This window comes from Papio anubis, chromosome 11 (genome assembly GCF_008728515.1).
Source record: "Papio anubis isolate 15944 chromosome 11, Panubis1.0, whole genome shotgun sequence".
Taxonomy (NCBI): domain Eukaryota; kingdom Metazoa; phylum Chordata; class Mammalia; order Primates; family Cercopithecidae; genus Papio; species Papio anubis.
In genome coordinates this window covers 76,562,940-76,620,787 of record NC_044986.1, presented here as the reverse complement: position 1 = coordinate 76,620,787, position 57,848 = coordinate 76,562,940, and the positions used below count along the sequence as shown (strand labels likewise).

Sequence of the window (57,848 nt, the reverse complement as noted above, 5' to 3'; positions counted from 1 at the left end):
CAGATATGAGGACTTTCCCTTCCTCACCTCTCTGCCCAGCTGGGTGTCTAGATTCCTGTGTTCCTCTTTGGGGTTTAGAAAGTCTAGGGATATTGCAGGATGTGTTCACATAGAGTGAATTGAATGGGATGAAACAAAGTTCTGGGGTGCAAAGGAGTAGACTCTGTGGCGTCTAAGGATACTTACTTCCTTTACAAAATTCTTCAAAATCTATGATGTGAGTCCTTTCTGTTTCTATTCTATTCTTAAGGACATAGGTGTGAAAACACAAATGCCAAGAGAAACTCCTTTAAAAAATTCTATTTTGGCTTATAAAGTACTTTTCTTGAGGCAATGAGTACAGAATGGTCCATTTGCTTAAATGGTGCTATGGTTTGAATGTGTCCCCCTCTCTTCCCAAATACAACCGTGTTGAGAGGTGAGACCTTTAAGAGGTGAAGAGGTCGTGAGGGCTCTGCCCTTCTACATGGATGAATGCCATTGTCACGGAAGTGGGTTAGTTATGGTGAGAGTGGGCTTGTTATAAAAGTGAGTTCAGCCCCCTCTTGCTCTCTTGCACTCTCTTGTCCTTCCACCTTCAGCCATGGGATGACACAGCAAGAAGACCCTCACCAGCTGCAGGCCCCTTGACCTGGACTTCCCAACCTCCAAAACTGTAAGAAATAAATGTATTTTCTTGGTTACCATTCTGTAATATTCTGTTGTAGAAATACAAAATGGATTAAGACAAATAATAGTTTCATTAAAAATGTTTCATTAAAAATGTTATCCTGTCATACCAGTTCTGTACAATTTTGAGGAAAAACTGGAGAGACAGATGATTTCTGTGTGAATTCAGTTGCCAGGCACTGTGCCCCCAGCATGGATGACCTGCATTCACATCTACCCAGGCAAGAGTGTCCAAGGGAGACAAGGAGCAGAGTGTCCTTCCAGACCCTGGCTCAGCCCAAAGGGCACCATCATGGAGGCCTGTGGGTAAAAGACAGGCTCAAAGAGTTTTGGGCTCAGCACAGGCTGTGACAGTTTCCAGAGGGTGTGGCTTGGAGGCAGATTTGGCAGCAAAAGTCTCTGTGTGTCGGCTAGTCACAGCATGAAACACTGTGGTTCTGGGAAGGGTATAGTCTTATTAAGTACCCTTAGCCAGAGCTAGGCACCAGAGGGAGGAGGAAGTAAGAGAGGCTCCTGTCCTTGCAGGGAGATGACTCAAATAAAGCTGCTACCCTTCTTTAGTATAATAAGTGGCTTCATTGTTGTCCAAATGCTCCAATTTATAGTGTGGGAGTCATCCTTAACTCTTCTGTGGTTGCCATGCTTCTAGACCAATATAATGAGCCTAATACTCACTCCTCTTTCTCTCATGTTCTGAAGCTGCAAGTGATCGGTTTCTTAACTAGTCATTTTTCTGCTGTCACTGTCTTCAGTTCCTTGTCAAAATAGATCAGGTTAATACATTATTTAGAATCATGTGGGGCCTTCACAGCTACCTTCCACATGAAAGGCTTTAAAAGGGGTTATACCAATTGCAATCAATGGTCATCCACTCTTTATCTAGTTTTTCTCATTTTGACACATCTCTTTTAGTTGTCTCCCTTCTAAGGACTTAGCTAGATTCTAAGTGCACAAACTGGTGTGAGAGGTGGTCCCCTACCACTGAGACACGTGCATCCCGATGGTGAGCAAGGGCATAGGAAAGAAAATGAATAATGATGCAAGTGAATCAGCGGGTCAGTGGACCCCTTTGGTAGCTACTGTGATTAACTCTACATAGAGAGAAGTCATATTGAGCTTCATGGAAGTAAGAGGCTAAACCCAACAAAACCCAACAAAACACAAAGGCACATAATCGATTGTGGGTGGGCAGGAAGAAAAATGTGAGCAGAGAAATAAATAATGCTGGGAATGCCTGTAGGATGCTTGAAAGTTAGCTGATTTGTACAGGGATGTAGCAAGGGAGAAGTTCATAAAGTTGATCTGGACTAGTTTTGAAGCCTATTAAATTCCAAGCTAAGATATTTAGATGCCATCTGCTGACAATGGGAATAGAGATGGAAATTATACAGTGAAAACCCCTATGGGGAGTGGTGGATGAGAAAGTGGTGTTATGTTGCAGAGATGTTTTAAGATGCTTCATTGGTGGTACTTAGGATTTTTTAGGATCAGGATGCTGTTAAGATAGTCTAGGCTTAAGGTAATGAAGGTCGTACCTAGGTTGTAGCAGTGGAAATTAACTTAGTGAACACTTATTGTGTGCCTACTATGTATCAAGCATTGTACTGGGTTCTCATGGGGAGCATATGCGCAAAACATGGTCTCTGCTTGCACATCATGCACAATTTGTAGGAACTGTACAGGAAACAAGTGATGGGTTTGACACTTTTCATAGGTGGGCTTGGGAGTTGATTGAATCGGGGTGGAGGACAAGGAAGAACCTGAATCTTGAACAATGGTGGATCCTTGAGTGCTCAGGTCAGGCAGAGGTGCTGATCTGGCTGTGAGGGATACTTGGCTGGCTGGTGTCTAACATGGTATAAAAGAGACACTGAGAGCTTCTTCCATGGCTCTCACTGAGCCAGGGAGGGAAATGGCAGGGGTGCCACCTGTTTTGGGGACACTAGAATTAACATAATTGATACATATTTCAGGAGGCCATCAGCTGAGCCACAGAATTAATGTATACAAGATAATAACAACCTTACTCCAAAGTTTCATCCCCATTAAAAATATTCAGGAATAGGGCCAGGCACGGTGGCTCATGCCTGTAATCCCAGCACTTTGGGAGGCCGAGGCAGGCAGATCACGAGGTCAGGAGATTGAGACTATCCTGGCTAACATGGTGAAACCCTGTCTCTAGTGAAAATACAAAAAATTAGACAGGCGTGGTGGCTGGTGCCTGTAGTCCCAGCTACTCGGGGCGCTGAGGCAGGAGAATGGTGTGAACCCGGGAGGCGGAGCTTGCAGTGAGCTGAGACCACGCCACTGCACTCCAGCCTGAGTGACAGAGCAAGACTCCGTCTCAAAAAAAAAAACAAAAAAAAAAACAAAAAAACCAAAACCATATATATATATATTCAGGAATAGAACACTGAAAACAGCAAATAAATGCACAAGCTTTTGAAAATTGAATTAAATTTTTGTGAAAGTCAAATTAAACCAACTGTTCTGAGATCAATACTGCATTGAATCAAGCTTATTTATAATTGTATATTAAATTGTAACTATTTATGTTACCACTAGATGTCACAAAGATTCAATTTTAAAAGCCTTTTGAGGTAGTCATTTTGAAATATATTTTTCTTAAACAGAAATAGGGTTTTCTAGTATTTGCAAATATAAGGAATAACTTTTAAATTTTAAAATGTAGGCCGGGCGCGGTGGCTCAAGCCTGTAATCCCAGCACTTTGGGAGGCCGAGATGGGCGGATCACGAGGTCAGGAGATCGAGACCATCCTGGCTAACACGGTGAAACCCCGTCTCTACTAAGAAATACAAAAAATAGCCAGGCGAGGTGGCAGCGCTACTCGGGAGGCTGAGGCCGGAGAATGGCGTGAACCCGGGAGGCGGAGCTTGGAGTGAGCTGAGATCCGGCCACTGCACTCCAGCCTGGGCGACAGCGCGAGACTCCGTCTCAAAAAAAAAAAAAAAAAATTTTAAAATGTAAAATAGTCCAAATATGTAGAAGAGTACACAGAACAATATAAGCAATGTCTTTAACAAATATTACCATTTTACCATATATTGGCAGCTTTTTTAAAAAACAAAATCTTACTGTTGATGTTTTTGTATCCCTCCTTCATGCCTTTCCTCTTATTTCTGGCCCACATATAACCATTATCTTAAAATAAATGGCTGTAATTCCCAGTTATACATATTTGACGTCTTAATACAAATATATATTTATCCATAAATAAGACAGGTTTTCAAGTGTGATTTTAACTTAATGCTTTTTTCATTCAGCATATTTTCAAGATTTATTTCTGCTGATGCATGTATATCTACTTCGTTTAATACTGTGTAACATACCATTGTACCAGTTCTTCTATTGGTGGGTGTTTGGAGTGTTTTAAATGCTTTACTTTTATACATATACCTATGTATGTATCTCTGTGTATTTGAGGGAATCCCATTGTTTGCACATTTTCTCTTGACTCACAAGTGACACTGTACTAGTAAAGAAGGTCTGTCAGACTCTCCTTAAAAAATGTGTCAAGGACCAGATTCCTAGTACCCTTCTGACACAATCTCCTGTTGGAAGACAGGAGAACTAATGTGTGAAGTTTCTCTCTTGGTTCTGAAACTTTAGCGTGTATCTAAATCTGCTGGAAAGCTTCTTAAAAGGCACTCCTAGGTAAGTCTTTAAATCTGGGATAGGCTGGAGAATTTGCATTTCTAACAAGCACCCAGATGCTGCTGCTACTGCTGGTCAGCAATCTTACTTTAGGAAATGCTACTCTCGGGTGGGTATACAAGGCACACTTGGGCGATTCCCGGGGCACAGGTTGTGGCCATTCTCAAGCTACTAGATATTGCTAGATTGTGTTCCAAAGTGGTCATGTTAGTTTACACTCCTACCTGCAGAATAGAGTTCCTGTTATGTCGAATCCTTTCAGATACTTGGTAATCTTACACGTCAAAATTTTTTTACCCATGGCAGGAGTGCAATGTGGTAGCTTTTTTTGTTGTTTAATTAGCATTTTCTCTGATTATTCATGAGGTTAAATATCTTTTTATGTTTATTGGACAATGGATTTGCTCTTCTGGGAACTGCATGTTCATATTATTTGCTAATATTTGCTATTGATTTGTTTATCTTACTGAATTTCTTTGCTGGTTATATGTGTTGGGAAATCTCTCAGGTGGTTGGTTGTCTTTTAACTTGGTTTATGGTCTTTATTGTTTGGCAAAAGTAAGTTTTATTTAAATGTCTCTTTTTTAATGCTTTGTGCTTTTTGGTCTTTTGTTTAATAAATTAATGAACTATTATTCGTTTTGAAAAACTTATGTAGTTTAAAGATTATCTTTAAAAATTATTTCATGTATTTTAGTTTAGATTTTTCAATCCAATTGTCTTCAAGTAGAGTCAGTAATCTCATACCACGCTCAAGCAGAGAGTCAAGCACTCTCATACCAGTTTTATTGAATAATAAGCATTCTAGCTTATTGCATGTACACTGGTGTTATTGCTGAAATGAAATTTTAAGAGCTAAAAACGAGCCTGTCACAGTTTAAACATCTCAACTTACCTACACCCTTGCCGTTATTTTTGTTTCTTCAATTTGCTGATTAAACTCTTCAAGGAGAAAGGGAAGCAGCTTTTGAATCAGAGGACTCTGTAAGTTAGTAGAGGAGAATTTACCAGGTGGAGGGTGAGCAGTGAGTGACTTCCAGTGTAGCTAAGGCTGATGGTGGTTGGCAGATGTGATTTTATGACTCACAAGAAATGCTTACATGCCCCAGAGTCTCTCCCATGTGGCCACACTGGCTAGAGGGACACCAAGTAGATATTTATTTGTGTCAGTACTATTTTGAAATTCAGTTACCTCTGATGTTATGGTTCATTCATTAAAAGAAAGAGAACACCTACTATGTGCCAGTCCTGGTACACAAGATACTTTATTTCACCTTCTTATATAGGATAAATAATAGTTTAAATTTTTAGAGGCAAAAGTGGAAGTTCAGAGAGTTATTTAAGCTTCTGAGATTCTCACAGCTGATCGTTGAGCGAATGGAGATACAAACGCAAATTTTTCTGACTTTAAATCTTTCTTGTGATTTCTCAGTAACATTACATCAGAACCCACTGTGTTCGTAGGCACTTAGCTATTCATACTTTAGTGTAAAGTAGCCAAGCTATTTTACTAAACTATAAAACCAAGCTGAATTTGGATATACTAGGGGAATGGATGAGCAGGTGGGCTGGTGCCGAAGGGTTTGAATGTGGCCATAATACCTTCTGAGAGCCTGAAGAACCAGTAGCCAAGGATGGATGGTGTGACAATGAGAGAGGAGGGATTTCAGTTGCTCTGTCCTTTTTTATAGGGTATTGCTTCTCATGTTGTAATTTCTTATAAATTCCTGGGGCATTTTCTTAAAATGTAGATTCTAATTTCTGAGCCTAAGGTGGGGCCCCAGAGCCTGCATTCCTAACAAGCTCCCAGGTGATGCTGAGGCTGCTAGTTAAGGAACCACACTGAATAACAAGGGCCTGGGGTATACTCAGGAGAGGAGAGGAGAGGAAACATGTTTGATTGGCCCTGGGGTTGCTGGAGGAGGTTAGGGCAGAGCAGCAGTTCTAAGGAAGGTAGTAGAGGGCTGCTTTGGGTGGGGAGGTGGGTGGTGGCACAATGCCTCTGGCCCATGCTGCAGGTTCTGAGGCTTTATGATGTCTGATGATTCACTGGACTCAGTACTTCACTACAAGTGATTCTTGTGAGAGCAGATAATACTGAGTAGTGGAATTAGAGATGTGTGTTTGCTTCATTGTCCAAGGATCCTTTGGGTATAGCTTTGGAACAGTCAATGTTAAGCTTTTTGCAAATGAGGGTGTGAAAGGGTTTTTTCTAAGCTATGGCAGCAGAAGGCATTAGAGTAGCTGGCAGCAGATAAATAAGCAGCCACAATTTGTAGGTATTTATCTTGAATTGGTAAAAATTAAAATGGCTTTAGTAGGCAGTTCAGCATAGGAAAAGGGGACTACCTGGAGTCAGAAGGGCTGAGTTTAGGTGTTGTGCCACTTACCAGTTGTACAAGCCAAAATAAATCACCTAATGTCTTTGGGCCTCAGCTTCCTCCTCTGTTAAATGGGGTCACCACTCCCCACATCAGAGTCATTGTGACAGCTGAATGAGCTGACACCTGTAAGAATGCTTTGTAAACTGCAAGACTCTCCCTATTTATTAACATAGAAAACTGGTCTCAGGGAAAGAGTAGGGGTGGAGAGGTTGCCTTCCATATAAAGGTTTTTAAAATCTGCTCTCAAATCCCCAGATGAAATAATTAGGTAGACATTTGCGAACGTGAAACACTTGTGGTCAAGTTGTGTATATTTTCAGAATGAAAGCTTGTGTGAGAGGATCAGTTTGGCCTGTTATCTAAGTAATTACTTTAGTTTCTCCTTTCACTTAAAATACTCAGACTCAAACTGTACTAATCATTTATATCAAAATATTTTTTTAGAGCAAATAAGGGAAAGACAAAATATCAAGAGAAAACTAAAGCCAGAGTACTTCATGGCTGAATTTTCTTTCCCTACAATTTTCCCCTTAAATGCTCTAACTCCCTCTTTCATTGTTTGGGATAGGGATTTGTTTTGAGAAGACATTGTATTCCGGGAAAAAGGTGACTTGCTTCTGTCTCTCCCATGGCCTTTGGCTATATTGTGCAACCTTCAGTCAATGATTTAACCCCATGGAGGAAAGTGTGGACTGAGAGCCTGTAAATATCCCAGATTTACCACCCATGGTGTTGAGTTTAGGGTGAGTTGACTTAGCGGGAAGGAGGTGATATTTTAAATTTCTACACATTTAAAAATTTCAGATGACACAATCTCCAGTTTTTAAAAATAAAAGATTTACACTGACTTTATGGCCATTTTGTTTTTATTTCAAATGGAAGCTTTATGTGTACACGTAGGTGTTTCCAGATGCTGACAGATACCGAATAGAAATTTAAGTACATTATAGCAGTGTTCTATGTAAAGAGCTTTTAGTATTGAGACAAGGTGATAGCTAATTCTCTGAAATAATGTAGAAACTATATATCACATTTAATACATTAATACGTTGATTGTTATGAATTGACTCATGGATTTGGCTCAATATATTTTCTCTTTCTTTTCCTTTTTTTTTTTTTTTTTTTTTTTGAGATGGAGTCTTACTCTGTCGCCCATGCTGGAGTGCAGTGGCATGATCTCGGCTCACTACAACCTCTGCCTCCCGAGTTCAAGCAGCCCGGAGTAGCTGGGACTACAGGCGCACGCCACCATGCCCAGCTAAGTTTTGTATTTTTAGTAGAGATGGGGTTTCACCATATTGGTCAGGCTGGTCTCAAACTCCTGACCTCAGGTGATCCACCCACCTTGGCCTCCCAAAGTGTTGGGATTACAGGCGTGAGCCACGGCGCCCCGCCTGTTTTCTACTTTAAAAATATTAAAAGTCATTCTCCAGCAGAGCTATGATTAGCTGGGCAGAGAATTCCGGAGAGGCACGCATAATTCATAGACTCTACCTATCAACAACTGTGCTTGTATAATCCTCTTTCCTCCCCTCCCCAAAGTTACCCTTGATTGGGAGATGAACTGGCCAATCACACTCTGCTCTTCTATGCCACCCATTCCTGCTTTTTCCTCTGAAATTACTGACTAATTCTAAACACACCCATGCTGGTTCCATTTTTTCTTCAGCTGGATGTTTATCTTGGTGAATGTGTTTGCTTATGTAAAATGAGGACTGTTTACTTAATGATATCAACAACCTTCGGAATATTGCTTTTTAATATAGAATCATATGTTCTTAAAATTCCTTGTAGAAGTTGCTCTATTTATCAGAATTTGGGATTATTTTTATATTTTATATCTATAAAATTATGTTTGCTTGAAATTTTTTGTAGATTATTACCTGTTGAGCAAGTTGTTGACTTGGAAGAAGGCTGGGGAAATGCACATAGAAGGGAATACCAGTATTTACATGTTAGGGACCTAGACTAGGTCACTGAAGCACCCAAGTCCCTCTGGGGCACCAGTATTCTCCTCTGGCAATGCCTGATGCATACTGGGAACACACAGTGTTTGTGTTTATTGTCTTTGTTACTCTACTACTCATCCTGCATATTTACCCAGGTCAGAAGTCATTCCTGAATCCTCCCACTCCTTTGCTTCCTACATCCAGCGATGTATCCAATTCCGCTCCTCCTACTTTCTGACTCTGCCTACATCAATCTCCCTGCCTCTGGGACAGCCCTGTCTAGTCCAGTCTCCACACAATAACAGCTAGCAGAGTGGTTTCTGTACAAATCCATATCTGACTATATGCCCCATCTGTGCACATCTTTTGCTTGAAACTCTTTATTGGCTTTTCTTTGTCCGCAGGATAAAGTGTAAACTTGGAGGACCCACAGAACTGTTCATGATCTGCCCTCTGCCACCATCTCAGTAACCTCCCCTTCTGTTTGTCAGCCCATACTCTGTGCCCCAGCCTCACTGAACCACTTGAAATGTCATGAAGGTTTTATGCATTCTCTACCTCCTGAATCTTAGTCCGTGTCGTTCCTGTTGCCTGCAATATCGTTTCCCAGTGCCACCTGGCACACATGTATCCACCATCAGGTAGTTTTCTTGTGGTTGGCCTACCCTAGTGTGGCATATAGTATGTGTTTAATTTGTATTCCGAGAATGAATGAGTGGAATATAGGAAAGGGAGGATGGGTAGGTGCCTGGACCCCTGTGCAGCTGGAGTGGAGCCTGTCCTGGTACTGCTGCCCTTCTACCTGTCCTGCCTGCATAACCACTATTCATGCAGCACTCCAGTAGGGCATGATGCTTCCTCGCCACATTTTGTCCCCCAGCACAGACCAGACCTGGCATGCAGAGAGTCAACAGCCAGTCTGGCCCTCTGATACTAACTCTAGACTCAGTAATTGTCCCTGTTAGGGTTGGGAGGCTGGGCAGGCTTCTAGAAATTTCATTATTTGGTTCAAGAGCTGCCTTTTGCTCCTCTTTGAAAACCTGCTCCTTGATTTTCAATTGTCAGATTGTGTGATATTCAACCCAGACCTTTAATGTCTTGAGTCTTTATATAATGAAGATCCAAGAAAATAATTTTTAATTTTGAAAATAGTGACATTCCTTCTATGACTTAACAATCACTTAGTGTTCTTTGCTTCTTTTCCACGGGACTTAAGCGCCTTGATAGCAAGAACCATGTTGGGTTTTGTTTGCTGTTTGTATCTCTAGAGACTACAGCAGTATCTGGGACATAGCAGCTGTTTAGTAAATAATTAAAATCAATGAGTAAATGAATGCAAGGGTGAATGAGCCAAGATAAATATTTGATTTTTAAAACTTCAGGACAATTTTAGATTTACAGAATTATTGCAAGGATAGTATAGTTTCTGTATAACCTAAACCTAATTTATCGTATTAACATTTTATATTAGTATGATACATTTGTCAAAATTAATGAAGCACAATATTCATATATTATTATTGTCTATGGTTAATACTTTATTCAGATTTCTTCAGTTTTCCCCTAATGTCTTTTTTTCTGTTCCAGGATCCTACACTGAGAAGTTATGCCCCTTCAGGCTCCTCTTGGTTGTGACAATGTTTCAGATTTTTCTTGTTTTGATGAGTTTGATAGTTTTGGGGAGTATTAGTCAGATATTTTAAAGAATGTTTTTCAGTTGGGATTTGCCTGATTATTTCATCATGATTAAAGTGAGGTGATGTGTTTTGGGGAGGAAGGACACAAAAGTAAACTGCTGTTTTCATCACATCATATCAACAGTACAAACTATCATCAGGATGACTTATCACTGTTGATGTTGGTCACCTTGGTCACTTGGCAGAGGTAGTGTTTGTCAGTTTTCTGCCCTGTTAAGTTACTTTTTTTTCCTCCTTTCCCATGCTGTGCTTTTTGGAAGAAAGTTACTATGTGCAGCATAGACTTAAGGAGTGAGTTATACTCTACATTTTTTTTTTTTTTTTTTTGAGACTGAGTTTTGCTTTTGTCACCCAGGTTGGAGTGCAATGGTGCAGTCTGGGCTTACTGCAACCTCCGCCTCCCGGGTTCAAGTGATTCTCCTGCCTCAGCCTCTCAAGCAGTTGGAATTACAGGTACCCACCACAAAGCCCGGCTAATTTTTGTATTTTTAGTAAAGACAGGGTTTCACCATATTGGCCAGGCTGGTCTTGAACTCCTGACCTCAGGTGATCCACACACCTCGGCTTCCCAAAGTGCTGGGATTACAGGCGTGAGCCACCACACCCACCTATACTCTACTTTATTAAGGGTGAAATATCAAAATACCTGAAATTTTTCTGCATGGTAGATTGGTCTATTCATCCAGATTTATTTATGTATTAAATAACTTCTTTATATCAGGATGGATGTATGAATTTTTATTTTATATTTTAGGTCATAAATTCTACTTTATTACCCAAATTATTTCAGCTTTGGTCCCTGAGAGCTCTTTCAGCTGGTTCCTATATCCCTTTGATATACCTACATCTTTTTTTTTTTTTTTTAGTTTTTCTTTGCTTTCTTACACTATGAAGATTCTACAGATTCATCTTGTATATTTTCTACTCCAGTGCTAGGATCATCTATTTTTCCAAGAATTTCTTCTTTCTTTAATTGGAGAATGATTGTAGAAGCCAAGATTTGGTTGCTAGTTGCTACTGAGTTCTGCTGCTTTATTTAGGCCTTCTCAGCTGATATGTGTCTATACTAACCCATGTGTATATACATCTATAAATATTTCTCTATGAACCTGTGTCTATTTAAGCTAAGCATGAATTCGTACTGATGTCTCTCTGAACATTTAATTTTAAAAGTTATACTGAAAACAACAGACATAAATCCAGCCATATCAATAATTGCATTAAATATGAATGGGATAAAACACTTCAGCAGAGTTCATCAGACTGGATAAGAAACGGAAATGTAACTATACATTGTCTACAAGAGATGGAAAACTGATACCATGTAAATAAAGACAAAAATATTAAAATCAAAGAGTAACATAATAAACGTCATCAGGAAGATATATAATAATTGTCTATATGTGCTTAACAGAGTCCCAAAATGCATAAAGCAAAAAATGATCGAATTGAAAGGAGGAATATGCAATTCAACATTAATGGTTGAGAGACTCTAATACCTGACTCTTAGTAATTTACAGAGCAACTAGACATAAACTCAGCAAGGATATAGAACTTGAACAGCTCTGTCAACTCACTTGATCTGACATTTATAGACTACTCCACCCAACAATAGTAGTACGTATCAAATATTTTCAGGAAAGACCATTTATGCTAGGACATAAAACAAGTCTTAATAAATTTAAAAAAATTGAAATCAAACAAAATATGTTCTCCAACTACAGTTGAATTAATTAACACAGAAATAAATGTGGGACCTGAGCAGTGACCTCTCCTTTGGTTCACTTTATCAAGGGCTTTGGCATACTCTTTAGGATTAGTTCTATGCATGTACAACTTGATGGTGGTGCATTCCTGAGCAATTTCTTCTCTCATTTCTCAGATTTCCCCCCACCCTTTGGGTCTCCCCTTTCTTGGTGGGTTTTAGTTCCCCTACTCTACTGTGCACCTTCCATGACTCTGCCTGCATCTGAAGCCAAATGATGGTGAACACATGGACAAAAAATCAACAGAGGTTTGCTCTACTTACTTGGGGCCACAGCTGCTCCAGTCATAAAGTTTCTCCTCAGAGTTTCAGGTTCCTGCAGGCCTCCACTAATCATTTTGTTTTTGTGGAGTTATCCTGGGGCTGGAGCTTGGGAAAATAGAACAAAGAAAAGCAAATACAGGCAGTTTCCCCTTACTGTCTCAAAGAGAGGAATTCCCTTTCCTTCTTCTGAGTTAGTATTAGAGGACTTCTTCTGGAGTTTTCTATATGTGGGCCCTTGTGGCCGCTCCTGGGTTTTGTGCTTCCCTGGGTACAAATTGGAGATACAAAAGGGGGAAAAAATGGGAACCTTACTACCGTTTCAGAGGTACTTTGAATTCTAGTTTTCTTTCCCTATCTGCCTAGTACTATTTACTTACCAGAGTACTCAAGTAGCTGCTCCATGCAGTCTGTCCAGGTTTTACAGCTGCATTCAGTAGGAGAGACAGGGTGGAGTCTGCCTACGCCATCTTATCTGGAACTGTAACTCTATATGTTTGTTATTGATTGATTGATTGATTGAGATGGAGTCTCACTCTGTTGCCCAGGCTGGAGTGTAATGGTGCGATCTTGGCTCACTGCAACCTCTGCCTCCCAGGCTGGAATGATTCTCCTGCCTCAGCCTCCCAAGTAGCTGGGATTACAGGTGCCCGCAACCACACCCAGCTATTTTTTTGTATTTTTAGTAGAGATAGGATTTCACCACGTTGGCCAGGCTGCTCTCAAACTCCCAACCTCAGGTAATCTGCCCGCCTCAGCCTCCCAAAGTGCTCAGACTACAGGCGCGAGCCACTGTGCCTGGCTGTTTAAGTTTTAAATCTAAGTAGTACATACATATCTATACCTGTATAGATATGCGGATATGTTTCCTTCAAGAGGAAATACACTAATGTATTAATTATACTTATTTATGAGTGGAAAGATCACAGTATTTTTCTTTTTTGTATTTTCTAAATTGTCTCACAGTTACCATACATTATACTGAAATAAAACCGAATACATGTTATTTTTTTAAAAAAGAACTCTAATACAATGAAACAGTTTCAGTAATTGGAAGTCCACAGCACCATTTGGTACAAAAAGTATGAAACATTTGGTTTCTATTTCCATCTGAGAAACCAGACTTAAAAAGCCCAGAGGTGCTTGAGATGTTGTGTTGCTTTCTAGTTTTGGAAGATTACTTTTGACTCCGCAAACCGATTCACCTCTACTGGATAACGATCCTGAAGCATGCACCCTTCTTGTACCCTCTCTCCCTTTCTTTTTTCTGCTTCTCTTCCAGTGGATGAGGCGTCTAGGCAGCACTGTGGTTACAAAGTCAAACGCAGGCGGGGCGCCCTGGCTCACGCCTGTAATCCCAGCACTTCGGGAGGCCGATGTGGGCGGATCACGAGGTCAGGAGATCCAGACCATCCTTGCTAGCACAGTGAAACCCCGTCTCTACTAAAACAAAAAAAATTAGCTGGGTGTGGTGGCGGGCGCCTAAAGTCCCAGCTACTCGGGAGGCTGAGGCAGGAGAATGGCGTGAACCCGGGAGGCGGAGCTTGCAGTGAGCTGAGATCGTACCACTGCACTCCAGCCTGGACGACACAGTGAGACTCCATCTCAAAAAAAAGTCAAATGCAGCACAGTGTCATTTTTCATTTGGTTCCCAGCCTCCTTGGCTTCTTTGACGGTTACAGAGCCAAGTGATTTTTTTTTTTTTTTTTTGAGACGGAGTCTCGCTCTGTCGCCCAGGCTGGAGTGCAGTGGCCCGAACTCGACTCACTGCAACCTCCGCCTCCCAGGTTCAAGTGATTCTCCAGCCTCAGCCTCCTGAGCATCTGGGACTACAGGCGCTGCCACCACAGCCGGCTAATTTTTTGTATTTTTAGTAGCGACGAGTTTTCACTGAGTTAGCCAGGATGCTCTCAATCTCCTGACCTCATGATCCGCCCTCCTTAGCCTCCCAAAGTGCTGGGATTACAGGTGTGAGCCACCGTTCCCACCCCCAGGTGATTTTAAATAGTTTTGATTTGGACCTTAACTACATTAAAATTGATTAATCATTGATATAATTTGGATCAAAAATCTCATGTTGAGACGCAATACCTAGTGTTGGAGGTGGGGACCGGTGGGAAGTGTTTTGGTCATGGGGGCAGAACCCTCGTGACTTGGTGCTGTTATCACCATAGTGAGTGAAATCTCGCGAGAAAAGCGTGTACCACCTCCCCCACCTCTTGCTGCAGCTCTCACGTGCTGTGCCTGTCCAGGTGTGCCTGCCTCGGCTGTGCCTCTGCCATGAGTAAATAAGTGCCCCCTGAGGCCTCCCCAGAAGCCGAGTAGGTGCCAGTACTAAACTTCCTGTGCAGCTGCAGAACTGTGAGCCAATCAAACCTCTTTTCTTTATAAATTACCCAGGCTCGGGTATTTTTTATAGCAATACAAGGACGGCCTAACACAACTGTAATTCTTGTCTCATGATATGTGCTGTTCCTTAGTCCTTTCGTGACTCTCTTTGTTTATTTTTCCATCTGGAAAAATCTATAATAGTAATGTAATAAGCGCTAACTATGGAATAATGGTGATAGAATCTCATGTCCACCACCACCAACATAAATTGATTTTCGACAATAACCTGTATAGAAACATAGCCTCCTTCCTAACCCACCCACCAATGTGCTTCCACCCATGCCATCATCATCCTCGGTCCTGTGTTCATCAGTCTTTTCCTTTCCTTTTTTAAATTGAGGTAAAAATTACACACAAAAATAACCATTTTAAAGTGTATGTTTCAGAGTCATTTGGCACATTCATCACGTTGTGCAACCATTTATTATCTTTATTTATTTATTTATTTATTTATTTATTTATTATTACTATTATTGAGACAGAGTCTCCCTCTGTCACCCAGGCTGGAGTGCAATGGCGCAATTTCGGCTCACTGCAACGTCTGCCTCCCCAGTTTAAGCGATTCTTATGCCTCAGCCTCCCAAGTAGCTGGGATCGCAGGTGCACACCACGGTGCCTGGGCAATTTTTGTATTTTTAGTAGAGATGGGGTTTTCCCATGTTGGCCAGGCTGGTCTCAAACTCCTGGCTTCAAGTGATCAGCCCACCTCAGCCTTCCAAAGTACTGGAATTACAGACGTGAGAGCCATGGCACTGGGCCCATTACCTCTATATAATTCCATGATATTTTCATCACCCTTCCCCGCAAAGAACCCCTTATACATTAAGCAGTCACTCCCATGTCTCCGTCCTCCAACACCTGGCAACCATTAATCTGATTTTTGTCTCTATGGATTTTCCTATTCTAAATATTTCAAATAAATGGAATCATATAATGTATGATCTTTTGTGCCTGGTTACTTTTACTGTGCATGTTTTTGTGGTTCAAGCATGCTGTAGCATTTATCAATACTTACTTCTTTTTGTGATTGAGTAATATTCCATTGTATGGATATACCACATTTTAAAATTCATTCATTAGTTCATGGATATATGCGTTGTTTCTACCTTTTGGTCCTTGAGAATAGTGCTGCTATGAACATTCATGTGCAAAGTTTTGTTTGAATACATGTTTTCATTTGTCTTAGGCGTATGCATAGGAGTAAAATTGCTGGGTCATATGGTAATTCTATGTTTATCTTATTGAGGGACTACTAAATTATTTTCCACAGTGCTTGCACCATTTTATATTTCTTTTTTTTTTTGAGATGGAGTCTCGCTCTGTCACCCAGGCTGGAGTGCAGTGGCCGGATCTCAACTCACTGCAAGCTCCGCCTCCCGGGTTCAGGCCATTCTCCTGCCTCAGCCTCCCAAGTAGCTGGGACTACAGGCGGCCGCCACCTCGCCCGGTTAGTTTTTTGTATTTTTCTTAGTAGAAATGGGGTTTCACCGTGTTAGCCAGGATGGTCTCAATCTCCTGACCTCGTGATCCGCCCGTCTGGGCCTCCCAAAGTGCTGGGATTACAGGCTTGAGCCACCGCGCCCGGCCACCATTTTATATTTCTAGCAATGCATGAAGGTTCCAGTTTCTCCACATCCTTGCCAATCTTTTAATTTAAAAAAAAAAAATTTTTTTTATAGCCATCCTTGTGAGTGGGAAGTGATTCTCCTTGTGGTTTTGATTTGCATTTCCCTAATGACTAATGATGTTGAACATCTTTTCATGTGCTTGTATCTTCCTTGGAGAAAGTCCTATTCAAGCCCTCTGCCCATTCTTTTGTGTGTGTGTGTGTTGGGGGCAGGGGGGCCCTGTGTCTGTGTGCTTGTTTGTTGTTGAAGTATAAGAGAGTTTTTAAAAATATAATCTGGGTACTACATCCTTATCAGATAAATGATTTGAGAATATTTTTCTCCCATTCTGTAGGTTGTCTTTTCACTTTCTTGATCATGTCCTGGGACTCTCAGATGTTTTACATTTTGAAGAAGTCTAATTTATCCAGTTTTTTTTCTTTGATTTCTTATGATTTTGGTATTATATCTAAGACTTCATTGACAAATGCAAGGTCATAAAGATTTACCCCTATGTTTTCTTCTAAGAGTTTTAATAGTTTTAGCTCTTATATGGAGATCTTTGATTTAATTTTTGTATATGCTGTGAGGTAGGGTTGCAATTTCATTTGGATATCCAGTTGTCTCAGCATTGTTTGTGGAAGAGACTGTGCTTTCCCTATTGAATGTTCTTGGAACCCTTGTCAAAAAAATCATGTATGTATGAGTTTATTTCTGGGGTCTCAATACTATCCCATTGTGTGTGTATATGTGTGTGTATCCTTATGGCAATGCCATGCTATTTTGATTACCATAGCTTTGTAGTTAAGTTTTCAAATTGGAAAGTGTGAGTTCTGCAGCTTTTTCTTCTTCAAGATTTTCTTTGGTGATTTGGGGTCCCTTCAATTTCATGTGACTTTTAGGGATCAGCTTTTTCATTTCTGCAAAAGAGGCCACTGAGATTTTGCTAGAGATTGCATTGACTCTGTAGATTATTTTTAGAGTATTGACATGTTAACAGTATTAAGTCTTCCAATCCATAAGCACTGATGTTCTTCCATTTACTTAGCTTTTCTTTAATTTCATTTAGCAATATTTTTGTAGTTTTCAGTGTGTTACGTCTTGAACTCTTTGGTTAAATGTATTCCTAAATATTCTATCCTTTTTGATGCTATTATAAAGCACTTCTTAGAATTTTCTTCTCAGAAACACAACTTATTTTTGAGTGTTGATCTTGTGTACTGCAATTTGGCTGAATTAGTTTATTAGCTCTACTAAGTGTGTATGTGTGTATGTATATTCCTTGTAATTTTATATATACAAGATCATGTTATCTGCAAATGAAGATAGATTAACTTCTCCCTTTCATTTCTTTTATTCTGCATTTTCTATTATTTCTAGGTGTCTTTTACTTCCTTTTCTTTAATTGCTCTGGCTAGAACTTCTATTAAAATATTAAATGGAGTATGAAGGTAGACATCTTTATCCTAGGGGGAAAGCTTTTGGTCTTTCACCATTGAATATAATGTAAGTGGTAGGTTTTTCACAAAAGCCTTTCATCATGTTGAGGGATTTCACTTCTGTGCTTAGTTTGTTGCATATTTTTATGATGAATGCTGAATATTAGCAAATACTTTTTCTGTGTCAAAATGAGATGATCATGTGTTTTTTTCTTTCATTCTATTAATGCGTGACATATTGCATTGATTTTTTTTGTATGTTTAGCCATCCTTGCATTACTGCAAGGATAAGTCCCACTTGGTTATAATATATAATTTACTTTTTTTATTATTATACTTTAAGTTATAGGGTGCATGTGCACAATGTGTGGGTTTGTTACATATGTATACATGTGCCATGTTGGTTTGCTGCACCCATTAACTTGTCATTTACATTAGGTATTTCTCCTAATGCTATCCCTCCCCACCGCCCCCTCACAACAGGCCCTGGTGTGTGATGCTCTCCACTGTGTGTCCAAGTGTTTTCATTGTTCATTTCCCACCTATGAGTGAGAACATGCGGTGTTTGCTTTTCTGTCCTTGCAGTAGTTTGCTCAGAATGATGGTTTCCAGCTTCATCCATATTGCCTCAAAGGACATGAACTCATCCTTTTTTATGGCTGCATAGTATTCCATAGTGTATATGTGCCACATTTTCTTAATCCAGTCTATCACTGATGGACATTTGGGTTGGTTCCAAGTCTTTGCTATTGTGAATAGTGCTGCAATAAACATACATGTGCATGTGTCTTTATAGTAGCATGATTTATAATCCTTTGGGTATATACCCAGTAATGGGATGGCTAGGTCAAATGGTATTTCTAGTTCTAGATCCTTGAGGAATCACCACAATGTCTTCCACAATGGTTGAACTAGTTTACACTCCCACCAACAGTGTAAAAGCATTCCTATTTCTCCACATCCTCTCCAGCACCTGTTGTTTCCTGACTTTTTAATGATTGCCATTCTAACTGGTGTGAGATGGTATCTCATTGTGGTTTTGATTTGCATTTCTCTGATGACCAGTGATGATGAGCATTTTTTCATGTGTCTGTAGGCTGCGTAAATGTCTTCTTTTGAAAAGTGTCTGTTCATATCCCTTGCCCACTTTTTGATGGGGTTGTTTGATTTCTTCTTGTAAATTTGTTTAAGTTCTTTGTAGATTCTGGATATTAGCCCTTTGTCAGATGAGTAGATTGCGAAACTGTTTTCCCGTTCTGTAGGATGCCTGTTCACTCTGATGGTAGTTTCTTTGGCTGTGCAGAAGCTCTTTAGTTTAATTAGATCCCATTTGTCTATTTTGGCTTTTGTTGCCATTGCTTTTGGTGTTTTAGTCGTAAAGTCCTTGCCCATGCCTATGTCCTGAATGGTGTTGCCTAGGTTTTCTTCTAGGGCTTTTATGGTTTTAGGTCTAACATTTAAGTCTTTAATCTATCTTGAATTAATTTTTGTATAAGGCGTAAGGAAGGGATCCAGTTTCAGCTTTCTACTTATGGCTAGCCAGTTTTTCCCAGCACCATTTATTAAATAGGGAATCCTTTCCCCATTTCTTGTTTTTGTCAGATTTGTCAAAGATCAGATGATTGTAGATGTGTGGTGTTATTTCTGAGGCCTCTGTTCTGTTCCATTGGTCTGTATCTCTGTTTTGGTACCAGTACCATGCTATTTTGGTTACTGTAGGCTTGTAGTATAGTTTGAAGTCAGGTAGTATGATGCCTCCAGCTTTGTTCTTTTAGCTTAGGATTGTCTTGGCAATGCAGGCTCTTTTTTGGTTCCATATGAACTTTAAAGCAGTTTCTTCCAATTCTGTGAAGAAAGTCATTGGCAGCTTGATGGGGATGGCACTGAATCTATAAATTATCTTGGGCAGTATGGCCATTTTCACAATATTGATTCTTTCTATCCATGAGCATGGAATGTTCTTCCATTTGTTTGTGTCCTCTTTTATTTCATTGAGCAGTGGTTTGTAGTTCTCCTTGAAGAGGTCCTTTACATCCCTTGTAAGTTGGATTCCTAGGTATTTTATTCTCTTTGTAGTAATTGTGAATGGGAATTCACTCATGATTTGGCTCTCTGTTTGTCTGTTATTGGTGTATAAGAATACTTGTGATTTTTGCACATTGATTTTGTATCCTGAGACTTTGCTGAAGTTGCTTATCAGCTTAAGGAGATTTTGGGCTGAGATGATGGGGTTTTCTACATATACAATCATGTCATCTGCAAACAGGGACAATTTGACTTCTTCTTTTCCTAATTGAATACCCTTTATTTCTTTCTCCTGCCTGATTGCCCTGGTCAGAACTTCCAACACTATGTTGAATAGGAGTGGTGAGAGAGGGCATCCCTGTCTTGTGCCAGTTTTCAAAGAGAATGCTTCCAGTTTTTTGCCCATTCAGTATGATACTGGCTGTGGGTTTGTCATAAATAGCTCTTATTATTTTGAGATACATTCCATCAATACCTAGTTTATTGAGAGTTTTTAGCATGAAGGGGTGTTGAATTTTGTCAAAGGCCTTTTCTGCATCTATTGAGATAATCATGTGGTTTTTGTCTTTGGTTCTGTTTATGTGATGGATTACATTTACTGATATGCATATGTTGAACCAGCCTTGCATCCCAGGGATGAAGCCAACTTGATCTTGATGGATAAGCTTTTTGATGTGCTGCTGGATTCGTTTTGCCAGTATTTTATTGAGGATTTTCACATCAATGTTCATTAGGGATATTAGTCTAAAATTCTCTTGTTTTGTTTGTGTCTCTGCCAGGCTTTGGTCTCAGAATGATGCTGGCCTCACAAAATGAGTTAGGGAGGATTCCTTCTTTTTCTATTGATTGGAATACTTTCAGAAGGAATGGTACCAGCTCTTCTTTGTACCTCTGGTAGAATTCAGCTGTGAATCTGTCTGGTTCTGGACTTTTGTTGGTTGGTAGGCTATTAATTATTGCCTCAATTTCAGAGCCTGTTATTGGTCTGTTCAGACATTCAACTTCTTTCTGGTTTAGTCTTGGGAGGGTGTATGTGTCCAGGAATTTATCCATTTCTTCTAGATTTTCTAGTTTATTTGCATAAAGATGTTTATAGTATTCTCTGATGGTAGTTTGAATTTCTGTGGGATCGGTGGTGATATCCCCTTATTATTTTTTATTGAGTCTATTTGATTCTTGTCTCTTTTCTTCTTTATTAGTCTTGCTAGCAGTCTATCAATTTTGTTGATCTTTTCAAAAAACCAACTCCTGGATTCATTGATTTTTTGAAGGTTTTTTTTGTGTCTCTATCTCCTTTAGTTCTTCTCTGATCTTAGTTATTTCTTGCCTTCTGCTAGCTTTTGAATTTGATTGCTCTTGTTCTGTAGTTCTTTTAATTGTGATGTTAGGGTATTGATTTTAGATCTTTCCTGCTTTCTCTTGTGGGCATTTAGTGCTATAAATTGCCCTCTACACACTGCTTTAAATGTGTCCCAGAGATTCTGGTATGTTGTATCTTTGTTCTCATTGGTTTCAAAGAACATCTTTATTTCTGCCTTCATTTCATTATTTACCCAGTAGTCATTCAGGAGCAGGTTGTTCAGTTTCCATGTAGATGTGCGATTTTGAGTGAGTTTCTTAATCCTGAGTTCTAATTTGATTGCACTGTGGTCTGAGAGACAGTTTGTTGTGATTTCTGTTCTTTTACATTTGCTGGGGAGTGCTTTACTTCCAACTATGTGGTCAGTTTTGGAATAAGTGAGATGTGGTGCTGAGAAGAATGTATATTCTGTTGATTTGGGGTGGAGAGTTCTGTAGATGTCTATTAGGTCTGCTTGGTGCAGAGCTGAGTTCAAGTCCTGGATATCTTTGTTAATCTTCTGTCTCGTTGATCTGTCTAATGTTGACAGTGGGGTGTTAAAGTCTCCCATCATTATTGTGTGGGAGTCTAAGTCTCTTTGTAGGTCTCTAAGGACTTGCTTTATGAATCTTGGTGCTCCTGTATTGGGTGCATATATATTTAGGATAGTTAGCTCTTCTTGTTGAATTGATCCCTTTATCGTTATGTAATGGCCTTCTTTGTCTCTTTTGATCTTTGTTGGTTTAAAGTCTGTTTTATCAGAGACTGGGATTGCAACCCCTGCCTTTTTTTTTTTTTTTTTTTTTTCTTTTTTTTTGCTTAGCAGATCTTCCTCCATCCCTTTATTTTGAGCCTATGTGTGTCTCTGCATGTGAGATGGGTCTCCTGAATACAGCACACTGATGGGTCTTGACTCTTTATCCAATTTGCCTGTCTGTGTCTTTTAATTGGGGCATTTAGCCCATTTACATTTAAGGTTAATATTGTTATGTGTGAATTTGATCCTGTCATTATGATGTTAGCTGATTATTTTGCCCATTGTTTGATGCAGTTTCTTCCTAGCATCGATGGTCTTTACAATTTGGCATGTTTTTGCAGTGGCTGGTACTGGTTGTTCCTTTCCATTTTTAGTGCTTCCTTCAGGAGCTCTTATAAGTCAGGCCTGGTGGTGACAAAATCTCTCAGCATTTGCTTGTCTCTAAAGGATTTTATTTCTCCTTCACTTACGAAGCTTAGTTTGGCTGGATATGCAATTCTGGGTTGAAAATTCTTTTCTTTAAGAATGTTGAATACTGGCCCCCACTCTCTTCTGACTTGTAGAGTTTCTGCCGAGAGATCCGCTGTTAGTTGGTGGGCTTCCCTTTGTGGGTAACCCGACCTTTCTCTCTGACTGCCCTTAGCATTTTTCCCTTAATTTAACCTTGGTGAATCTGACAATTATGTGTCTTGGGGTTGCTTATCTTAAGGAGTATCTTTGTGGTGTTCTCTGTATTTCCTGAATTTGAATGTTGGCCTGCCTTGCTAGGTTGGGGGAGTTCTCCTGGATAATATCCTGAAGAATGTTTTCCAGCTAGGTTCCATTCTCCCCATCACTTTCAGGTACATCAATCAAACATAGATTTGGACTTTTCACATAGTCCCATATTTCTTGGAGGCTTTGTTCATTTCTTTTTACTCCTTTTTCTCTAAAATTCTCTTCTCACTTCATTTCATTAATTTGATCTTTAATCACTGATACTCCTTCTTCCACTTGATCAAATCGGCTCCTGAAGCTTGTGCATACATCACGTAGTTCTCGTGCCATGGTTTTCAGCTCCATCAGGTCACTTAAGGTCTTCTCTACACTGTTTATTCTTATTAGCCATTCATCTAATCTTTTTCAAGGTGTTTAGCTTCCTTGTGATGGGTTCGAACATCCTCCTTTAGCTCGAAGAAGTTTTTTATTACCGACTTTCTGAAGCCTAATTCTGTCAACTTGTCAAAGTCATTCTCCATCCTGCTTTGTTCCATTGCTGGCGAGGAGCTGTGATCCTTTGGAGGAGAAGGGGTGCTCTTGTTTTTAGAATTTTCAGCTCTTCTGCTCTGGTTTCTCCCCATCTTTGTGGTTTTGTCTACCTTTGGTCTTTGATGATGGTGATGTACAGATGGGGTTTTGGTGTGGATATCCTTTTTGTTGATGTTGATGCTATTCCTTTCTGTTTGTTAGTTTTCCTTCTAACAGTAGGTCCCTCAGCTGCAGGTCTGTTGGAGTTTGCTGGAGGTCCACTCCAAACCCTGTTTGCCTGGGTATCACCAGTGGAGGCTTCAGAACAGCAAATATTGCAGAATAGCAAATATTTCTGCCTGATCCTTCCTCTGGAAGCTTCATCTCAGAGAGGCATCTGGCTGTATGAGGTGTCAGTCGGCCCCTACTGGGAGATGTCTCCAAGTTAGGCTACATGGGGGTCCAGGACCCACTTGAGGAAGCAGTCTGTCCATTCTCAGAGCTCAAACACCATGCTGGGAGAACTACTGCTCTCTTCAGAGCTGTCAAACAGGGACATTTAAGTCTGCAGAAGTTTCTGCTGCCTTTTGTTCAACTATGCCCTGCCCCCAGAGGTGGAGTCTACAGAGGCAGGCGGGCCTGGTTGAGCTGCGGTGGGCTCCACCCAGTTCCAGCTTCCTGGCTGCTTTGTTTACCTACTCAAGCCTCAGCAATGGCGGACGCCCCTCCCCAAGGCAGGCTTGCCACCTTGCAGTTCAATCTCGGACTAGCAGTGAGCAAGGCTCCGTGGGCATGGGACCGGCTGAGCCAGGTGCGGGATATAATCTGATGTGCCCTTTGCTAAGGCTGTTGGAAAAGCGCAGTGTTTAGGTTGTAGTCTCCTGATTTTCCCGGTACAGTCTGTCACAGCTTCCCTTGGCTAGGAAAGGGAAATCCCCTGACCCCTTGCGCTTCCCCGAGTGAGGCAATGCCCCGTCCTCCTTTGGCTCACCCTGGATGGGCTGCACCCACTTTCCAACCAGTCCCAATAAGATGAACCAGGGACCTCAATTGGAAATGCAGAAATCACCCATCTTCTGTCTCGATCATACTGGGAGCTGCGGACCAGAGCTGTTCCTATTCGGCCATGTTGGAATGGACCTCCTACTTTTTTTTTTTTTGGGACAGGATCTCACCTTGTCACCCAGGCTGGAGTGCAGTAGTGCAGTCATGTCTCAGTGAGCCTGAATATCCTGGGCATAAGCGATCCTCTTGTATCAGCCCCTCAAGTAGCTGGGACCACATGTGTGTGCCACCATGCCTGGCTATTTTTAAAAATATTTTTTAGCTTGATCTTTTGCTAGCTTCCTAAGGTGTAAAGTTAAGTTATTGATTTGGATCTCTTTTCTTTATTTAATGGAAGCATTTATAGCTATACCTATCCATTTGAGTGCTGCTTTCTCTGCATCCCATAAGTTTTGCTATTTCTGTTTTCATTTTTATTCATCTCTTAAGTATTTTAAAATTTTACTTGTAATTTCTTCTTGACCCATTTGTTGTTTATGAGTGTGTAGCTTAATTTCCATATGTTTGTTTATTTCACATATTTTGCAACAGTGTTCCTCCTGTTAGTGATTTCTAGCCTTATTCCATTGTGGTAAGAGAAGATACTTTGTATGATTTCAGTCCTTTACAATTTACCCAGACTTGTTTTGTAGCCTATTGTATGGTGTGTCCTGGAGAATGTTCCGTGTGTACTTGTGTATTCTGCTGTTGGTAGGTAGAGTTTTCTATGTGTTGGTTAGGTTTAATTTATGTCATCTAAGACTTCTATTTCCTTAATATTATTTTGTGTAATTGTTCTATCCATTATTGAAAATGGGCTGTTGAAAATTCCAACTACAATTGTAGAACTCTATATTTCTCCCTTTAATCTTGTCAGTGTTTGCCTCATATAGTTTTGTGCTCTGTCATTGAGTGCATGTATGTTTATAATTGTTATAGCTTTGTGATGGATTTATCCTTTTACCAATATGTAATGTCCTTCTTTGTCTCTTGTAAAAAAAAGTGACATAAATTCTATTGTCTGATATTAGTTTTACCACCCCAACTGTCATTAGTTACTATTTGTATGAGATACCTTTTCCTGTCATTTCACTTTCAACCTATTTGTGTCTTTGAATCTAATGTCTCTTGTAGACAGTATATAACTATATTTTTTCAACCCATTCTGCCTTTTAATTAGAAAGTTTAACCTATCTAAATTTAAAGTAGTAACCGATGAGGAAGAACCTACTTCTGCCATTTCGCTGTTTGCTTTCTGTATGTTGTATGTTTTTATTTCTCTGTTTCTCCATTACTGCCTTTCTGTAATTGAGTTGTCCTACTGTACCATTTTGCTTCCCTTCTTATTTCTTTTTCTGTGTATTTTAAAGTTTTTCTCTTAGTGGTTATACTTCAGATTATAATTAACATCTAAATTCATAAAATCAAGTTTGAATTAATACTAATATAGTTTCAATAGTGTACAAAGAATGATACTCCTTTATTTTTATTTTATTTTATTTTAAGATGGGGTCTTACTCCGTAACTCAGGCTGTGGTGCAGTGATGTAATCATAGCTCACTGTAACCTTAAACTCGGGCTCAAGCAATCCTCCCACCTTAGCCTTCTGAGTAGCTGGTACTACAGTCACAGAGCACCACACCTGGCTAAATTTTTTCTTTTTAATTTTTAGTAGATATGAGGCCTTGCTCTTTTGCCCTTGCTGGTCTCAAACTCCTGGCCTCAAGTGATCCTCCTGCCTCAGCCTCCCAAAGTGGTGCAATTATAGGCATGAGGCACTGTCTGGCTAAAGATGATACTTCTTTAGAGCTTCATCTCCCTCTTTACTTTGTTATTGTTCCAAATTACATCTTTGTACATTATATAGTCATTAACATGGATTATTGTTTTATGCATTTGTCTTTTAAATAAAATGAGAAAGAGGGATTACAAATGAAAAATGCAGTGATACTATGTTTAAATTTACTTATGTATTTATATATGTACTGTGATCTTTTTTTTTTTTTTTTTGAGACAGAGTCTCGCTCTGTTCCCCAGGCTAGAATGCAGTGGTGCAGTCTTGGCTCACTGCAAGCTCCACCTCCCAGGTTCATGCCATTCTCCTGCCTTAGCCTCCCGAGTAGCTGGGACTACAGGCACCTGCCACCATGCCCAGCTAATTTTTTTGGATTTTTACTAGAGACAGGGTTTCACCGTGTTAGCCAGGATGGTCTTGATCTCCTGACCTCATGATCCACCCGCCTTGGCCTCTCAGAGTGCTGGGATTACAGGCGTGAGCCGTCACGCCCGGCCTCTTTTTTTAAAATTAAAAACCATTTGGATTTTATTTTTTTAAAAAACAAATTAAGTTTACACATAGCTGAATAGAGCATTTCAAAATCTAATGTTTTTTTTTTTTTGATGGATGAAATGCAGACTGCAAACATTCAAACATTCTTGTTACTCTGATACCATGATCTATGTGAAAAAATGTGCTACATTCATTTTTTAAACTGAGGCTAAGCATTTAAAGAGTTGAATTCACAATTAGTCTATGTCTTATCAGAGGGAAGTTATTTGCACTGTTCTGTGATATTTGTGAAGATTTCTTTATTGCTTTAATAGCAATATTTCTAAGACTATCTCATACTGTGTTTCTGTCTCATACTTTAATGTGGAACAATGATATTCTGGACACCGAACTCATACATGATTTATAACACTACTGTGAGTCAAACAAAAAGATCACCTTTATTTAGTTTTAAGATTTAGATTTTAGGTTTAGATTAAACATACATGTACTTTATCATATGTCATACATGTCAATGCTCTTCATCTTTCATGGGAGAGAGTTGATGTGTATAATGCCTACCTAATATAGAAGGGCCTTTCATAGGTTGGAGGTAGCAACAATTGACCACATGCTTTTACAAAAACAGTTGGAATGAAGAAATAAGAGTAATTTGAATTGAATTACTTTAATATTTTTTCATGTAATCTCAAATACTGTCATTATAAAAAAGTGTACATTGATGGAGAGGTATAATCATATTCAATGTCTTTACTTCTTTCAAACATATAATTACCTAATTATTTTGAGTTTAGATTATTCTCTGTAATAACCACTCTGATTTAGAGTAATGTCTCAAAGTGTTATTACTTTAGTTCTTTCTAGGGTGATTCTTCTGATTTTAATTTAGACTTTAATTTTTTATTAAATATGTTCCTACATTTATTGAGCCTGTAGTTTCTTCCTAGCATAAACTCTGATGTTTTCTAGGGTATATATTTTGGATAAAGGTCTTTTTCACATTTATTACATTTATATGGGTTCTCTGCTATGGGAACTCTCTGTCAAGTAAGATTTGTGCAACAGCTAAAGGCTTTGATAACTACTGTATATTTGTAAAAATGTTTTTTAACATAAATAATGTGGTGTTTTCTAAGGTATATATCTTGAGTAAATTTTTTTTCAAAATCATTACATGTATTAGATTTCTATCCAATATTGATTTTCTAACGTTGAGTAGGGTGTGAGTACCAGTTTTGGGCATTGGCACATTCTTTATACTTGTGGGGTTTTTATCTGGGGTGAATTATCTGATACTAAGTAAGGTTTGAGCACCTGTTAAAGGCCTTGACACATTCTTTGCATTTGAAAGGTTTCACTCCAGTATGGAGTCTCTAATGTTGAGTAAGTTATGACCCCAGTTTAAAGCTTTGCCACATTCTCTACATTTAAAAAGTCTCTCTCCAGTATGAATTCTCTGATGTTGTGTAAAGTGTGTGTATTGGTTAAAGGCTTTGTGCGTTCTTTACATTTGAAGGGTTTCTCTCCAGTATGGATTTTTTGATGTTGTCTAAGATGCGAGTCCCAGGTAAAAGTTTTGCCACATTCTTTATATTTCAATGATTTCTCTCCAGTGTCGATTAGCTTATGTCTATTTAGATGTGATGATTGCCTAAAGATTATTATACATTTACTACATCTTTGTGAGTTCTCTCCAATGTTAATTATTTGATGTTGAGAAAGTTTTAAGAACTGGCTAGAAGTTTTATTACCATATTCATTACAGTTGTCAGGCTTTTCTGGAATATGGATACTCTGATAAAAAATAAATTTTGAGGATCAATAAAATACTTTCTGACATTCATTACATTTATAATCATTTTCTAGAAAATAAGTACTCTGTTGCTTACTAATTTTTGAGTCATGGTTAAAGTTTTTCTGATTTTCATTACAGAAGATGGACTTCAAAAACTGATGTTGATATTTACTTACAGAAACACATGCTTCTGTAGAAGTAGCCAATATAAACTGAGCCTTCTTCTGTAATATTCTGTTTTTTATCTCCTTTCACAGTTAAAATTTTGTTATGAGTAGTTGTCTAATATTGGCTGTGTACATTATGACGTTCTTTTTGCCCTCCACCTTCACCCACACTTTCACAGTTTTTCCATAAGTGTTAATTTTTAAGGCCACAGCACCCGCATCTTCCCAGTGTTGCTTTTTTAGAATGAATCTTCTATGCCTTGCTCGGGTGAAAGTCCTTGGTTGTAGTAAGAATACATAGCCGGCCACGTGCAGTGGTGCACACCTGTAATCCCAGCACTTTGGGAGGCTGAGGCGGGTGGATCACCTGAGGTCAGGAGTTTGTGACCAACCTGACTAACATGATGAAACCCTATCTCTACTAAATACAAACAAATTTGCTGGGTGTGGTGGCACATGCCTGTAATCCAAGCTACTTGGGAGGCTGAGACAGGAGAATTGCTTGTACCTGGGAGGCAAAGGTTGCAGTGAGCTGAGATCGTGCCATTGCACCCTAGCCTGGGCAACAAGAGTGAAACTCTGTCTCAAAAAAAAAAAAAAAAAAAAGTACACAGCCAGGAAGGCCAGGTTTCTGTTGTTCTCTAACATCATATCCGTATACAAATTCCCTGGGCAGGGGCTAGGCATTTGCACTCTCTGGAGAGAATTCTACAGTCACATCTCTGAATATTGAGTCCCATGTCTCAGAATCAGGGATGTCCTGGAGTCTTAGCTATATATCTTCCGATCCCAGCAGGTCACAGAACAATGGAGGCTGTGGCAGAATCACCTAGGCCTCCCAGAACAGAGGACACATGGCATGAAGACCTAACCCCAAGCTCTGGCTGGAGCAAGAGGTGTGATCTTTTTAAAAATATGGCTTAAGTTATGGTATAGTGTCCTTTCATCCTGACGGCCTCTCTATTAACATTCCCTGTAGTACATGTCTACTAGTGAAAGACTTTCTCAGTTTTTATTTATCTGGGAATATCTTAATTTTTTCTTAATTTTGGGGCGATAGTTTTGCCAGATACAGAATTCATACTTGACTGTTTTTCCCCCACTGGACTTTAAATATTTTATCTTACTGCCTTCTAGCCTGCATGATTTCTGAAGAAAATTTGGCTGTTAATACTTTTGACTGTAATTGTCCTGTTCTTTGACTGTTACTACTGTTATATGTGATCAGATGCTTCTTTCTTTCTGCTTTCGAGATTTTCTCTTTTCTTTGGCTTTCAGCAATTTTATTATAGTGTGTCTTGATGTGTCTTAAAATTCATCCTTCTTAGAGTTTGTTGATATTCTTGTATGTAGAGATTTGTGTCTTTCATCAGATTTGGGAAGCTTTTGGCTATTCTTTCTTCAAAAATTCTTTCTGTCCTTTTCTCCCTCTCCTATCCCTCTTGGAATCTCATTATGCATATGTTGGTATAGTTGGTATTGTCCTACTGGCTCTGCATATCTTTTTCACTTTTTTTGTTTTTACTCCTCAGATGAAATAATCTTAATTTGCCTATCTTCAGATAATACTGATACTTTCTTCTGTCTGACCAAATCTGTTGGTGAACACCTCTAGTGAAATTGCCTTTCTGTTATACTTTTTATCTCCAAAATTTCTATTTGGTTCTTTTTAAAAAATAATTTTTAATCACTTTATTGATATTTGCTGTTTGATGAGACATTGTTCTCCTGATTTCCATGAGTTCTTTTTCTATGAGTTCTTTTAGCCTTTTAGCATATTTAAGATAGTTCATTTAAAGTATTTTTCTTTTTCTTTCTTTCTTTTTTTTTTTTTTTTTTTTTTGTGAGACAGGCCCTCCCTCAGTCACCCAGGCTGGAATGCAGTGGTGCCATCTCGACTTATCACAACTCTGCCTCCTGGGCTGAAGTGATGCTCCTGCCTCAGCCTCCTAAGTAGCTGGGACTACAAGCGTGAGCCACCATGCCTGGCTAATTAGGTCTTTTTCTGATATGTCCAATGCCTAGGCTTTCTCAGGGAGGCTTCTACTAGTTTATTTTTTCCCCGTGAATGGCCAAACTTTCTTCTTCTTTTTTTTTTGTTTTTGCATGTCTCATAACTTTTTGTTGTTAACTGGACATTTTGAACATTATAATGTAGTGACACTGGAAATAGATTCCTCCCACCCCAGTATTGCTGTTGCTTATTGTGGGTTATTGTTATTTGTTTTATTATTAGTTTTCTGAACTATTTTTATAAAGTCCATATTTTATATGTGGTCAATAAAATCTATGTTCCATTAGCTTAGTGGTCAGCTAGTGTTGGAGTTTCATTAAATGACTTAGGCCAATAAAAGAAAAAACAAGAAAAAGAAAGGACCACCATATCCTCCTAGTCTTTGCAGATTGCCTCTGGGTTAGGTTACTCTTTGATGCTTGACTGGGCCGTTTACAATTCTGCCTTAGCCTTGTGAAAGGAAAATAAATCTTGGGGCCCCCAAATCACTAAGCTAAATGGGAAAGTCAAGCTGGGAACTGCTTAGGGCAAATCTGCCTCCCATTGTGTTCAAAGTCACCCCTCTGCTCACCGAAATAAATGCATATCTGATTGCCTCATTTGGAGAAGCTAATCAGAAACTCAAAAGAATGCAACAATTTGTCCCTTATCTACCTATGCCCTGGAAGCCCCCTCACCGCTTTGAGTTGTCCCACCTTTCCTGACTGAACCAATATACATCCTACACATATGGATTGATGTCTCATGTCTCGCTAAAATGTAGAAAACCAAGCTGTGCCCCTACCGTCTTGGACACATGTCAGCAAGACCTCTTGAGGCTGTATCATGGGCACACGTCCTCAGCCTTGGGAAATTAACTTTCTAAATTAACTGAGACCTGTCTCAGATTTTCAGGGTTCACAGCCTTCACTTCCTATTTGCATAAAACCTGAAAACTCACCAGAGGTGAGAGCTTAAGGTCTTCTCAGGCCTTTTCAGAGCATGTGTCCAACCCTGGGCGTGTGCCTCTTCTCCTTGATCCCCCAGTATAGGTGGTAGCTTTTAAAATCCCTTATTCCCCCAGGCATCTCCTTTCCCAAGCCCTTCTTCCCTAGGTTTGGTCTGTTTATTGATTGTCCTGAGTGTCATTCATTGCCCTAGTCTGCTGCAGCCAACACTTTTGCCTTCAAATGCTTTCAGCAGGCCACTACTTGGGAAGTTGCTCCAGTCCCAGGAATGCTCTGAGTTGGGCAAAACAAAGGCAAGCCCTTGCACCAGTCCTTCAGGGAGCTACCAGACAGGCCGCTTGAAACCTACAACCACAGTTCTTTGAGAGTAAGGTTCATGTTTCTCCTTGTGGCATTAGCAATCTGAACTCAGGGTATGGGTTGCCATCTTCACAGTCATGTTGATCTGGAGAGTGGGATGTGGTAGGCAGGCAATTTAAATGCCATAGCACTCTCTTAAGGCAATTTAGCAGCTTATTTCTTTATTGAGCTTTTTGTAAGTAAGTTCTTGACTGGATTCCAGAGTTCTACAAAAGTTGATTTAGATAATTTTGCTTTATTCATGGATTTTGTGGAGAAATGGAGTCCTGGAATTCTCCACCATTTTCAGTGACATCACTTCTTTCTTTACCTTTTTGTATCCTTCATTGTATCTTTATATATTCCTAAAGTTTTAAAAATTGTTTTTATCTTTATCAGTAGGTTATTACATTGCATATTATTATTTGTCTTGTTTAAAAGCTGATTATTATATAGCTACAGGTCGTCCCTGTCTTTGTATGTGATACTGTGCTTCATGTTTTGCCTGATGAAGGATATTCTGGAATGGAAGTATTTTGGGGAGATTGATTTGGCCTTCACTATGTAAATATTGTTTGCATGCTTTAATTCAGGGTGAGTTAGCCTAAGGGATGCTCTTCTTTTTTTCTTTCTTTCTTTCTTTCTTTCTTTTTTTTTTTTTTTTTTTTTGAGATGGAGTCTACTCTGTTGCCCAGGCTGGAGTGCAGTGGTGCGATCTCGGCTTACCGCAACCTCCGCCTCCTTGGTTCAAGTGGTTCTCCTGCCTCAGCCTCCCGAGTAGTGGGGATTACAGGTGCCCGCCACCATGCCTGGCTAATTTTTGTATTTTTAGTGGAGACGAGGTTTTACCATGTTGGCCAGGCTGGTCTCGAACTCCTGACCTCAGGTGATCCACCTGCTTCGGCCTCCCAAAATGTTGGGATTACAGGTGTGAGCCACTGTGCCCAGCTGGGATGCTCATCTTTCTAGGTATGAATCAGCAGGTAGTTTTAAAACACCTGGTATGTGCAACATGGTGCCAACCCCCGAAGGGTATGTTGGTGTGGAAAGTTGGCCCCAGCTGATGCCTGTCTCAAATGTGAGATGATAAGGATGGGTGCAGAGGTAACTATCTGTGAACACAGAAATGGAGGGGAGAATTCCAACGCACTTTTGAAAGAGAATTAACAGACTGTGGAAACTTGGATATGATGATAGACAATCAGGAATTGAAACCACCTCCCAGGATTTTAAGCCTCAAAAGTAGGGGGAAGAAGTGATTCTACTAAGAAAAACAATAGTTTTGAAAAATGACAATGCACAGCTGGATTTGCATTATATTACATGAACATCTCAGGGTCTGTTCTTCGTTAGGTTATTCCTCAATCAAGGCAAGAGTCTTAACTCTTCTCTCTGATTTTGGAGTCTTCCTCCTCAAATCTAGCTTGCATTCTACACTGTCAGAATGAAACCCATTTCACTGCTTTTCTACAGGACTACTTACTGCTTGGAGTACCTGGCTTCCCAGCTGTTACCTCCCTGCCCAGTTATCTGCTCCCACCCTCCCCAGGTAGAGTCGGGGCAGTGTTCTTCTGCACTAACTTCACCAGCTATGGCTGGTGAAGTTTTCCTTTCCAGAGCCTCTCTGTCTCCCTGTTTCCTTTCTAAGTCCTGTAATTCCTTTGGGCCCTAGCTTGGGTCCTGCTTTTTCCATCAAGTCTTTCAACATTTCTATCTTCCTTTTCAGAACAGGAGTTGTATATGGGTGTGTAGGGGTGGAAAGATGTTATACCTTTCCTTACCCATCATAAGGTTCACAGCTGATGCTCTTATAACAAAAGATGGATTAACAAGGGAAAAGCATAACAAATTTATTTTATCAAAGTTCTTTTTGTTATTTTAGTATCTACTCTAAATGCTTTCATGTATTTGCTTCACTTGTCTATGCAGATATATTTTGCACATAAACAAAATTAAGATATTTCTGTAAAATTTGTTTTGTAACCTGTTTTTGCTTTCCTTTTTGTTTTTGTTTTTGTTTTATTTTTCAACTTTTAGATTCAGTGGGTACATGTGGAGATGTATTACTAAGATATATTGCAGTGATGTTGAGGTATGGGGTGTGAATCAACCAGGTTCAATCAAAGTTTCATGTGACACAGGAGCCTTCAGAAATGAAGATCCAGAGACCCAGGGAAAACTGTCTACTTTTATGCTTAGGTATGAAGAATGGATAGTCCTTGTAGGCATGTGATTGGACAATGGGTTTGACCTAATGGTAATAGACCTAGGTGAGGGATTAGGACCCAGCAAGGCCTGCCTGTTCAGATTCTTCTTGGCCTCTCTGTGCAGCATCCCTTCTTGCCAGGTATGAAGCAGGACCCTCTGGACTGAGGGTCTTCAAGGAAGAAGGGAAGAGTGGTCTTTCTACATCTTATAGCTTGCTCTTGGGGAGAGAAGTTTTAGTTTCTGCGACCTACCTTGGGGAGAGGAATTCTGGTTTCTATGACTTGCTTCAGGGAAGAAAGAGGGGTGGGAGACAGGAGGAGGGGAGAGAAGGTCAGAGCGACCTTGCTTCTGAAGCCCCTTCAGTCTCCTTCAGTTCAAAGTCCTTGGCATGCCAAGGTGACAGACTTTGCGATGTTGTTTTCTGAGCTCCAACAAGTGCTTATGTGGAATTTTACCCATCGAAGGTCATATATTGTTGAAATTACCAGAATTTCAAAAATGTACAATCTGAATCAATTTCATCTTTCTTTTGTAACTTATTCGTGCTCCAGAGTGGCATCTATAGGAAAAGTTTGTGCTTAAATTAATGAGGCAAAAGAAGTATATCCACTTGAAAATATTTCATTATTTAGCCATTTAAGTCAGAGGAGCTTCTAGCCAAAGTTTAGAAGTCTTTGCACTTAGACAACACCTGGACCCCCCACCTCTGCACCTAGGGTCCTCCCTGTGGCCTCCCCATCAGGCACGGCAGTGCAGAGCTAGCGAAGGGTACCATCTGGCAGGGCCTCTCCACCAGCCCTGCAGCCCTGTGGTGCTGCCTAGGGTCAGGTGCCCTCAAAGCTCCATCACTAAACTGCTCAGTGGGACTTATAGGCACTGCTTATTGGAAACAGTCTTCCACTGGATATTTTATATTCAGAGATTCATCAGGGGTAAATCTGACTGAAAGAGATATTTATTTTGAAAGCCAAGTTTCTCCAGAGGCTTGTCAGTGAAGCTTCAGAGTTCAAGGCTGCTGCATGTCAGTGAGATCAACTGTGTGCCTTTTGACACATTGGACTTAAGTAATCAGTCCACTGTGGAGTTTGGGGCTGGGAGTGGGCATTGGGACAATTCAAGCATAAGAGAGATGGGAACAGGCTGTGCGTAAGGGAGACTCAATTTGTGTTTATGATGGTAAATTAGGGCCAGAAAGTCCTTATGGGTTCAACTCTCAAAGTAATTACATCTTTGCTAAGATCTGCCAATTCTTTCTGAAGGGGGTAGATTGAAACTACAATTTTAACTCTTGATTGAATTGCTACTTCTTTTATCAGGTAAAATGCATTGCAAAAGTGAAGTCTTTTGGCTAGTTCTGCACTGCCAAAGCCTTCCATTATTATCTTTTTCAGAAACATGCTGATGAATAAGGACCTTCACTGCAGCATAATAGTGATGTGAAATAACTGGAGAAGTTGAAAATATTTAACCACTGGGGAATGAATGGTTTAATAATTTATGGTACATCCTTATTATGAGATACTATTCAAGTATTAAGAAAATAAGGCCTGCCTGGCATAGTGGCTCACACCTGTAATCCCAGCACTTTGGAAGACTGAGGTGGGCAGATCACAAGGTCAAGAGTTCAAGACCAGCCTGACCAACATGGTGAAACCCTGTCTCTACTAAAAATACAAAAATTAGCTGGGTGTGGTGGCACACACTTGTAATCCCAGCTACTTAGGAGGCTGAGGCAGGAGAATCACTTGAACCCAGGAGGCAGAGGTTGCAGTGAGCTGAGATCACGCCATTGCACTCCAGCCTGGGTGACAGAGTGAGACTTCATCTCAAAAAAAAAAAAAAAAAAAAAAAAATCTATCTGTATTTAGAGATGTGAACAGAGGGCCATGATATATTGTGGGGGGAAAGGAGCAAGATGCAAAATTATATATGTATATGTATGTATACACCTATATATACATATGTATACATACCATAATCTATTTTTGTTCAGAAGAAAATCATATATGTGTAAATGGACTGCTTAATAATATTAGCTAATATTTATTAAATTTGTATTGTGTGCTAACACTATGTCCAATACTTATCATACCTAAATGACCTCATTTAGTTCTCAAAATAACACTATGAGGTAGGTAATTATTTAACCTGCTTTACAGCAGAAGAAACAGATTGGAGAGGTCAGGAGGCCTTCTCCAGGCTGCATGGGAGGTTACAGGCAAAAGTTGGACTCTGGTCCAGAAGCCTGCACTTCCATCCACCATGCTGTGTGCACTGCTTATTAACATGTACTTGCTAGAATATAAGGCATCCTAGTATTTAGTTGGGGTCTTAAATGAAACTCATACTTGAGATGCGTTTTTAACGAGGTGCCTCTCAGATCCCTCCCTCACACCCTGAATTGGCATCCAGGCTGCCAAAGCCCCCTGCGCGCATATCTGTGTACAGGTCATCTCCCCACCCTGACGCCTTCCACCCCATGGTGCTGTTACTTATGGAATTCAGAAGGCAGCTACTGCTTTGTTTTCTGTCTTCCCGATAGCTCTAGGAACCTTGAAGAGTACCTACCTGCTACTTACACATCATCTTGTTCTTAAATCAAATGTGGAGCATAATTGTTATCATACAATTTTAACTGCTAGGGTCACCTAGTTCTACAGTTCAAATTAAACATTAGCTCATATTGCCTCTAGGTTTAAAACTAATGTACCCAGAAGAAATTTACTAAGGGCCAGCAATGTTGAAATAGCTTAAGTGCAAACAGAGGGGTCCTGTGTGCTGGCAATGACAAGGCGATGTTGTCTAAAGTCCCTGTTTGATTCCTCATTTGTCCATCCCTTCCCAGTGGACTTTTCCTCCCTGAACTTTCAAGTCTTGTGCCTAAGCACTTCAGTTCACTCCTTGTTAAATGCCGTTGATTGGCTATGCGTATGTAACATCCCTTGCTTCATTCCAGAAGAGGTCACTTCAGTACCGTTTTAATTCTCTGAAGGGATGATGTTTGACTGGTCATCAGTTAGCAGAACTCAAGCTTTGGAGCACCAGAATGTGTGCCAGAAAAATTTTTTTGAAATGCTTGTATAATGAACTCAGAGAGGGGTTTGGTCACCAGAATTGTTAGGTGGGGCTATTGCCTCCTAACTTTTGCTTCCCACAGTCCAAGCTTTGATGCACAAGGTTATGGTTGATTACTTTTTATTGCATTCTAGTGGGAACTGGTTTCTCCACCCATCCTCATTCTCTGTAGTCTCAATTCCCCATTGTTCCTTGGGTCTGAGGATGCAGCTGGATCTGAGAGTGTGAGACACTGTCATTTAGTACATGAACTAAAGATATAATCCTGTTTACTACTTTTTTTGGTCAAAGCAAAAATAATGCAAGAGTTATGTGAACACGATGTTTATTACATGTATAGAACTGAATATGTAGATGTTTATCATCTGGAAGCTTTGGGAAACTGGACTTTGATAATTTCCATGTAATGAATCCATTTCTCAAAAGCATTCTTTTCTAAAACACACACACACACACACACACACACACACACACACACACACACACACACACACACACACACACATTGTCCTCTGTAACCTCCCCAGGCAGATACTTTTTAAAGATCTTGCTTGTTAAAATGCCTGCCAGCCTTTTAGAGAAGTTGACAGTTTAGGTGGTTTCTGTTAGCAGAAACACGTGGACTCAAAGCTTTTCCTCTAAAATGAATCTGTTGTGTAACACCACAGCTGGCTCAGAATACAGGTGCATGCTCCTGCTCTCCCTGAGAAGGTAGAAGGGGAAGAGACCAATCCAGATGAGATGCAGGGGAGGAGGGGACACCCAACAGCAAAGGCACTGTTGCAATCTTAGCCTAAACCATATCTCTGAGACAGAGTTTCTTATTGCCTGCTTGTATCTCTGGGTGACCACAGACCCCCTGCTCTCCAAGGTGAGTTGTGAACTCTGGAGCACTACCGAGATTGGCTGAGAGCTGAAGGAGAGTCCCAAAGGAGCTTCAATTCTGCAGAACTATACAGCCTTCTTTACCTTACCTTGACCAGGTGCTTAGAGTTTGGAAAGTCAGGGGTAAGAATTGAAATTCCTCCAGGTAAGAAGACCCCCCTCTTAGGAAATGGACTCCTCCAATTTTCTCACATGATTATTCAGGCACTTTCGCTTTTCCATATATAGGAGTCGCTCAGGAGCAAGCTGTGGCAAGCTGGAGGGTGGGACACATCCTGAGTTCCATTCGCTCCCTCCCTTCTCAGCAGTCCTCGCCTGTTCTCACGTGCTCACAGGCAGTTAGGCAGAAGTGATCCCCGTGGCTCTGCCAAAGACAAGCCTGTTGAGTTGAAAGAAGAAGAAGAAGAAGAAGAGGAGGAAGAAGAAGAAAAAAACTCAGGCAAAGTCACAGCCTTAAAATTGTTCCCTGGAAGAAGCGTGAGTGGAGAAGTGTGAGAAGATGAATGGACCAGTGGATGGCTTGTGTGACCACTCTCTAAGTGAAGAAGGAGCCTTCATGTTCACGTCGGAGTCTGTGGGAGAGGGACACCCAGGTAAGTAGGCTGTCCTGGAATGACTGGAAAACTATCATTCCAAGCCTATACTGAGGGAGTCGCTTACAAATGGTTTTAATTGACACATAATAATTGTGCATATTTATGGGGTACAGTGTGTTGTTTTGATCCATGAATATAACATGTAATGATGAAATTAGGGTAATGGGCATGCCCATTGCCGCAGACATTGACTACTTCTTTGTGGTGAAAACATTCAAAATTCCCTCTTCTAGCCCTTCAGTCACCCTACTGCACAATGGAATGTCAGAGCTCATTCCTCCTATCTGACTGTAACTTCGTACCTGTAGGAGTCACTTTTCCTAGAACTCTTCAGAGCAATGTGTGTGAGTTACCAGAAGGGATCTCTAGAGAAACAGCATGGAGTAGTTTCATAAAACAGTCCCTCCTGATGAAGCCGTGCTGTGGCCCACCACCAGCATGCCAGCACAGTGGGGCCAAGACAGGGAGTAGCAGCTGGCTGGCTAAGAGTATGGCACATGCAAAATGTATGATCAGGTCTTAACTTTTTATATGTATTTTTTTTTTTGAGCAAAGCTTTAATCTGTTATCAATGACCAATTTAAGTCAACAGAGAATGTTCCTGAAACAAGACCATGGGTGACTAAGTTTTGCATGTAAAACATGTGCAACTTAGGCATGAAAGCCTGCACCCTGGTCGCTGCAGGGGTAGACCTCTAGGTGCTGGCGACTCAGTGACATTCTCTAAGAGCAGGATAGAAGACCTTCTAAACAGGAAGAAAATTTAGGCATTCGTTTTGGTGCCTGAAAAGTAGGTGGACTGTGATGTGGGGAAGTGAGAGAAGTTTCCTTGATGACGGTGAGAACTAGGACCAGAACATTCAGAGCCTCAAGTGTAGGACAGTGGCTCTCAAACTTCAGGGTGCTTCAGAATCCCCCAGAGGGCTTGTTAAGACACAGAGGGCTGCGCCCCACCCTCCAGAGTTTCCGATTCAGTAGGTCTTGGGAGAGGCTCCAGAATTTGCATTTTTGACAAGTTCCCAGGAGATGCTGATGCTCTGGGGTGAGAACCACACTGAGAACCACTGCTCTTGGAGACCCCTGGGGGATAGATGTGCAGACTTCTGTATTTAAGTACCTCTTCAAAATTCATTTGAGTGTTTGCTAACTTATTACGAAGTCTGCCCTTTTCTATCTTCCTTGCTCTTGTTCTTCCTCAAAGATATTTATCTTTCCTACCTTGTAACTTGGCTTTGGACACCTCAGTGCACTACTCCTTCCATATACTTTAGCCAGTAGTTTTTGACGGGTGGTAGTTTTGCCCCACACCCCCCAAGAGCATTTTGTACTGTCTGGAGACATTTGTGGTTGTCACAACTATAGGAGGTGGGGTAAAGTGCTATTTGCATCTGTTGCATCAGGCACACTGCTAAGCATCCTGCAGTGCACAGGACAGCCTCTCAACAAAGAATTATCTGGCCCAAAATGTTAATAGTGCAGCTGTTGAAAAACCTTGAATTGAATTGAGTTTTTTATGTGACTTAGCTCAGTTCAATGTAAATAGCCTCTTTCATTGTGCATAACTGTATAAAGTATCTAGGTGTACCGTATTTTCAATCTCAGATACATTCTGATCAGCTCCATGGCTGTGAACCTCATGTATAGCTTAGGAGAAAGATTGACTCCATGCGGAGGAAGTGGGTTTTTTGGCATGCAGTGGCCAGTGGTCCCAAGGATGGCCCACTGTGTGCAGCAGCCGTGCGCTCAGAGGACTGAGAATGAACATGCCAGCCAATCAGTTGATTGTTTTGTATACTTAATGACAGCCAATCAGTTTGTCTGACTGTCCCTTGTACTTGCCATTATAATTGTCCCGGTAAGTTTCCATAAAGGCTAGGTGACTTTGTGCTTGTCATTCCATTGCTGAATTCCTCTCTGCTAGAAAGATAAAGTTTTTCTTTTCCGGTTTTCGAAAAAAAAAAAAACAAAAAAAAAACCCAGCTATTGGCTATCTTAAGTCTACTAAGTGATATTGATAAAAATTTTGAAAGGCAAAACCGAAAACAACAATTCAGAGGCAACCTCCTTGGCTGTTGTCTTGGTGTGTGGTGCTATCTGGAAGTCCCTGCTGGACTCCAGCTTTGTTCCTCTTCATGTTGGATTTCCCTAGGCAGAGTGGGAGCCTGTGAGCTGTGTCTTTGCACAGGCAGAGACATCCACAATCAATGATCAGTCAACAAGCTTCTAGGAACCCTGATGGGTAGGCCTAAGGTGGCTAACATGTATTTAGTTTAGGATATTTTATCAGCGGGAGGCCTTCAGTGATAGAGGTGTGCAGAGGCGATGCGCTCAGACAAACCTAAAGGTGCTACCAGGGTCTGCCACTGGCAGGAGGCTAGATTTAAAAAAAAGAAAGAAAGAAACAAAACACAACCTCAAACGTATGTTTAGCAGTAGTTTCTAAAGGAAAGATTAGGGAGTTAGTGAATATCTTTAATTACAGAATGTAACATCTGCTTTTGAGAGCCTAATTGCTTGATTCTGGATCTGCATTCTTAACAAAAACATATTACTCTATTAAGAGGAGACTGTGGGTATTTTTAACACTGAATGAGCTAGAATATATGTAAGTAGATATCACTTTTATTTCTTAATTTGTAGACATTGACAGTTTGCATAACCCCAAAGCAAGAGTGGATTTTCCTACAAGCACCATTTAGTGCTTTACATTCTAGACGCTGCAGAGTCTTTAAGGCAAATAGTGGAGGAATAAAATCAAATTCCAGCTCATATTGAACCCTTGTCAGTCCCACCTTAATTGAAGAGGTCAAACTCAGTTCTAAGGACACCTGGCTTTCAGGAGGCTGAGTGACCATGTGGGAGGATCTGAGAGCTGCTTATGGAAGTATTCTGCAAACAGCAATGATGTATAGGGGATATCTTGTAGAATTCTTATGGGTGGAGTCATGTACTTGGGTGTGGTGTTTTATATACGGTGCATTGCATCTTGTGGAACCTGCCATGCAATGCAACTGTTTGAGCCATCTGACTTTACCTCTTGGCAAAGAGGTAAAATTGACTTCTTAACTATTTTTAAGTTCATTTCCAGGACTTTTCTAGATGTTAGAAGTAAAGGGAACATGATGAGGAATGAGAGACTTTTTATTTAGAAGAACGTGTATGTGTTTGTATATGTGTGAGTTGCTTGAGACTCCTAGAAGAGCTGATTTTGACTGGGTGCAGTGGCTAACACCTGTAATCCCAGCACTTTCAGAGGCTGAGGCAGGGGGATCACTTGAGGCCAGGAGTTCAAGACCAGCCTGGCCAACGTGGTGAAATGCCATCTCTACTGAAAATGCAAAACAAATTAGCCGGGCATGGTAGTGCATGCCTGTAATCCTAGCTACTTGGGAGGCTGAGGTGGGAGGATTGCTTGGAACCCGGGAGGTGGAGAGTGCAGTGAACCGAGATCGCACCACTGCACTCCAGCCTGGGTGATAGACCGAGACTCCATTTCAAAAAAAACAAATGTTGTTTCTTTTTTAGGGCATTCTGTGACTTTATATAATACATGTCATCCAAAATTAGGCAGGAATGGAAAGAAATAAAAATTTCAAAGTGTTTCTAATTTCTTATACTTTAAAAAAGTGTTTTCCCTCTGGTAGATAAGTTGATATGTAAACTGAAAAGATATCTAATTATTTTAACATTTCAATTTGTTATCCCTAATATATTTGTGATTCTGACCCATATTTGCTCTTGCCCAGATAAGATCTGTGACCAGATCAGTGACGCAGTGCTGGATGCCCACCTCAAGCAAGACCCCAATGCCAAGGTGGCCTGTGGTAAGAAACACCCGATCCCTTCCTGCTGGAGACCTAAGTGGCTAGACTGAGAAGTTAATCATGGGCATAAGACAAACGAGCCATACTCCTCAGTTCCAAAACCCATGTCCTCTGCTCTGCAGTAGATTTCTCAATTATGAGACCTCGCCTGTGTAATAACAGGGAGGAAAAACATTTCTAACCATGAAACAAATAGATAATTATTTTTAGCAAGAATCTGATGTTAGATGTCATAGCAACCATAAATTGCAGAGGGTTGGACCAGCACATGGCCTTTCTGATGCTTGATCTCATTGGGAACAAGGAGGTCTTTCAAAGTTCTTAGGTGAATCTTCCAGACGCGATGAAACAGCTGGAAACACAGGTAGCTGCCTAGATGGTTGTAAGCTGCGCCCTCATTCTAGGAGCCTCTGTTGGCTGCACAGATACCTGGCTTCTCTTGTTTTCTTTCCTAGTTTGTGGTATGATTTAGGTTTTAAAATAATTAGTGTCCCCCATTTAATAGCAACTGGAAGGCAGCATCTTCATCAATTGTTTTTCAATAAATCAATGGCTTTCCTAAGAGACATTAATGTTAAACTAAAGTACTGAAGCCCTGGCTCCCATCTGCATAATTTATTGTGTCTGAAGACTCATGTAGGCTGAAGATCTTCATCTTTATTTGTGGGATAAGTTGTTTGGTGAGAAAACTTGCCTGGCTTGAAGCCCATGGCACAGTGGCAGAGTCAGGGACTCTGGAGCCTGGAGGGCCCCCAGGGTGATCAGGTCCAGGCTGTTCATTTTAGAGACAGGATCACGGCGCCCTCTGCATCAGGGCCTGGCCAAGGCCATGGGGTAGAGTTCCCCAGTGTGAAGACCAGAGTCCTGCTCTCCTTACTGTCATTGTCATGTCCTGTCCACTGCACGGACCCATCCTTCTCTCTCTGGTTGCATCCTCGCCCCCGTATTGAATACTACAGGGATTCATCCCCCTCTGAGGGTAGATTCTACCCTTATATTTTTGTAAATATCTGGAGAAAAGGTTGACCTGCTTTGATTTTTTTGGTCTGGATCCCACTCCCTAAAGCCTGCAGTGGAGGTTTAGCAATGTCGGGGATGGGGGGTCACATGTGTGGACTACATTCTTTATGACAGCTACATACAACCATCATCTCCCTTTAATCCACACAGCAATCTTATAAATAGCTTTATTAAATAGATGAGGGAACAGAGACTTAGAGGGGTTAAATAAGTTGTCCAGGATCACCACTTACAACTGACTCTTTCCAAGACAGCACTGAAAGATGCTCAGTGCTTGGTGCTAGGATTTTTTCTTTTTATTGACATTTCTATTTTCCTTCTGGAATCCATTCCTCATAAGGCCCCTTGTGTGTCTTCTTTGTCCACGCTGTGAGAGGTCTGGGAATATGAGCTTCCCTTTGCTGGCACTTGGCTGCTAACTCTCCCCACTCCCTTTCAGAGACGGTGTGCAAGACCGGCATGGTGCTGCTGTGTGGCGAGATCACTTCAATGGCCATGGTGGATTACCAGCGAGTGGTGAGGGACACCATCAAGCACATCGGCTATGATGACTCGGCCAAGGGTGAGGGCAGGCCTCCGGGTCCGAAATCCCTGTTACTCTCTGCTAGTAGAGACCCCAATGCTGAGTCAAACCCGCGCCTTTCAGCCTGATGGGAGTATCAACACTACCAGGAGGAAAACACTCCTACACTCGTCTGTCAGGTTTCAGAGGTCAAAGGCTCTGGCATAAGGATGGCCAACAGGTGACTATGCCCAGCAGGCCCAGCACATGCCCATCTGTTGTTGACTGGGCTTGTTTTGGTCCTGCCTTCTTGGCACTGGCAAAGGCTTTGGAAGAGAAAGATGCACTGAATAAAGGGGGCTGCCCTTCTTTGGGAACATGCTCCCTGCCAGGCACTGGTGATAGTCTCTTGTGTTTTCCTAATCATTTATGTACTTATGCAGACGAGGAAATGGAGGGCTACAGGAGTAAACAGTCTGTGTGAGATCACAGGGTAAGCAGCCACTAGGCTCCGGACTCCTGTGCTTCCACTAAACATACTTCTAATCATAGACATGGAGCAAGATGACTCAGTCCAGAACTGGTGCTGACAGCAGACGAGGCTGGTCCAGGTTAGCACCTGTGCCACGTAGTATAGGGCCACCACCCAGGGAAGGGGCACAGGCCCTAGCAGAGCCTTGAAGCAGATTCCAACATCTGAGGCTGGGCAGGGCAGGCAGCGGTACAGCCTGGAGGGCAGCAAAGGACCCAGAGAGCGAGCACTAGGTGCGGAGGGCCTGTGTGCGATCACATTCTGCAGGAGTTTCAGGGACCCTTTGTCCACGCTGGCTTCCTGGGCAGGGCTCTGGTCCCAATTGTTAGAGTCTCCACATTGGTCTCTGGCATTAGATATTCAGGCAATTCCAATTTTTAAAGAAAACTCCATTTTGGCTCTCTGTTGGCTCGCTCCCTAATTCTCTGAAATCACTGTGAGAGATGTGGTGACCTCACACCAGGGTAAAAAGACCCACCAGGTCAACCTGCCTAGATAAACACCTGTAATCAAGAGGCACAGAGAGAAGCATGACTTTAAAGGTGTTCATTTCTGCCTGTGTCACATAATGGTTGCTTAGGGTGATGTGTGGCATCCTGTGGGTCAGGGTATGTAGAGATGCCAGACCCCCGCTTTGTAAGTGAGAGAGCCCACTCATGGTATGATGGTGCAGACTCACAGAGGTTCAGTCCAGCCACGGCCTGGCGCAGCCCAAAGCACTCATGAGCAATTACTGTTGGTTGAATAGATGACAGTGATTTTGAGACTCAGTGGGAAGAGAAGCAGTAAGAGCCAGTTAGTTCTCCTGGTCGGGACATGAGGGTATTCACAGAGGAAACACATTGTCCCAGAGCTGCAGCTTCCTGAGGCGTTACCACACGGAGCCTGTTCTACCAAGAAAAGCCAGTTTGTTTATGTACATTTAGACCTTATTCAAGTGCAAAACTTATTCTGCATTAGGTAGGAGGGAAATTTTCCAGGAGGCAATGTTCCCTAGGAAGGAGAAATGAGCGAGAGCCCAGCCATGGCTGAGTTGGGCTCAGCGGGCTGAGGTTCCCTGTGCCCAAGTTTGTCCATTTACTTGTGCTCGATGGACAGGAACAGCCTTAGGTCATGTGCAGTAACAGCTTTAGCAGGGTCTCAGGCCAGTGGCTCCTCATTGCTCCTGGCTGTGGTGTTGCTGGCCTCATTGTCCTTTCCAAGCCCTGTACCTCTCCTCTTGGTCCCCTAAGTTCTGTTTTTCCAAATTCCTTGGAGCCCTTGCTTGATTTTTGAGCCCTGGGGAGATTCGTTATTTAGACAGACAGTGATTAGGTAAACTGTGAAATGTTCAGTGCAGAACAGGACAGCCTTTGGCAGTTCTTTAAAGACTGTTCATTGATTTGTGCATTCAAAAACATTCATTAGGAAACAGGAAGGTGTAAAGGGCAAAGGTGACCTGATACTCCTAGGGTATATGATGCAACATGAGGTGCCCAGGGGTAAGTTCCTGGCATCATGTGTGATGAACTGCAGGCAGGTCCGGGGACATGCACTGAGGGTGGACATAGGATTTGGGCATGTGGGGTGGGAGCTGGAGGAAGAACGTTCTAGGCAGGGACCTAGTGGAGATGGAAAAGTATATCATGCTGACGGCTAAACCTGAGTTCATGTTGGCTCAAGGAGTCCTGGGAGCAAGGGCTGTGTCAGACGGAAAAGCTTCAGTTTTATTCCTTGGCAGTAGATCCCCACCTGAAGCTTGTACAGAAACAACAGCTTGGATCTGTGCGTTTTCTCTGTAAGTCCTTTCAGGCTGTGTGGGTAGGAGAATAGATGGGAAAGAACATGGCTGTGGGAGTTTGGAAAGTGAGTGTGTCACTATGCTTGACGTGGTGGGGGCATCCATGTGTTCAGCCCCTTATTCTCACAGTCCCTGTGGCTGAGCTACTGCTAGTCCAGCTGTGAGGAGGTGTGCACAGTCTTGGTGCATAGCAGTTTCCTCATGGGACTCCCAGGGCTGAGCTACTGCTAGTTCAGACTTTCCCAAATCAGTGCCCAGCGTGCCAGGGGTAGCAGGCCTATACCCCGTGCCTCAGCTTTGCAGATGGGAAAGGGCAGGTGGCTTTTCCATTTGCCCCAGACTCTGTTTACCTCTCAGGGTCAGAGGACCCTGGCTTGGGGAGTCTGTCTGTATAGTTCATGTACCCCGTATTTGTTCAGCATGTTTAATAGTTGTGTCAGGCACACAGCTGGGCTTCTGAGTGACAGTGTCAAAAGGGCTCTTGATTTTCTCCTAGTGCAGTGATAGCAAACTGGGTTCTGAGAGGCACCTGGGGGAGAGCCTAAGGGGCAGGGTATGAGTCAGCCACCGTTCTCAGCCAGAGGAGCCTTGGCATCACCTTGTTTTAATCTGCAGGTCTCTGTAGGGTGTGTGTGTGTGTATGTGTGTGTGTGTGTGTGTTAACCAAGTTCTAATTGAGCACAATAAAATACACCATGGAGAATTTTCATTGGCCAAAGAGTTCTACATGAAGGCGCAGGGCCTCTCCCATCCTGGGCCTCAGCTGTGGGCCTAGACAGACCCTGGTTAGTTAGGGACACCCCACCCTGACACCAAATGGCATGTCGGGAACTGAGCCATCCATCGGGAAGCTCATGGCCCCCTCCATCTGACCTGTGCCCCACTTAGGCTCACTTTGCTTCCACCTAGGCTTTGACTTCAAAACTTGCAACGTGCTGGTGGCTTTGGAGCAGCAATCCCCGGATATTGCCCAGTGCGTCCATCTGGACAGAAACGAGGAGGATGTCGGGGCAGGAGATCAGGTAGCTCGCCACTGCACGTGGGAGCTGTGTGTTGAGCTGGCTGGGAAAGTTCATGAGCAGTGAGTTAATCACACTGAGGGGTGGATAACACAGGAATCACTCTCATCCTAGCACAAGAGCCGGGAGTGAGTTGGGTACCTCAGCTTCACGGCCATGCTGTGGATGGCTGTGGTTGCTAACACTGGGTTTGGGCTTGTCTCCCCCTCCTAGAGTGTTGGGGGTCAGGGATGACATCCTTCCCCTGCACGTGCCGGTGGAAAGCTCCATGGAGGAGGCACCCAATCAACGTGGACACACCAGGCAGATTTCGGGCTTGGAGAGAGCCGCGGTCCTCTTGGTCTAGGGTGGGCGCCGCTCAGCCTGCTCTCTCACCACAGGGTTTGATGTTCGGCTACGCCACCGACGAGACAGAGGAGTGCATGCCCCTCACCATCATCCTTGCCCACAAGCTCAACGCCCGGATGGCGGACCTCAGGCGCTCCGGCCTCCTCCCCTGGCTGCGGCCTGACTCTAAGACTCAGGTGAGCAGCTGAATGACCCCGGGAGAGCCGTAGACAGAAGCTTTAACACCCCCAAATCCTTTTGATTCTGTCATTTTTAAGATCAAAATATTCAGTCTAGACACTCAAAGAATGGTCAGTTTTGAAAAGAACTATTTATGTGAAAAATCTTCAGCTAGAGATGCTTCTCACATTTTATTATAAAAAGTTTCAAAAATACAGAAAAATGGAAAGGATAGTTCTGGGTTTTTTTGTTTGTTTGCTCATTAGCAAACGTTGACTAATGAGTCCCCAAATCCTGCCACAAACATACTTCTTAACTGGCTTCCATATTTCCAGGCCTCTTTGTCCTGAACAGGCTGTCTGTGGTGTGTCTGTGCTGTGTCTGTGCCGTCTGTCTCATCATGGCCCTTTTTCTTATCTTTGTTTCTCATGAAAAGGCTTTACCTCTGTTGTTTCCAGCTCCAACCCCATGGGCCCTGACCTCTCTTCTCTCTGCAGTGTTGAAATCAACCGGAGGCCTATATTTGAAGGCTGGGGTGATGCAAGTGTTAGCAGAGACACAGGCCTCCTAGCACCTCACTCCTGTATCCCCTCCCTGCTTAACCCCAATGACCCCTCTTGTGATTCCCAAGTTCCCAGCACTTCGTCCTGCACAACCTCTCTCCCTGTGTCCATGCTCATGGACCCCATTCTCACCTTCACATACTCAGCTCCCACATCTCCCACCTGTGGGTTTCTCTGGTCACCCTCCAAGCAGATGGGCCCTGAGAGCCTGCTGTGTGCAGTACCCTGCCACCTCCTGCCTGCCCTTCCCCAATCCTGTTCAGTGCCATCTCTCTCCACCTACCCATGTCCCCAGTTTGCCCCAGTTTGCCCCATCAAGCACTCCTCTCACTCCAGTCCAGCCTTCCCCAGGGCTTCTATCATCCCAGCCAGGCCAGGATCAGTGCCCTACCCTCCCAAAGGTTCTCCCTGCTTGGAAATTCCAGTTAATTCCCTTTAGGCTTCATTTTTAACTTCCTAACATCTGTTCAGTGTTTTCTACAACTTTTGGCTTCCTACAAGGGGACAGGGGAAATCCACTTGTTATTCTGGCATTCAGAACCTTTTATGGTCTTCCAACTTTACCTGCCTCTGCCTGCCCCACCCCATCTTTGCTTCATTGACATCATTTCGCTCATGGTCCCCTTGTTTCTTAGGGCTTTGCTTTACCTGAGCTCCCTCTCTGGTCCTCACCTGTCCTTGAGTGGCCAGCAAAGTTCTACCTCCTCTGGGATGCCATCCCTGGCCACTAGCAGACAGCGCCTTCTCTTGTCCTGCACTTGGAATCTGGCAGCCATGGTGCTGTAGCTCAGCGTGCTGTGTGTGGTTCCATGTACAACTCCAGCTGTACAGAGATGGAGTTCCTTCTTGCGCAAGTGTCAGGCCATGCACAGGGTAGAGGTTGCATACTGGCTATACTCGGGCAGGGAAGCGTGCTTATGCCCAAAGGAAACCTTTCCTTGGGACTTCCTGTGTTGTCCACGTGACCCCCCCCAAGGGGGGATGGGAACCATCAGCATTCATTGGGTGTTCTTGGAGGTCGTGGGTTAGGAGAGCTAAAGCATGTAGATTGTGATGGCACCTAAAGAAAGGGGCCCATGATGTCAGCCTGCCTGTCCTGTCCTGAACTAGAATGGTGCTGCAACATAGAAGCAGGGTGAAGATTCACAGAAGGGGAAATCTTAGAACAGGGAGGGGAGGCAGCCAATGGCGCTGACTGTTTTTCTCTTCGTTGTGCAAGAGAGAAGAACAGAGGGACCACCTACTGCACCTGCTGAAGCAGGTTCATTGTGCTTAGATATGAAATAGAGGGTTTCTAGGTTTACGGGTCAGCAAGGAAGGGAGGGTAGGATGGGCTCTTTTAGGGCTTCCCTTCCTTTGAAGAATTGTCTTGAAAATGCCAATACGGATACCGGAGTCAGCCTCACTCCCCTGCCACAGGCAGGACCGCGGACCAGCTCCAGTTGCAGGGGGTGCGGGCTTGCTGTGGGGCTCCAGGAGGCCCCTCGCCTGCTGGCCTCCAAACAGCCTGGCTTGCTCGACTCACTCCCTCCATGAGAGAGGCCCTGGGCCAGGCACGGCTTGTCTAGGTCCCCTGCTCCGCACCCTGTTTGTGAAGCAGTGTCTTTATCCAGCCGGAGTGCTGGCTGTGAGCAGGATGGGTCCTTCCACCTGAACAAATCCCTGCTGCTGATAGTGAGGCCTGGGTGGCGGTGCAGATGGCTATTTTTGTACCTGATCAGAGCTGTGTTTTCCATGGTGTGTTTTTCCCCACATCTTGCTGACGTGATGAGATAAGCGCTGTGCTCAGGGCCCTTTGCTCTGCCACCCTGTTCTGCAGTTCTGCAAGGCCACTGCGTGGAGTCTACCGGGTGGGGGTGGAGTCACCCAGGGGAACAGTGGAGACGGCCTGAGCACCCTGCCCGGCTGTGCGCCTTTTCCTGAGGCTCCATGCAGCAGACCCAGTCCTAGAGTCTGTCACAGACAGTGCCTGTCTTTCTGGGAGTGTCCTACCCCAGATTCCAGCCCCTCTCCCAGGACCCTATGTGTGCACAGCCTGGCATCTGAGGGCTGCTCTCAGCTCACGAGATCTGTGTGCGTCGGGCCATCTCATGCAGATCTCACGTGGCCAGGGCTCTTTCTTCTGCTTCTTCTGGACCTTCCCTGTTGCTCCTTAGACCAGGCAGAACACAGAGTAGGTGTTTGTTACAGATCCAGGGTTTGATGGATACCTGAGTAGCCTTGGGGAGGTAGAGAGCTTGCTGCAGGCACAGTCCCAGGGAGCCACTGTTTGCTGCCCCATGGTTCTGTCCAGGCCCTGGGATGGGAGCAGTCCCATGCCCACTGGCCAGTGTTCCTCCCAGGGTCCTCTGGCAGAGCTGCACCCCTGCAGGCACCACATGTTCCTAAGATCCTCTGAGCCCTGCTCTTGTGGGTCCATGCTGCTTTCAGCAGTATTGGGCCTGTGGCCAGCACAGGGTCTTGAGCAGCAACCAACCTTCTTCTTGGAAGAGCCCTGTCTACCAGCCTGTGCAGCTCCAGGTCAGGTCCCAACTCTTCCAGCTGTGTGATCTTGACCAAGACATTTACATTTTGGATCCTTGGCTTTCTTATCTGCATCATTGGCAGAAGGAGAGATACCTCCTGGGCTATAGAGGGTCAAGAAAGGGCTTTGGCCATGGGGACATTTGCTGGCACCTGGAAACGTCTGAGACAGAAGAGGGGTCATAAGTTGAGAGGAAACTCAAGTCTCCAAGCAGTGCTAATTGTGGTCCCATGTGGGAATAACTGGGCCTTACACCCAGTCCCCCCACAGCACCAGGCAATTTTTTGAATGTAAGAATGTGTCGGATTAACTCCCCCAACACCCTTTGAAGACAGGAGGCCCCACTTGGCTTCTGGGAGCCCTGCCCACCTCCTCCTGGGTGTCTGTGCCTGGCCACCATGTGCCATTCGCTCAGTCTCAGCCTCACAGTGTCTCCCCCACCCTTCTGATGGACAGGTGACAGTTCAGTACATGCAGGACAATGGCGCAGTCATCCCCGTGCGCATCCACACCATCGTCATCTCCGTGCAGCACAACGAAGACGTCACGCTGGAGGAGATGCGCAGGGCCCTGAAGGAGCAGGTCATCAGGGCCGTAGTGCCGGCCAAGTACCTGGACAAAGACACCATCTACCACCTGCAGCCCAGTGGGCGGTTTGTCATTGGAGGTCCCCAGGTGCATCCTTGTCTCTGAACGAAGCCCTGGTTTGTCTTTGTTACTGGGGTTGCTTATGTCTCAGAGCAGGAAAACCGCAAGTTAGCTTGGAGTGGGTCAGCTGGCTCTGACCATGGACTAAATGTAAAGTTGGTGAATTTTAGCCTCTGTACATTTAGTGCGGTCTCTGGGGAGGTCTGCTATGTGTCTGACAGTGTGTGGGAAATTGGGGACATATCCCTAGGATTCCTCCACTTAGCACTGCCGGGCCCTCCCACTCCTGCCATCTCAAGTGACCACGACCTTACCCATGGCCGCTGCACCTCGCCCTGCTCTGGTGCACATTCCCTGCTGCAGCATTTGCACATGGCCAGCTGTTCCCAGGTGGCTGTTTCCAGATCTTCACCACAGGCTGCCTCTGGCTGTTGTGGGCGCCCGGGTGTGGCAGGGTGTTTTAGACAGGGCGCCACTGGCCCCTCTTCTGTATTGCAAGTGTGAGGAGTGGAGGTTGCAGAGCACCGCTGCCAGGCTGCTGCCCACTGCCTGGGCCCTCAGCTTGCGTGCTTTGCCACAGAGCTGAGCCCCATCCTGGGTTCCAGGAGCAAGTGGAATGTAGAAATACAGGGTAGAAGAGGTAACACTTAATTGTTTTTTCTTGCAGGACTTCTCAAAGCCTAGACATACTAGTGTGAACTGTGGATCTCTAAAAGCGGGGGTAGAGTAGGCAGACTTCCCCAAATCATATAACATAGAACTCCCACCCTTTTAAAGACATGACTATTGACTGATGTTGCCCAGAGCACACTTGGGAAGTGGACAACATGGCATTTGCTAGGTGGCACCAGCCAGGGTTGTATTTTTGACAGTGCAATTCCTGCCTGCAGTTGGATCTCTGCATTGTGATGGACTCAGTAACAAAGGCATTAGGGAGTGGCTGTGACCCCAGAGAACCCCTGGCCCACCTTCTGCCCTTTCTAATGAAGCTTTGGCAGGTTACCTGATTTCAGTATGTGGGCAGTGACTGAGCTGGGAGTGGGGTCCAGAGTTTTGGGCAAAGGAGTCTTACGAAAATGTCTGTGGGCAGCCCCAGGACATCGTTCCTGAGTTGCAGTTCAGCTGCCATCAGAGTTCTTCAGCCCCCTCTAGCATCTAGGGGCTGGCTCTGCTTCTTATCTTGATTTCTCTCCCTCCGCAGGGGGATGCGGGTGTCACTGGCCGTAAGATTATTGTGGACACCTATGGTGGCTGGGGGGCTCACGGTGGTGGGGCCTTCTCTGGGAAGGACTACACCAAGGTGGACCGCTCAGCTGCATATGCTGCCCGCTGGGTGGCCAAGTCTCTGGTGAAGGCAGGGCTCTGCCGGAGAGTGCTCGTCCAGGTAAGCCCCACCACCCACCACCGTCCTTTTGCAGCAGAAGACCCCTGCCCAGCTCTGCCCTGAGTAAGGGGATGTTGGCCCGGTGGGAAAGCCGCACGCTTTGCCCAACGTTGTGATTGTGTGATTGTGTTGGGCACTGTGGCCAGGGCTCTGAAAACCTGGGGGAGGGAAAACTAACATCTTCAGGGAGAGGGGCACGTAGAATAACTGTCCTCGGTGAAGGTAGCAGGAAAATTGCAGGGGAGCATGCTGGGCAAGAGACGTGTGGTCCCCGCTGGTCCCTTCAGAAGAAGGGCAAAGCTGCTGAGAGGGGCAGGGCCCACACAGAGGCTTCAGTCCCTGACGCTGCGCCTTGCTGGAAGGTTTCCTATGCCATTGGTGTGGCCGAGCCGCTGTCCATTTCCATCTTCACCTACGGAACCTCTCAGAAGACAGAGCAAGAGCTACTGGATGTGGTGCGTAAGAACTTCGACCTCCGGCCGGGTGTCATTGTCAGGTAAAGTGCCATGCTCTGCTATTACACAGGACCTTGCTCCCTCCTTGCCCAGTTGCTCACCTCACCTGAAAGGGAGGCAGAAAGGAGGATGTTTCTGCCTCTCAGAAGTGGGAGGGTCTGTGAGCTCCTGGTACAGCACACTGCATCCTCAGGGCAGAAAGCCTGGCTGTCAGGTTGAAGGAGGCCGCCCCAGGTTCCTGCTGGCCCAGTCAACACCAACTCCGGTGGGGCCATCTCTGAGCAGCTGGGAGGCAGGCGGGGATCTTAGGAAAATAATTATTAATATAAGGCCAAATGGCTCAAATGGCTGGGGATCGAGTCAGCAAGTCTATTCCCTGTTTCCAGAGCTTGGTGGTGTCAACACTGGCCTGGGCCAGGTAAGTGGAGTGGGAGGAGAAAGGCATCCGAAGGCTGGAGTTAGGTCCTGGTCCGTGAACCTCTGAGCATCCGTGGGGCTATAAAACGAGACCGTGGTACGGCACAGATAGGATGTGTGTGTGCAACTGCTGGGGGGAGGTGTAGTGCCATGTGAGGAGGGCTGTGCTACAGTTCGTTGCTCCCTCCTGTCCTTGAAATGGAGAAAGAAACCCTGCTCCTGTTCCGTCTTCCAATGCCCTTCCCTTCTGCTGGACATGCAGGGATTTGGACTTGAAGAAGCCCATCTACCAGAAGACAGCCTGCTACGGCCATTTCGGAAGAAGCGAGTTCCCATGGGAGGTTCCCAAGAAGCTTGTGTTTTAGAGCCAGGGGAGCTGGGCCTGGTCTCACCCTGGAGGCGCCTGGTGGCCATGCTCCTCTTCTCCAGAGCCCTGGCTGCTGATCGCCTTCCCCACCCACCAACCCTCGGGACAAAGCCAGGTTCCTCTCATTAGGCTGTTCTGTCATCATCATGGCCGGCTGGAGGCAGGGGCTTCCTGGTGCTGGAGGCTGGCTCTTGATGTGAGGATGGGCATGGTGTTCTGCCGCTCCGTCAGACTGGGGCAATGTTAATTTAGTGGAAAAGGCACCCCGTCAAGAGTGAATTCCCTCACTCGTCTCCCCCAACAGCTGGACCCTGACCAGCTCCCCCTCTCTCCCCTTGTCTGTGCCAGGTGAGGTCAGCACATCTCACAGACCTCAGGGCTCCTTGTGGACCTGGGCTCCTGGGCCTCCCTTTCACAGGCAGCCAGCGCCCTGAGCCAGGGTCTCCAGAAAGCCCCTTCCAGGCCAGGCATGTGGCAGGGGTTAGAGCAGTACTAATGTCTCCTAAGCACCTGTAGTGTGCGAGGGACCCAGCTAATGACTGGGTCATTTTTTCTTCACTGCAACATGATGAGGTAGCACCTTTTATTATCCCATTTATAGATGGGGGAAAGCAAAACACAGAGAGGCTGGATAACTTCCACAGGGTCCCATAGCCACGTGTTTAGGCCTAGATGTGTAACTAGGAGCTTTGACTCAGGAGCCTGTAACACACCCCCTACCCCATCGTTGTCACATGCCAGTAACAGGCTTGAACAATGACAAAGCAGATTCAGAAATGAGGCCATGGACTCTGTCCTGAAGGCCCAAGGTTACTGGAAATGAGGGGATTAACCCACCAGCTCTTGTTCAGCCCTGGGCAATTGTCTGAAAAATGAAGACGGAACCATAGGGCTATTTTGTTTGCTTCATGTGTCCCAGAAGATGGCTGAGGGTAAGCTGGATACCTGGACCATCAGCATGGGCTGGAGTTTGGGATTAACCAGCAGCTCTAGAATCCCAGCCCCCTGACCTCTCAGAGACATGCAGAGATTGGGTTTTTGGACTTCTGGGGTAAGTGGTCTGAGTCCAGTCCAGTCTTATCTGGGCTTCCTGTAGCAGAAGCAGCAACTTGTCCTAGCACAGATGGCCAGCCCCTTATACAGAGGCCCTCAGGTCTTTCTTTTTCCCTGGTCCCTTGTATCCTCTGCAGGCTGAGTGCATTTGGAGGGAGGGAGGGGCCCTTCGGATGCCCCATCCAGGGAGGCTGGTCCTAAGGCCTCACGTTAAATAGGCGGGGCTTGCCTTCTGGTGTTGGACAAGCTTCTGAGATGTCATGAGGAGATTCTGCCTTTGCCAGGTGACTCTCTGGGGAGCAGGTCTGCTCCCAAGGGGCCTGAGCAGTCCTTGGCCCGCTAGGGTCTTGGAACTCACCTGCCTTTCCATCCATGGCCAGCAGTACCTGCCCCACCTGCCCCACTTGTCCTTAGCCTGGACCTCTGATAGCAGCATCTCTACCTTCTCCCCAGCTCCCAGGACCACAGGCTCAGGCAGGGGCTTCCATGGGCCCCAGGGGAACAGTGGGGACTCGGCCTCTCTCTAGGGTGCATGGTGCTGGTTCAGGCTGGGAGAGGCAGCCCAGGAAGTCTCATCTGGGGAGCAGGCAGCCTGCATCTGGGCCTTGGCTTGGAGCACAAAGACCCTGGCTTTCATTTTCTCTCAGATGAACGGAAATTAAGGCAACAAAAGAAGCCCGGCTCCTGGTCACCTAGGAAGCCTCAAATTCCTTCCCGTGGAGGGAGGGAGAGGTTTGCAGGTGACCGAGTTCCTCTAACTTGGATCATACTCGACATGAAAATTCAGAATTTTATACTTTCCCTGCCCTCTAGAGAAATAAGATATTTTTTGTCAATTTGTTTGTTTGAAACTAAAGCCTTTATTTGTTAATAGTTCCTGCTAAAACAGTGAATAAAAACTCAAGGAGCAACTACCCTATGTTTAGTTTTTCTCTGCAAAACCCCAGAGACATGACACCTGCTCTGTGTAGCATTCCCTGGTTGCCCGTCCCCACCAACAGAGGGAGTTAGTATCCTCCCCTCGGGGTCACCCCATCCTGTCCACATGGAGCAGATGTCTCATGGACTAGGTTTTTCTTGTTACTAGCAGCTGTGTTAAGCCACACCACTGCCGTGTTCATTCCTCACCACATCTCACCAGGGTTGATATTCTTAGGAAGCCCATTTTTATATGCAGGGCCCTGAGGCCCAAAAAGGGTTAAGACCAAGGGCAGTGGCCACCTCTGGCTCCCCCTGAATTCTGTGTGCTCTCCTTACGCATTGCTGCCCTTAGGCTGCCTATGCCTTATCCTGTGCCCTTCCTGCATGGTGTCTCTGTGAGGCTGGCTTGAAGGCATGCTCAGGCCATGTCTGGAGTGTGGATAAGTGACTGAACTTGAACAAAGTGAGGGAGTGGAGGGGCTTCTGCAGAGAGAAGAGCCAAACTTTTAAGTGGGTGCACATCTCCCTTCACTCATGTTCAGTTGTGAAGAGAACAAGCAAATGGGTCTTTTTCATTAGAAGATCATCCCTGCCATGGCCCCTGGTGATATGGTTCTTGGGGTTTGATCAGAGCAGGAGGAAGATGGGTCCTGCATGGTTTCCGGCAAGCAGGCTGTGTGGACAGGACTCAGCTCTGAGGAATGTCCTGGTGCAGCCTGAGGCAAAGCCTGTGTGGCTCCCCTGTCTCACGTGCGGACAAGGCTGATCTGGGGTGCCAGGAAGACCCAGAACATGGCAGGGAGGGGAGAGGAAGATGAGGCCAAAGGGCCTCATAGTCCTGTTTGAGACAGAACCTATACCCCGAGAAGACACTAGGTGGGCAGTACAATGAAACATGACACATTACAGAGAAAAGCACGTTTCTCAAGTGCATACAAACAGACACACTTACGAAACACACTGGAATACTTGCCTGGGGTAGGGGGAGGACTCTAGGTATAACATGCAAAATAATTAGTGAAAGCAAGAAAGAACCAACTTTTGAGCCACAAAGCCAAGTGTCACAGTGTTAGGGAAATGTGGAAGGAGCAAAGGAGGTTGGCAGGGAGCGGCCAGTGGAGTTTGAGGAAACTCAGGAGGGCAGGGTCCCTGGAAGTCAGGTGAACACTGTTTCTAGAGCAGGGGAGCCACCAACTATGCAAAATGGTTTTGATGGGTTGCATGATGGGAGGCCCAGGACTGTCCAGTGAATTCAGCCTCATGGAGGTTGATGATGTGGGAAATATGTAAATATGACTCCGTCTCTCACCCCAGTCATCCTCCCCGGGCCATCTTGTGACATTCAGAGTGCGTGCTGGGCTGCACTGACCTACATGTCTACGCAGTGCCCGCCCCTGCCCTCATCCTGGACTCTGCTCCCCCGCCACACACATTCCGGACTCCCTGGCTCTTTAGCTTCCCCTGACAGGCCAAGCTCGTTCCTGCTCAGGGTCTTTGCACCTGTCATTCGTCATGGGTGTGGGTGTCGTTCTGTCATGGGTGTCGTTCTGCCATGGGTGTGGGGTGTGCTGCAGGCTTCAGATGAAATTTCTGTGTTTCCAAAAAGCCCCTTCCTTGATAGCCTCTCTTTCTACTCCATTCCATTTTTAGTTTCTTGTTCAGTGTTTAACATGATGTTCCTTGGAGCCTTTCACTTGAATCCTTCCACACCCATTCACTCTCCCTTCCACACCCATTCACTCTCCCTCCCACACCCATTCACTCTCCCTCCCACACCCATTCACTC

General features: G+C 43.6%; 1 protein-coding gene and 2 long non-coding RNA genes across 5 annotated transcripts; 2 read left to right on the top strand and 1 right to left on the bottom strand.

Annotated features, from left to right (window-relative positions):
• Positions 1-1,222: 1,222 nt before the first annotated feature.
• On the bottom strand, positions 1,223-6,034 carry LOC103887497. The gene is made up of 3 exons (XR_651615.4): positions 5,948-6,034; positions 5,241-5,327; positions 1,223-1,424 (listed from the first exon to the last, which is right to left on the bottom strand). It is a non-coding gene; the product is annotated as an uncharacterized LOC103887497 (long non-coding RNA).
• A 24,998-nt stretch (positions 6,035-31,032) lies between these two features.
• On the top strand, positions 31,033-35,627 carry LOC116269458. Its single transcript, XR_004176987.1, has 3 exons — positions 31,033-31,810; positions 33,820-33,981; positions 35,382-35,627. It is a non-coding gene; the product is annotated as an uncharacterized LOC116269458 (long non-coding RNA).
• A 2,152-nt stretch (positions 35,628-37,779) lies between these two features.
• Positions 37,780-56,055, top strand: MAT1A (methionine adenosyltransferase 1A). Of its 3 annotated transcripts, none has more exons than XM_009214495.3 (10): positions 37,780-37,936; positions 38,179-38,543; positions 42,293-42,370; positions 43,830-43,952; positions 47,114-47,226; positions 47,604-47,747; positions 51,274-51,492; positions 52,667-52,849; positions 53,212-53,345; positions 53,984-56,055. In XM_009214495.3, the coding sequence occupies exons 2-10, from the start codon at positions 38,450-38,452 to the stop codon at positions 54,084-54,086; spliced, it is 1,191 nt and encodes a 396-aa protein (XP_009212759.1). In that variant the 5' UTR covers positions 37,780-37,936; positions 38,179-38,449; the 3' UTR covers positions 54,087-56,055. The 3 variants fall into 3 exon arrangements, with proteins under 3 accessions (XP_009212759.1, XP_009212758.1, XP_009212757.1); XM_009214494.3 differs by having other exon boundaries at positions 37,780-38,073; XM_009214493.3 differs by having other exon boundaries at positions 37,780-38,095.
• The last annotated feature ends 1,793 nt before the right edge of the window (positions 56,056-57,848 follow it).

Excerpts from the sequence above, each read along its gene's own strand:
- MAT1A (XM_009214495.3), top strand. The coding sequence starts at position 38,450 with ATGAATGGACCAGTGGATGGCTTGTGTGACCACTCTCTAAGTGAAGAA. Across the intron at positions 43,953-47,113 it reads CTATGATGACTCGGCCAAGG|GCTTTGACTTCAAAACTTGC; the intron begins GTGAGGGCAGGC and ends GCTTCCACCTAG. Across the intron at positions 47,748-51,273 it reads GGCCTGACTCTAAGACTCAG|GTGACAGTTCAGTACATGCA; the intron begins GTGAGCAGCTGA and ends TCTGATGGACAG.